Source organism: Aedes aegypti, chromosome 3 (assembly GCF_002204515.2).
Source record: "Aedes aegypti strain LVP_AGWG chromosome 3, AaegL5.0 Primary Assembly, whole genome shotgun sequence".
In the NCBI taxonomy this organism is placed as follows: Eukaryota; Metazoa; Arthropoda; class Insecta; order Diptera; family Culicidae; genus Aedes; species Aedes aegypti.
In genome coordinates this window covers 256,983,947-257,056,035 of record NC_035109.1, presented here as the reverse complement: position 1 = coordinate 257,056,035, position 72,089 = coordinate 256,983,947, and the positions used below count along the sequence as shown (strand labels likewise).

The 72,089-nt window shown below is 36.4% G+C and overlaps 2 protein-coding genes across 2 annotated transcripts; both read left to right on the top strand.

The window, feature by feature from the left end:
• The first annotated feature begins 28,887 nt into the window (after positions 1-28,887).
• Positions 28,888-29,542, top strand: LOC110678161 (slit homolog 1 protein-like). The gene is made up of 2 exons (XM_021850782.1): positions 28,888-29,479; positions 29,538-29,542. The coding sequence occupies exons 1-2, from the start codon at positions 28,888-28,890 to the stop codon at positions 29,540-29,542; spliced, it is 597 nt and encodes a 198-aa protein (XP_021706474.1).
• Positions 29,543-43,677: 14,135 nt separating this feature from the next.
• On the top strand, positions 43,678-69,665 carry LOC5575337. Its single transcript, XM_001655665.2, has 4 exons — positions 43,678-44,425; positions 44,487-44,805; positions 69,138-69,412; positions 69,481-69,665. Exons 2-4 carry the CDS (start codon positions 44,706-44,708, stop codon positions 69,568-69,570), a joined length of 465 nt encoding a protein of 154 aa, XP_001655715.1. The 5' UTR covers positions 43,678-44,425; positions 44,487-44,705; the 3' UTR covers positions 69,571-69,665.
• The last annotated feature ends 2,424 nt before the right edge of the window (positions 69,666-72,089 follow it).

Below are 72,089 nucleotides of genomic sequence, written 5' to 3'. Positions count from 1 at the left end.
GAACACTGAGCTGAGAAGCAGGCTCTGTCCCAGGAAGGACGTAATGCCAAGAAGAAGATGGAAAAACTCTTGAAGGAATTTCTGTATGAATCCCTTGAAAATTTCTGGAGACATTATTCGAGAAATCCTTGTATTATTTGTTTCCAAAATCAGAAGAAATAGCTTTGCTAGTTCGTAGAGAAATGCTTCGAGGAAGCTGTCTTTATGAACTTTGTGATCCGTAAACATTCGAGAGTCCATCATCGTTATGATCAAAACATCAAAGGCAGTTTCTTTGCTCAAAACTGAAATTTGATTGCTTGAAAAGTGTTCACTTTGTATCGGTTATAATATAGGGAACACATTTTCATGTAAACGTTGTCAATTTCAAACGAGAAAAGAGTGGTATTCGTAGAATCAAATCCTAGAGTAGGTTTTCCATAGCAAACTCTGCGATAATTATGAGAAATGCTTAAACAAATTCTAGACAAAAAATAGAAGAAATTTCAGAACAACAACAGCGCGAGGCATTGGAAAAAAAACACTTGAAAACATTGTTGTTCTATTTAGTCAATTTTATGAAGTGCGATGTAGCAATATCTAAGGGATTTACTAGTGTAACTTTTCCATATATTATGAAATTTTCCGTAAATGAAGAACGCAACAAAAAAATGGAAATTTTCCGAAATATTACCGTTAAAATTTATTGGAAGAAGCCTTGAACGAAATTCTATAAAGTTTTGACGATTGTCTTCAAAATTTAAACATTTTTCTTAAATCTTGAGGATTTACTAAGGAAGGAACTTGAAGTTTTGGCTGGAAACAAAAATCGAATGAAATCAGTAGATGGGTTTCGGGAGGAATTGCAATATTGATTGAAAGATATCCTGAAGGAAGTTTTTTGAGTTTTCAACGATATTTCTAAAGGATTTTCTCGACATTTTTGTGAGTCATTCCTTAAGACAATTCTGAACATTCCTGCATGGGTTTTTAGAAGGGTCTCCTAGATAGATTCCTGAACGCTTGTAAAATGTTTTGAATTAATTTCTTAAAGTAGAGAAGGATTAGTTGGAAGAAATTCGTTTTAAACAACATTTTCGATCGCGATTCCCTCTCGAAAAAGTGTTTAAGGACTGGATCAGACAAGGCTCCAGGAGCACCTTCAGCAGTTCCTCCAGATATTCTGCCTGGAATTCCTTCAGGGATTCTTCCAGGGTTTTCTCCAAGGAATATTCCAGGGATTCCCCAAGAAAAATCTCTACGAGATTTCATTTCGCAACGAGTTTTTCAAAGAGTTGTAACAGAATTAAAAAATTTTATAAGATTCCTCCAGGATTATCGCCAAGAATTCCTCCATATTTTTTTCAAGGATTGGTCCAGGGATTCCTCCAGAGATCCAGGTCACGGTGCCCCGACAGACCGTTATTATGTAAAAAAATTGTCCACCAAATCTGAGCACAGGTCATTCTGCACCTTTGGGCCATTTTTTAAAAAAATCCCTAGGAGGAATCTCGAGAAATCTTGATATGAAGTTTTTTACTTAAAAATTCACTATAATCCATATTAACATTTTGCAAAAGCACTTAAAAAACCTACAAAAACGCTCAAAAAGTTGGACAAACTGTTCTCAACTAGTATACAATTGTTACCTTTGTTACAATAAGAAATATTTACTACTGGCTTATCTTACCAGAGTGGCTTCAGTATATTTTTACATGGCTTAAACCAGTATACTTAGTTTAATAGAATGAAATCTTAGAAATAAATGTCAATATACAATTGATGTCACGTTCGATAAACGTGAAACATTCAATGTATAATATTATTAATTGACAGCTTATTTTACGACTTTCATACTAAGTGACCAGCCCACCAAAGTCTGCCGTATTTATTTTGCTTAATAAAAATTGTTTTTATACATCTGGTACTACTCTTGATGTTTACGTCAAATTTTTCACCGAGTATTGCCCTCAGCATTTAACATAAACAATGTTTTGTTCTACATTCTCAACTACAACAGGATTAAAACTACACGAGAAACATGATTGTCATATGGTCGGTGTTCAGACAGACTGGACCAAATGTTTTTTTAATGGTTTCAGGAAAACGCACCCGAAGCATTAGCGAATATAATAAAATATGTGCATTTTTTGCTGTAAGAAGAGAACTTATCTATTTGAAGAAACATCAATAGAATTGGAAGTATTGTAATTGATGGAGTCCTTGACTTATCTTTGCTAGGCCAAAATGTCATCTAGCCAGATCTGTCCGAACACCGATTATATGTAGCAAGTGTTCGACGATTAACAACTTCAAACAAATTCCCAATAAGTACTATTTAAGTATCAACTTCACTAGGACTTTCACTCTATATATCTGCAACCCTTCATTTGTTTTTTTTTTCGGGATTCATCGTCAATCTGTTTATTGACTTCTAAGTCGCGTTCGACTTAGTAACAAAAAAAATAGCTGTGGCAGGTAATATCAAAGACTTAAAAATAAGACTTAAAGCTGATAAAGCTTACAAATACAATCAGGTGTAATTATTATAGACGAGGATCTTTTTTTTTGAAAATTACATGGAATAAGAAGAGATGAGTTTTCTCAATTTACTGTTCAATATTGCGTTTTGTCGCATATACTCCTTGATTTTGCAGACCATGACTTTATTGGAATCGATCGCAGTTCAATAAAGAAGGGTTTCACTATTTCAAAGATGGACAAATAGGATAAGCTTGTAATGCCATTTACTCTACCCAAATGTATATGGTTGCATGTAAAGAAAGAAGCAAGTTCAGATATGTTGGTGCTGAAGCAGTGCTTGATTGAGGTGTGGATGAATTTGCTTAAGAGCCGTATAACAATTGTGACGTATGATAATAATGTTTCCCTTGGAGTAAAAACACGTGTTCTGGCTGCGAATATCTCCTTTACGGATTACGTAACCAGCTTAGGGACCCGAAACTTGCAAAGGGAAACGACATTTCTACACTGTTGCTTGATAAAGGCTTATCTGACTTCATTGATCCATTATTTCATTGACAACTTCGCCAAAACACCTCGTGTACAACACTGAAAAGTGTTTCGAAAACCAAATAGGTTTTCAATAATAATGCAAAGAGAGCAACGATGAATGCAAACATGCCTTAAAGAAACATCACTGTTAACTTGTCATTGTTAAAACACTTATTCTTGGCTCCCTTAACACATTTATTTGACAACAGGAGCGAAAACTATTGAGCGAATAAAATAGGCAAACTTCAGTGAGCTGGTCATTAAGTGCGAATGCCGAAAGAAAAAGTTGCATCAATCAGGTGAAGCTCAGCGACCCCGTGGAAGACATCGGCGTATGATCATTCTGTTATTGACTTGAGCGTACCAGAGTAACCAAATCATTCAAAATTTGAAACAACCGGTAATACTAGCTCTAATTGACTATAAAAGTATTCACATGACTTATCTGCTAACTATTATTGTGCAACATTTATTCTCAGATCCTTTTTTAATAACAACATTGTTAATTATTGATTTATTTGGATTACTTTTCAATTTGTTTAATATGGAAAACAACAATCAATGAAATTTAAACCAGTAAACTATGAAAAAAAAGTTAAATCGAAGTCAAACCATTGGCGTAGCTAAGATTTTTTTCTGGAGGGGGCCTAGGGGGGGCCTAGCAAATACTTGATTTCAAAAGTACTGTCAACAGCAATAAGTAGCATTTTCACAAATTTCGTAATTTCAAGGGATTTTTATTTATTTATTATTTTGTTTCATTTCACGGCACATCAGTGATATTTGTTATTTTCAATTTTCACTACGGAAAAGATTCATTCTTTTTGTAATCCAGTCAAGATTTCTAGAAAAAAAAAACTTACAAGGAATGTTCTTTGTGATTCTTCCACGAACTTCGCAAGTACTTAAACATGTGCTTTGAAGAGATTTCTCTGAGAATTCCTAGGGAGATTTGTTCATGCATTGTTTTCGTAGTTTTCAGTGTTTTCTTAAAGAACTTATTTATTATTTTTCACTGAGTTTGTCCTGGGATTCCAACGGAAAATCATTTCCAAGCTTTCTGATCTCACCAGAAAATTTCTCGAACAAATTGGATTAAAAAAATCTCTTGAAGAATTCCGCCAGAGAATGCATTAGAAATTCTTTTCATGATTTCTCCTGGAAAGTCATCTACGTACTTATTACATATACATTCCAATTGTAGGTTCGAAGAATCCTCCAGCAGTTCATTTATAATTTGTTTAGGATTGTTAGAAATTACTTAGAATTTCTCCAAAAAATAGTACAAAAAATCTAGGAGTCTCACCAAAAATTTCTTCAAGATCACTTAGTTAGTAATCCCCCTCAATATATTTTTTTTTCCAAAATTTCAACTCTAACATTCCTAGGAAGTTCCTAGCGGAATACGTTCAACTGTTCTTTCACTCTTCCGCAAAAATACTCAAATTAGTTCAGGAATTTCTTAAAGAATTATATTATTGTTTCCCTAAGATTCATCCGAAAAATTTACCAAAGATTCTTCCAAGTATTTTCCAGAGATTTTTTTCTTTACATTTGCTTTACCAAATGGGAATTTTCAAAGAAAGTTTTCATCAAAGTTACAGTTCCATCAAGTATTTCTTCGGGCTCTAGAAATAACTCCAATTTTTTTTTCAAATGGTCATCTCAGGATTTTTCCATAAATAACATTTAAAAATGTATACGCTATCCATATTAATTTTTTTCAGTGATTGCTTTGCAAACTCCTCCTACAAATCACTCCATAAAAAATAAACATACAAAAAAAATGAAAGTTTTTGGTATTTTTATTTTAATAATTGAAGCTTAAAAATTACTAAATTCCTGTCGTAAAATTCAAATAATATATCGTAGAATTTCTGAAATTCGTTGACAATGTATTTCAGAGAAAAAATGTCCATGCAGGATTTACTACAAAAATTCTTGCTCTTTATCCTTCGTCTTCTATAACAGAAAATGATTGGTGTTAAAATGGATGGAATTTCAACTGAATGTTTTTGTTACTGAAATCTTACATAACATTTTGTATGAACTCGACAGTTTCATGATAGTATGTTGAACATATTAATGTAGAGCCCATTTTCCTAACTTTAGAAATTCCAAGCAAACTTTTTTAAAGGGTGTATTATCGATTATTTTGTAGTACTGTAGAAATTTAACGCGAAAATATTGCCGGTATTTTTTTAAGAACATTACGGAAGATATTTTGTGGTAGAATTCGTAATTTGAAATTAAAATGAATTTAAATCTTTGGGTAAACTTTGCATTACTTTGAAAATTTGTTGAGGAATTCCTAATGGGCTTTGAGAAATCCAAAACCATACGTATAAGAATTCTGCATTTTTTTAAACTATCATAATTAACCTTTTTATAGATTTTTTGAAATGTTGGTTTTTGTAGTATGGAAAGATTTTTGCAGGAAGTTCCTTAAAGTCATGGGAAGGAAGGAGAAACAACAAATTGTTGAAGCAGGTAGAACAATAGATGGGCAATGGTACAATGAAAATTAGGTTAAGGACTTTTATAAAGTGGACATCTTGTGCATGCTGTATCTTTTTAATTTATCAATGAAATTTCAAGCGATTTTCTGCACATCGTTCGACTAGTATTGTACAATATTGTGAAAATAAAAATTCTCCAAAATAATTAAATTTCACATGAATATGGCACAAAGATTAGAACGGTAGATTTTTAGAGGTTTCCAAAATTAATGATTGTTTGGAAAATTCGACAATTTATATATTTTATTTTCAAAAATGCTTGTTCTTCGAAAGCATTATCAATCAGAAGCCTGATGGAAAAAATCAAGCTATTTTTGGAACAACTATTTTACAGTTGACAATCATCAAAATTGGCAACACTGTTGTAATAAAATCGATTGAATTTTCCACATATTATTTTCATAGTATGTTATTCTGAGATTACCAATTGAAATATTTGTAGAAAACCATTTACAATTTGCTGTAGATCGATAAATATGCGTTCACGATTTTAAAAGTATGAGACTTTTTAGTAAAACTACCATAAACAGTAAAATTGTTACTTAAGACTATGGTTTAACGCACGACTTAGCTCTCGTTTGTACAAATATAGTTTCTTTAGTAAGCCAAACTAGTTTTGAACACGCTTTCTACTTTTCTCTTTTGCTGGGAGTAAAAGGATGGTGTATCAGTAAATTTGGCCATAAATGGGTAAATCACTAAAGTTACCTGGTGGAATATAATTGATTTTTTTAAAGCTATACCTACAGTGGGATAGTAAAGAATACAAACGTACAATTTGTTCATTAAAATTAGGATTTTTGTTTTGCGAATAATAATGTTAAACTTTGACGAACAGCTTTTCTTATGAGTTTTTGGAAAAACTATTTAGCTCATAAACCAAAAGCATTTTCTAAGATTTTATATTTTCATAGCATTACTGAATAATAGTTGAACGATGTACAGAAAACCGATTTCGATGTTATCAATAAATTATAAAGATATAGCATAAACAAAGTGTCCTCTTTATAAAATGAACAGTCCTTATTATTTATAACCTGGAAAATTACAGGATAATTGCAACCTCTCTAATGAATTTACAAATAAAACAAATTTCTCAAGAAGTTCCATCAGAATTTTCTTTGGAAATTGTTATTGGAATCTATGCTTCCTTGACTTCTGGTTTTCTAGAATTCTGCCACAGATTCTCTACAGATTTATTTACCGCTATGCTTATTTTGGAAGCAAAAATTTCCTGGAGTTTTTCAACTAATTTCCTCCGAAGATTCGCAGGCAAGAGACATTCCAAAAACAATTTTCTTTTCAATTCTTGAATAATCCGGGGACTTGAAGCAAAATTTCTAGAAAAAGAAAACATAAAAGAATTTCTGACGCATTTTTTTTTATGTATTTTAGAAATATTTCTCAAGGGCTTTTGATAAACTTCGTGAAAGAATTAGTAATCATTTTTTTGGGAAAACTATTTGAAAGAACAGAAGATTTTCTTATACGACTTTCAGCGAAATATCTCAGTATAAGATTTGACAGAACCAATTATTTTTAGAGGAATGCTGAACTTTTAAAAGATGAGGTAACATTAAATCCGGGATCATATTCCGGAAACAGTTTTCTAATAAATAGTAGACATGTCCATCAGGAGGAAATTGCTTTGAAAGTATGAACAAGTCCCACAATATTACTCGACTAATTTTCAAGAGATTTTCAAAATTTCTGAAGCCATCTTTCAATATTTCTTCACGAGTTTCATCATACTTAAATTTCATAAAGAATGTCGAAAAGTTTTTTAGAAAATTTTAAAAAACTTGGCCATGCCGAAATTTTTGAAAGTCAAGCCTTAATTTTCCACAAAAATTCCCGCTATGTACTGTCTGAGAAATTCCTTAAGGAATTTTGTATATTTTTCAATTTTTTTCGGACATTACCTTGAGCAGGATATCCCCCAAAAACATGAGTAATTATAATGCAGTGAATATGCTGCTTTATGCTGAAACAGCATTTATTTGGATTATTCAGAAAAAAACGAATTTTGGGAATCCAATTTCCCGGATATTGCCTTTTTTGTACCACGATATTTTTTGCATCGGAAATGTCGAAAAATTGCGCTTATCGCAAACAACAAGAAGCTATTTCTAACAAATAACCATTCAATCGACGGCCGGACGGTTAAGATTTCGGTTGTCGGGCGATTCACCGAAGTCAGAACCACCACGCTGATGTTGTATAAGACAAGCGAGGTTTCATTACTATAGATGTTCAACATAAAATAACGTTACTATAGAAGAGATTTTTGTCAATAACAAGAGTCATGTACATTGAATCAGAAGATTTCGCTTCATGTTAAAAAGTTTTTGTTAAAATTTTCATTTTTATTATCATCAAAATTTTCTGGGGGGGGCCTGGATGATTCTGGAGGGGGCCAGGCCCCCCTGGCCCCCCCTGTTCCTACGCCAATGAGTCAAACATTAAATTTTTAAGATCACGGATCTGGAAAACCAAACATCCGTTTAAGCTGAAAACCTAATCGACTGGTCACTAGCTGGTGGTGACCAATCGATTAAATCCTCAGCTAAAACGGGTATTCGGTTCTCCAGATTTCTGCTCTTGAAAATTTGAAGTTTGGCTTCGATTTAACTTATTTTATCATTCATCTTCACTTTAAGGAGTGGATTAAGTTAAGCCAGTTGTAAATATTAACAACGGTAACAATTGTATACTAGTTGAGAACAGTTTGGCCAACTTTTTGAGCGTTTTGTAGGTTTTTTAAGTGCTTTTGCAAAATGTTAATATGGATTATAGTGAATTTTTAAGTAAAAAACTTCATATCAAGATTTCTCGAGATTCCTCCTAGGGATTTTTTTAAAAATTGGCCCAAAGGTGCAGAGTGACCTCAGGAATCGAGCCCTGTGCTCAGATTTGGTGGACAATTTTTTTACATAATAACGGTCTGTCGGGGCACCGTGCAGGTATATTTCAAGCGATTCCTCATGTTGTTTCTTCAGATATTTTTCCATAAATTCCTCCAGAGACTTCTCCAAGCTTTCCTCCAGATAAATATCTACTGGGATTCTTGCAGAGATGTCTACGGGGATTCCTCCAGGGGTTACACTAGGACAACTTCTTTTAGGATAACTCCAGATATTTCTCCAGAATTTCCTTCGAGGATGCATTCAGTGTATTCCACAGGTAGTCTTCTCAAAATTCCACCAGGCATTATTCCTGAGATTTTTTCAGGGATTCTCAACCGATTACTCCAGTGATTCTACCTGGAATTCCGTTAGAGATTCCACAAGGAATTTCTCCTGGGATTCTACAAGTAATTACTTCACGAATCCCTAATGGGATCTTCGAGAGTTTTCTCCAGAAACTCTCCTAGAGATAGTTTTAGCAAAACTTTTTTAACAAATCCTCTATGGATTTACCTAAGAGTTCATTTTAGAGAATTGTTTTGGGCCTCAAAAAATACCTTCGGAGATCTTTCCATGTATTACTATAGAAATTCTTCGAGGGATGAATTCCATCATGAATTTTTCCAGAAATTTCATCAGAAATATTCCCAAGAATCCTTTTAGGGATTCTTTCAAGAATATGATTTCTTTCAATAATGTTTACGGAGGAATACCGTAAATTCGGGTGTAATTGATCAGTAGGGTGAAATTGATCACTGTGTCACGCGATTTTATTTCTTACTAATAGTGTACCAAATTCATTGTTACCTATAGTAAATGAACGGTTCTTCTTCTTTCTGGCGTTACGTCCCTACTGGGACAGAGCCTGCTTCTCAGCTTAGTGTTCTTATGAGCACTTCCACAGTTATTAACTGAGAGCTTACTATGCCAATGACCATTTTTGCATGCGTATATCGTGTGGCAGGTACGAAGATACTCTATGCCCTGGGAAGTCGAGAAAATTTCCAACCCGAAAAGATCCTCGACCGGTGGGATTTGAACCCACGACCAGGGCTGTTAAATGTCATGAATTTCACTTGACTTTGACATTTGAATATTGCTAATATCATCGCTCCTAGTGGAAAAAGTCATCGGAAAATGTTTTTCCCGGTGACCTTTTCCAAATTACTATCGATTGCCGATATTTGCTTATACGATATTTCTCATGCGAGGATGCTATAAGCATTTTAACTTTTCCAAAATTTTGACATTTAACAGCACTGCCCACGACCCTCAGCTTGGTCTTGCTGAATAGCTGCACGTTTACCGCTACGGCTATCTGGGCCCCCAAATGAACGGTGTTTGTCTTAAATAATGTATATTTGTGTATAGTGAAGTTTTTTGTGGTACAGAATGTTTATTTCAATGAAAATAATGTAAAATTCTAGAATCATGTTTGGTGTTAAATTGATAGACATCCATAAACTTCTAGTTCTAAACAAGGATTTGGACATGGTGTAAACCTGAAAGTGTGTAAGGATGCTAATAATATATCTCCAACACAGATTTTACTATCAAAACTCTTACCAATTTGTTCGTTTTGTTGAAAAATTTGATTTTCTGCTACAAAGCAGAGAAATCCGTTTGAAATTGCCTACATTTAGGCGTTTTTCGCGGTATGTTTGAAATTTAATTATTGATTATTTCCATAAATATTGTCCCTTTAAGAATTTGGCAAGCATATTTGAATTCAGGTAGCCTAAATTAAATATGTAAAGTTAATTTCAAAACTAACAATAATCACATTGACAAGTGATCAATTTCACCCCGAAATGGGATTCCCCGATTTTGAATATTAGTGCTGATTTTTGGCATTAACATCAGGATTTTTTCCAGGAGTTACACTAGGATAATCTCTTCAAGCTCAAGAATATTACTTGCTCCATGACTTACTTCAAGGACCTCTCCAGATAATCCTACAGGGATTCCCCTGGCATTTCTCGAGAGATTCGTTCCGGGCTTCCAAAAAAGCATCCAGGGATTCCTCTCAAATTTCATCTTGGAACTCTTCCATTCCTACAGGAATTTCATAAGAAATTATCTTTATAATTTCTGTAGGAATTACATTGGGAAAATGCCTACAAAAATTCCTCTAATAAAATGTCTTCATCAATTCCTTTTGGAAAATCTCTTCATGGATCCGAAGATTTCACCTGATATTTCCACAAAAAAAATTAATGGATTCCGCTAAGGATAATTCCAGGGTTTACTACAGAAAAACCTCTACATGGAGTTTTCCCGGGATTTATATAGGGATTCCACCAGCAAAATCTTTACAGTGATGCTTCCCGGGATACCTCCAAAAATGCCTCCAGGAATCTTTCTGTAATTAACTTCGAAAATCCTTCCTACAGGAGTTTCTCCAGAGACTCCTCCAGGGATTACTCTAGCAAAATCTCTAAAGAGATCCCCACAAAGATTTCTCCAGTTTTTCTTTTTCATGAATTCCTCCTAGGCTTCAGACAATCTCTAATGGATTCTTTTCGACATTGTTTCAGAGATGAGGGATCAACTGTATAGTTTAACACTTCAGTCGTCGCGCTATTGTATTCCATACAACACTGTTGAAAAAACCTCGCCTTTCGTTCACAACAGCAGCGTGGTGGTTCTGACGGTGGCAAACCGCGCGGCGACTGGAAGGTTAATAAAATATGCTGTTCGTCTACGCAGTCTTTATTATAAAAACAAACGTTGAAAAAATAAAGACTGCGTAGCTGAAAAGCATGTTTTATGTTCCAAAGATTTCACAGATAGGCGTATTTTGACTTCAACTATAAGGCCGCCTTCAGTGTCGTGTAGTAGACAAACTCAAGTGAAATTAAATAATATAGTACTAAATTCGGTTTTTCATCTAGTCCATAGTATTGTGCAAAAATGTTTGGATGGAATTGGGCGAAAAAATCAAACTGGAAACTAAGAAATACTTTTTATTATATTTTTCCCTTCAACCTTAATAAAAACTCTATGAACTGATACGCTAAGATTTTTGGTACGTTTTTTTACCCATTTTGTACGGCCAAATTCTAAGTGGAACAGACTTTAATTGAAATAATTTAACCGATCTAAAACTTAATTTTTGAAGTTTCCTATGAGTCTGTTATACATATGCGCACTCTTGAAAACTTAAACAGGAAACAGGAATTTATGTATTTCAGTCTTTTATCATGCTAATACATGTGCAAACATGTTCAACTTCACATCCTTATCACACAGTAGCAAAACAAACTCTTTTGTACATTATATCCTGGTACCTTGAAGATAGATCTCGACAGGAAAACCGTAGCATCCCATATCAAGCACTACACATATACGTTAACAACACGAAGGGTATCCCAGCGATGGCTTTCTAATGGCACCATAAAAATTGGCTAGGGCACAGACAACTTGCCTATGAAAGAAATTCCTCCAAAGGCATGAGCACGATAAAAAGGGTGCCACATCTTCCGTTGTCATTGTCGTAGCATTTTCGCCGGCTTCCGGTGATACGCATGGAACGCATCGGGGAGAACGAACCCAACATCCCTTTCGGTTTGTTAGCTATGTCGCTACTAGGGATCTACCTTGACACAACTTCCGTGGAAAGTCTGAAAAAAAAATCAGACAAATAAAAAAATAATGGCGAGTAGCAACCGTATCTCGAGACATTGAAAGTACGTCTAGGAAAAGGAAAAATACAAGTTTAGGACGGATACTTACAAAGTGGTGTTCGTGTGTGCTTGAGCCACATGAGAAATTTGTGGTTTATTGGCAGACAATGGATCTACAAGATGGTAACCACAAATTCATGGGAAAAATCAAAAGTGTGTTCCGATGCAATTGAGGAGAATACGGTTTCCTATGTCTATAAAGGATTTTTTTTTATTATCTCATGGTATCAAAATATTTAGCCAAGGGCTCAAGCAGGATGATCCATTGTCTAGTTCATTTTCACATAAAGAAAGTAAATACGACACTAAATAAAAAAAATCCTTTTATTCCGATATGGTTAAGTATCGATATTTGATACGATAAGATTATCGAATGTTATGTGTTGATTCAAAATAAAGAACAACTCTGACCACAAATAATAACCAATGTTTGCGAGAATTACTCAGATGCAGAACTTTTTCAAACAACCTCATTACATTCAAGACTCTACCAATCCAACCAAATGCCCAAACAAAACCGGACAAATACTGTATACTGGTTAGAAAGAATCATACAAATAGAAAGTTCTCCTCAATCCCCTCTCAAAGCGGAAAGAGAAACAGCTTATTTTCCAATTTTTCTATCGCACTAAAACGGTTATGATATAACCAATTTTTACACCACCAAATTATTTTTATTCCGGTAGCAACTTTATTATTGAAAAAAGTTAGAAAATGAGAAACTTGGACTTGACGGTCTTCCCTCTGCTTTTGTATCCATGCACGGAAGACACGAATGAACAGTTTCGGTGGTAAGTTATGGCGAAAGTTTTCCTGCCGTCTTCCTGCGAGTGGATGTCTGCGTTGCGTCTTGTCTTGTCGCTAAAGAGATAGTTTCAGCATAGTCACAGTTTATTTGTCTCCACTTTTGGGATTGTTGCCAATAAGGAAGTCACGTATTGTCGAATGTTTTCCCGACTGTTATTTGCCTTCGCCTGGGCTGTCATCTGGAATATTCATCATGGCTCAACTCAAAGTGGAGTTGAAATGGCTGGTTTGCTAGTTTTAGGGGGTGGGATTTTTTCGAGTTGAGCAAGTACATACTGTCATGCATTTTGGAGTTAAGTATGAATACGGACAAGCTGGTATCTTATGATTAGGCTAATTGAAAACTTTTTTCTTAGGTGCTCTTCATACATGTAGTTTTTGCAGAGACGGATGAAATGCGTACTATGAAACGAATTAAAGGTCATTAAAATAACTTGAGTATTATTCACAAAATATTGATAAAATATCAATATTTGTCATATTTGTTTTTTTTTTTCGTTCTTATCTTATTGTTCTAGGATAAGGCTTTCAGTCTGTTATGCTCAAATATCGTACTTTTTTTCAAAATAGGAGCTGGTTAGTTGCTTTTGTTCAACATTCCTACATAGTCATTTCTTTCGCTGCCTTGAACATCCGTGCCTGTACTCTCAGTGCCATTCAGATGTTCTTTGTAGTGCTGATTCCACTTTTCGGTCACCTCACGTTCGTCCGACAGATACCTCTTATCCTTTTCCCTGTGCATATCGGATCGCGGCTTGAAGCCTTAGCGGTATGAGTTGTCTTTTTGAAAAACTTCCGCGTTCCAGCAGCTTCATTTCTTCACATTTCGCTTCATCCAGGAATCTACGCTACAGTCTATTGAATTCAACAGAAGTATACTGTATTTATAAGGATTCTTCATTTGCTCTAATTGAGTTTAGTATTGTAAGTTACCTATAAACATGCTCAAATTAATCAGAAATATTGTTTAACGTATGCTCTGTAAATCCCCAGTCTATACAAAATTATAGCAGTGCTTACGCTACGATTTCTTTATAGTCCATAGTTTGTACACTAAAATTGTGAATACTTTACACCGTGGTCAATATATTCTCATACACTTTTTCTTTTCTTTAGTGTAATTTTATTGAATCCGAAGTCATCCTCCAACCGGGATTGCTGAACCGACCCTGGCATTTGGACGGCCAATGTCGAGTCGGGGTATGCTGTGTCCACCGCCGGGATCTAGTTGAGTAATTCGCGAAACAGCACCGGCAAAAGGTCATCGGGGCGCCTATAAACCAGAAGCTTCCGTCCACCGGCATCGTGGGACCGAACTCGGCATCTGCCCGGATAACATTGGAAGCGCCACTGGAGAAATCTTCGTCAGGGTAGGATAGATCCACTGCCGAGGACTACTCTGAGTAGTACGTAGCGTATCACCGGCTCGAGTCGTCGGAGCACCATTGAACCGAATGGCATGCTCCAACCGGAATCACTGTGCCGACTTTGGCACTCCACCGGCCAGTATCGAAGCATGAAGAAACGCGTAGCCAGAGTAGGCTTGCTCCACCGTCGGGGACTAGGCCGAATAGCATCGATCGTCACAAAACACAAGTTTTGGGTCGTCGAGGCACATGTGAACCAGAAACCATCCTTCAACTTAAATCGCTGAACCGACCTCGGCATCCTGGTCAACCAGGAGAGCTTAAAAAGCAGCAATTTGCGAAGAGCAGCGGAGAACGAGTCGTCGTAGAGTATCGAAATGCACAAAAAGCAGTGCAAAGTCCAGCGAGATTTTTAACCGCCAATTGGGCAAAACGAGTAGTAGCAGAGACACCGTAAAAATGTTGTAGTAAGCATCGTTTTTGACGACATCCTGGGGAGATCGAGGAAAAGGAGCAGTAGCCGAGGTTTTTTAGTAGTTAAGCACGTCTCTCGTGAGTCCCACACCGTGCCAGCACTAACCATCTGAATATCAAAAGGAAGTCTGAAGTTTAGTTTCAAGTCTAAATGGATAATCAAATTATATTTTTTCCGAAATTGAAGTATTGTGAAAGAAATTTCATTATGCGATTTTCAATAGTCGCAGAACAGAAACTATCATATATTAAAATAAATAAATGTTGAAATTTGCTAACAATCTCATTATTTGTAAAATAAGGAATTTATTGTATAATACTATTTTATGATGAATAAACTGTTGATTGATTAAAATAAATAATGTTAGCTACTGAACGACTTGCGTGTTTGTGTGAACCAAATAAAAATTTCGATATTTCATGAAAGGCATCTTTAGAGTATCATAAATAATATCGAGATATGTTCACCATTATTTTTGTAATCTCTTGTTGTCGCAAATTGTTGTGTAATGATGTATTACACATTTTCAAAGCATTGCGTAAAGAAAAAGCGTTGCGCAATTAATCGTTACGCTACTGAAATCTGTTACGTTATGACTCTTACGGCACTACATATTTCAATACAGGAAAGTACAGCCGCTCACGATGATAAATTAAAAAAATGGAACAAAAAGTTGGGATTGTGTTTTAATTTATCCTAACCTTCTGCACAGCCTAGATCAAGGCAATACAACATTTACCGGGACAACAAGTAGTTAAATATAATTGTTGATCAAACTCTTAAGAATATAATATTGATCAATATTCATCTAAATCTGTTTGTCTTGAATTGGTTGCTGCAACCAAGGGAGGTTGAGTGTTAACAAAAGCTTCATCTAAATATTTCCAGTAGAACAAATTTTCTGAATAGCTTTTACGCATAACACACGAGTTTGCATGATTTGAACTGCGTGCTCCATCCTGGTCATGCGAAATCCCAATTGGAAACAACGCGTTGATCTAATTTGCATTCAAACCAACAAGATTCACCGAAGCTATTCCTTCTTATTTGTTACCGGTCGCAGAAATATATTCACTTACAGTTGATTAGCTTTATCCGCAACGAGAGAGTTTTTACACCGCCAGCAAAATATTGATATACCCTGGCGGAGTGCGAAAGAAAACATAAGAATTTCCTGAAGAAGGGGATAACTGACTACGATGGGCTACGTTGAAAAATCGTATGAAGAGATTGTAAACTAGTAACGGGTTGAAAATAAGTATATATAAATATATTTTATTTTCTAGAAGTATATATAAATGTATTTAACCTTTTTTTCACGAGATTTTCAGTCCTAGGCTTATTTTAACTCGGAACCAACGGCTTTACTTCCCTTCCGAAGGAAGTTGGGGGCGATCCATTAATTACGTAAGACAATTTTCGGGGTTTCTCAACCCCCCCTCCCCCCATGGTAAGATTTTTTGTATGAAAATTAAAATTAAATTGTATGGCGCGTAAGAAATCTCAAACCCCCCCCCCCTCCCCCCATAAACCCTTACATAATTAATGGACCGTCCCTTGTCACTATAATATTTTCATCATAAGTAAATATCTCGTTAATGAATTTGATACTAGGTCCTCAGCGTGAGAGGTGTGTGATCTAACCACTACACCAGTTCTGTCCCCGACAGAACGTATTTTATTCTACATACATAGAATATGTTTTAAAATATGTTCAACATTTAAAATAAAAATGCTTCTTTACAAGTTATCAGGATTTAAAAATTCTTCACAAATTTGTTATCATTTCAAATCCCCTTAACCTTTGCTATCACCTACGCAAACCACCACCCATCATGATGTGTTGCCGTGGAAATTCGCCTTTCGCCAACGTAATAATAATAATCTCTGTTCACGTTCCTGCCCGAGTAGCAAGACTTTTGTGCAGAACTGAATGCCGTGGAAGCCTGAAGCTAAAACCGCATCACTTGAAGAAATACTTCCTCATAAAATGGCAGCGTGCGCTCCAATCCGAAGATTTCGACGCCATTATTTGGCAAAGCTTCACAGAGGGTATTAATATTCTGCAAATGTGAGACGTAAATTAAATTACTGTTACGTGCGGTTTGGAAAGGAAAGTATGACTCCCAAGAAGGACATCGGATATGCCTTATTTTCGGTGGAACGACCATTGCTGGATGAAAATCGCAAAATCATTTTTTGCTATTAAACTAACAGTCTGACAAAGATAATGGCACAAGTTGGTACCATACGTTTGTTTCAATTTTACATAGCAGATTATTCGTTTGTAGAATATTTTAAGACATACTTAACACCCACATCTTTGAATGACAAATTTAATTGACTATTCATGCCTAAAAATCTTAAAAACTCGCGCATAATTTTAATTTAGTATTCATAAGTCCAATTGAAAATCAAGTTACTTAGGACTTTGTAAAGAAAACGTTTTCGAAAATTCTTATGAGACTGATCTGGAAGAAATGACAACTATTATTGGAAAAAATAAAAAATATAAATGCTCTCGGCGATGACGGAATTTTCAACATCCTGATCAAGAAACTATATATAACTTATATATTTAACTTAATATATTTAACAAATGTTTGCAATTGTCATATTTTCCTGACAAATGGAAAAATGCCAAGATTGTACCAATTTTAAAACCAGACAAAAACCCTGTAGAAGCTTCCAGCTATCGTCTAATCAGCTTGCTTTTCTCCATCAGTAAACATTTTGAAAAGGTTATTTTGAACAAAATGTGGATCATCAACGAAAATTTATATTTTCCCAATTAACAGTTCGGATTCCGACATGGATATTCGACCACTTATTATTTTTTTGTGTAACAAATTTGATTCGTTTCAACAAATCTGAAGACTATTCTATTCGTCTTGCTCTTCTAGACATAGAAAAAGCATTCGACAGTGTTTGGTATGAAGGCTTAACTGTAAAATAAAAAACTATAATTTTACAACATACATTGTTAGCTGCCATTCCATGGAAAAAAAAAACGATCTAGTGGGTCACCGAATTCCGTGAAAATTTGCTGTTTTGTTCCTTTTCATAAATAAGGATGCACATGTTTTTGGATTTTTTGTATTAGGGTGACCATTTCCAAAATAGGGTGACCAGAAAAATCGTGACTTTGCAAAATGTTTATTTTAAAAAAAATCATAACCACTTTTAAATTTTTTGAAGTTTCTAGAAAAAATGAGAACAGTAATACGCTCCTTTGTCCCAGAACCGAAAAAAAAACATAAAAAATAAAAAAATATGTATTTTCAAAGTTTGATATTTTTTGAAGTTTTAAGCTATTATTCCATAAAAAAAAAGATTTAAATCGGTTGCGCTGTTCAAATGTTATGAGTTTTTAAAAATAAAAAATCTAATGCGCTGAGACCTACAGTGTGTGCCGATAGAAATGATTTTCAAAAAAATATATCTCAAATATATCTCTCTCTGAAAATTCAAAATCTTTAGCTTTTATATAAAACAAACTTTGCTAAAAATTTGACAATAAACGTAAAATTTTCTGAACTTTCAAGAAAAAATGAGAACAGCAATAGCTGCTTTGGTCCCCAGGCCTTCAAAACAAGAAAAACCGGAAATTTTTGATATTTTTTCATGTAAAAAACAATGATTGTGAAAATTTTGTAGTTCATAATCTTTAGCTTTCATTTCGTCAAAGAAAATTGAAAATCGGTCAAGCTGTTCAAAAGTTATAATCTTTTAAATAATTAAAATTTTGCAAAGTCGCGATATTTCTGGTCACCCTATTTTGAAAATGGTCACCCTAATAAAAAAAATCCAAAAACACGTGTATCCTTATTTCGGATAAGGAACAAAATAGCAAATTTTCAAGGAATTGCTGTAGAATAATTCAAAGTTATGTGTCATATCGAACACTTCAGACTAATTATCAGAACTCCAAGTGTGAAAGATTTCCTGTAAAAGCTGGTGTTCCACAAGGCAGCATTTTGGGGCCAATATTAGACAATATTTTCACATCTGACTTACCAAAAATCTTTGTTTGTGGATGACACAAGCCTCTCCGCCAAAGGACAAAGCCTGCGTGTCATCTGTAGTAGATTGCAAAAAAGTTTGGATATTTTTTCTTCAAATTTGCGATAATGGAAATTTTCTCCTAATGCTTCCAAAACTCAACTTATAATATTTCTACATAAACCAAAAGCTTTTTATTTGAAACCTTCAAGTAGACATGTTGTCACGATGAGAGGGGTTCCAATAAATTGGTCATATGAAGTTGAGTTTCTAGGGCTCATGCTAGATAAAAATTTACCTTTCAAAAATCACATTGAGATTGAATGCTGAATGAATATAACAAATATATGAATCTATGTATCCAATTATTAACACAAAATCGAAGTTTTTCCTAAGAACAAGCTTTTGATCTTCAACAAATTTTCAGGACAGCCATGTTGTAGGCTATACCAATATAGACTAGCAGTTGTAATATCAGGAAGAAAGCTATACAGAGGATTCAAACGAAAATTTTGAAAATAATTCTGAAGCTCATTGAGTTACTAAAAATAAATAAAGATACCAAAAACGTCAGTACTGCTTTCAACGAGCAAACCAAATGTAACAATTCCGAAAGAGAGTGCAACAGTCATAGTTCTGGAAGAAACTTCCTAGTTACAGTCATATAAATATATAAAAAGAGTATCTGCCGTGGAAACGTTCCGATTCCAGTCACGTAAGAATTTTCCATTACCGAGACCAGAGGCAGTCCATCAACCACGGCACCGGTTTTGTCGTTGTGGTGTAAGAATCCTGCTCCAACCTAGTGCTTCCCGTATGTGCTGGGCTACGGAGTGGTTACACAATTTACACTCTGTTGTAATTGTACCTATTCAGAGGGCTAATAGAACTCATTTTTTCTTATATTTAGGGTGTTAATTGTAAACATTTTGAAACAAAATTCTTTGTATGAAATTTATTAAAAACACTGTAAATTGAAAGTTAAAAGAATCAATATCATAAATAATTTAACATCAATCCTCATAACATTTTAGTATTTCGAACTCATGATACAATTTTTGTAAAACAAATCACTAGAATTGACAGCTAAAAATGGATACAATCAACACATTAACCCGTATAGGCCTGAGTGGAAGCAAAAATTCTAAATCCCTCACCGCTCAGCGAATTCTTAATGGGTTCAAATGATTTTTTGTCAGTTTACTGGCACACATATCTAGTTTCTAGAAGTGGATAGAGGAACACGAAAATATGCTTGAGGCCGGAGTTATTCCGGCGGGTTACTGGGTCAAGTCGGGTAAAAAAGGGCTATTTTTTGGGACATGTCAAGTTACCTTTATTTATTTGCTATGGCAATAATTTGAATTTGCATAAATCATTAAGATCTGATATTCAACATTATAGATGAAGTGTTTTGCACCGTTCAAAATATACCGGATGTGGCCATTCGGACATAATGCCCGGAAGCAATGGGCCAATGAACTGACAAAAAATCATTTGAATCCGTTAAGTAATCGCTGAGCGGTGAGGGTTTCAGTATTTTTGCTTCCACTCAGGCCTATACGGGTTAAACACAATTAAGAGGAAAATAACCGTCATAACAAATTTTCAAAACCATTCTTTTCGCTCAAAATAGAAGCAATGTTCCTTTCTTGTGTTATTCTAATACATTCATGGGTAACTCCACCGAAACGTGTAAGTTTCCAAATGGGAAGGTTTCTTCCACCACGAGCTTCCCAACTAAGTGACTATGAGCTTGCTGAGCTGATCATCGCGACAAGCCGCGACAGGCTCTGCCTCCGAAATGGCACTTTCAGCAGAATGGGTGTAAACGAAATCGTGGACGTGGACCAAATGAAAAGAGTTTCTATTTTTCATATTCCATACCGTATCTGGATTTTGCCGCTGTATTTACCGCAATTCATACGCGAGGAAAACCTAAATGGGAAATTGTGACTCTACGCTCCCGGATAATAGGGAGGTTATCACGGATTGCGATTGAAAGCTGATTTGTTTTGGGCTCTGGTGGTGCATACAAAAGGAGGCAATATAGATTTAGTTAAAATTAAGAAATATTTGAGAATTCTAGTGTGAAATTTGACCAAAAGTGTGAGACCGCGACAAAGCGCGAAATTTTGGTTTTATCGCCTAAATCTCCCGCGAAATTTTAAGAATTTTGCCGCGGATTTCAATAGTCCCTACTTATCGGTAATCACACCGATAATTTCGCTTTAGGTATTATGTTTTTTTAAAGAATCTCTTCAAGATTGTTTTTTCTTTCCTGTTAACAATTCTTTGTTTTTTATTGTTCAGAAATTGATTCTGATAAGTCCAGATAATTCTCAGTTTGACAACATTAATATTATTTACCTGAGGATATGAAGTCTGCGTACTTGTGTCGTTGCTGTATTGACTGTAGTTTCAAATATTTCCATCTTTTTACAAAATTAAAACAATATTTCTTTTTACTATATTAAAATGTATTATTTTAATAAAGTTTTTGTCAATACTGGAGAGCCATTTTTAGATAAATGTGTAATTATGAATCATTATCAATAATGTAAAACATGTAGCCGAACTTGAAATGCGTTGCAAAATCCATCATAAGTTCACTAGACTAGACTAAAACTGTAAGCATGTATTCATTGAAGTAAACCTATTTAAATGGCAACTCATGATTGTTAATATAGATAAAAAAAACTTTTCACCCAATTGAATCAAAAGACCCCATAAAAAGGTTTTCTTTTTATGGTTTTTAAAAGTTTGTAATATTGTTTACCTTCTGGGAGTTCATTGAAATACTCGTACTGAAAAATGATGCACTTCGGCTTGATACACACATTACGTAACGACAAAATAGTTCAAGTTTATATTTTAACGCTACTTTTCCAGAAAGCACATGACTATATTATGTTTTCTTCCTCCCACACCCCAAAGTGTTACGCAATATGTGTATGATACCTCCGGCTAGTTAATTTACCGGGCACTAAAAGAGGGGAGACGTTCACTCTGTTGAGCGTCGCTATTTGCCTTCAAATACAAGTCCCTTGGGTACAATCTTTACAAATGTGAACAAACTTTCCTGGCTGCATAAAGCAATTACTGTTGGCGTTGTTTTTTTCATTGCTTCTTTTAGGGAAGCAGTTTTTTTCAACACAAGTCACAACGCCTTTGCTAACGATTTCAAGGAATAGGTAACAAACAGTTGATCAACTTGCTAAATGCATGATAAAATACGGGGAGTTTACTATGACCCCAAAAGGCAGTGATCCTCTTCTCAGCCTAACTAATCATATACTACTATTTAATGTTCTCAGAATCGTGGGCTGTAAGCTACCAACTATAATTAATTTGAAACGATTTCAATGTGTTTTTTCTTCTGTCCTTGGTTACTTCAGGGCTTTTTTTTCTATATTTTTAAAGCTAAGCATGCTGTTTCGCTCAAAAAAAGTAAAAAAAAAATACTTGTCTGAATGGATCAAGAAACTTCCTACTGAGAGCCTCATTTGAAATGACATTTCTTCAATGAATCAAATTATCATCAAAATAGACGAAAAATAAACAACAAAGCAAGCTCGCTCACAACCGTTTTTCGCAACTGTTGTGGATAAGGACACAATCAAAAGCAAAATTGTCATGACGATCAGGGGCTATCCATTAATTATGTAAGGGTTTATGGGGGGGGGGTTTGAGATTTCTTACGCGCCACACATTTTTTTTTAAATTTTCATACAAAAAATCTTACCATAGGGGGAGGGGGGGGTTGAAAAACCCCGAAAATTGTCTTACGTAATTAATGGATCGCCCCTCACAGAGCGCAACATTGTTGCAACGTTTTCAACTCGCGATTTATCAGTTATTTTAAACACAAAACCAAATTTGTTTTATGGATGCTGTTTGATAATGTGTCAATGTTTACCAACACGAAGAAAGTTCTCGAAAATTGCAATGCGAAGCCCAGAAAATCGCTGCACACCTGGTGATCGATCTTTGTCATATTCTGTTCAAGTGATGATAAACTCATGTTGCGGAATAAAATTGTTGCAACAAGAATAAGAGGTGACAATGTCTTTGTTGCTGCGTGTTGGGTGACAATTGTTTCACTGCATTTCTTCTCAACTTCGTATTGTCATCAAATTAGTGTGATTTCCCTAATTATTTCTGGGAAGATTTTTCCATGCATCGAGATAGACGATTACTTTTCTTGTCAGCAGCAAACCAGCCTTGACAAATAATTTATTTTGAGGCTCAAGTGCCATAAGGCATAACGAAGCCATTGACGTTTTGACGTTACTGAGTGGGGGCAAATTGCTTCTGCATGTACTTCCCGCGCAATAAAAATGTTACACCCAAAAAATATCTTAGGCTTTTGAGCTAAATGGGCACTTTGCTTAAGGAATTTTTTAAATGAAAAAGAAATGGAAATGATATAAAAAAGATTTAATACTGTTTAAAAACAACTTTTTAACGGGAATTGAATCAAGACACGTACCAAACCACCGGGATGAACCTGACGCCCCTATCATCGAAGCTATTGGTACACTTAAGTGAAAGGTGATACAAACCCAAATAGTTCTACGTCTGCCTATCCCATATCAACATGGACTTGGTGTTTGTTTTTTTCAAATTGCTTCTGCATCTGAGTTGTAAATATCACGTTAGTGACATAAATAAACGGCAAACTTACTCGTTCTTGGTAAATGTTCTTCATTAGACCTGTGCGCCTAAATAATTTCATTTGGCGGTGGCGGCGGCGTTACAACGTTGACAGTTTTCGGCGGCGTACAGAAAAAAAAATTCAAAAATATAAAAGTTGAAATTTTGTGTATACATATGGTCCAAATAACGTAAACGTGTTTAATCTCATTTCTCATATATTTCTTACAATCTTTATGGTCATGCCACAATAAAAAATAAATAAATTGCGGTAGTTTTTTTCGTTTTTCCATTTTTTTTTGCACCGTTTTTTCATCGGTTTTGCAAAGCTCTTCAGTTTTAAGAATCCATGTATTTTTAATTCCTTTATTAGTATCATTCAAAACATCACATTCATTTCTTATATCTAGGTGTTCTGTGTTAGAAAACACTATTATTCTAATTTGGTAAAACTAAATCAAGCTTTCATTAACATTTTGTTAACAACATATTACATTTCATTAGCCGCACCAGTTCAGAATTTTACAGGTGCATTCAATCTATCTGCTTATGACATAAAACAAATCGCTTAGAATCGGTGTTAAGTGTGATCACTGGTCACCTGGATATTTCGGATATCTAGAGATATTCCAGATTTGAGCGACTGATTCGTAGCCATTAACCAAGTAATTGAATGTTATAGAATGTTCTCATTTTCGTTTATTTGTTTGTCAAAACAATACACCGGATTCTTTTTATTTTTTGCACGGGGGATGAGTGCCGTGTAAAAAACCGTGCCAGTAAAAAAATACGTGTTATTTCGAGAAACCGTGCAAAAACGAAAACCGGTGTTTGTTTATCAACGTCTTTTGTGAAAAAATAAAGCACATCGGTTCAACCAATTTAAAATCAAAAAGCATTTTTGAAAAACAGAAGAGTTTTTTTTTAATTTAATATAGTGTAAAAGTACCGAAATCAAAAAAAATATATTGCTCCCTGAAGCAAACCCTGAAAGAATACTTGAAGAAGATGCTGGTAAAATACCTGTGAGGATTTCTACACGAGTTTTCATGGAAGGAACTAACGGAGATATTTTAAAAAAAACGGAGAACATTAGGAAATATCTGGGGGAATTCCTGAAGTTTGCTTTAGATTAATATCTGCCGGATTTTTTTTTTTAGTAAATTTTTGAGGAACTCTTGGGGGAGTTTGTTGGGATATTTTCTAAGTAAAAACTTCTTCAATAATCTCTGAACAAAGTCTAGAAATAGTTCGCCAGAAGATGGACGGAGAACTTGAAGATTTTTTTTCTCAGGAACCCGATACATGGAGATATCGAGTCATGGAACAAATATCCTTTGGAATGATGTTTATAGGGATCATCATATAATAAGTAAATTCTATGAGTCGATAACTAGTCATGGAGGTTTAAATGTAGTTCATTATAGCCATTTTTGTGAAATTATTCATATGGTGACATAGGCGACACGCATTTCAGAGTAGTAGTTCCCAACCTTCTTGAAGCTGCGATACCCTTAAATATTTAACAAACATTTTGCGGACCTTTGAAAGTGTATGATATCGAACGAAAAATTATGAAAACTTCAAACGATTTAACCCTTTCTTTCCCATGGTAGCTCCAGAGCTCCACTGACTATCATCGAACCTTAGACAAACTGAATCAGATAAATAAAACGCAATATTTATATAAACATTATTCTATACACATCAGATTAACTCAACACTCCATTAACTCTACACTTTTTATATTAAAATATTAGAGTATGTTAAAACTACAAATTGAACTTTAACACTGCAAAAAAATAAAATACTAAAATCACTTGTAAGGCGAGCAAATACCTTTAAACTCTAATATGTGTTGCTTATCTTGACAGATAGGCCTATTTCGTCTGCGACTGACAGACTTCTTCAGTGTCGAGTGCTCGACCATTGAGTCAGCTGTCAAATCAACATTTGCTATCATAAGTAAAGTCGCATAAGATCACAGGTTAGTTCGGTAGAAAATTTAAACGTACATTTTGGTTGTCTGGGTCGCCGCCACACACATTTCTCCTGCACGCCGCCGAAGATCATATTTAGCACTCGGCATTCTAAAACCCCAAGAGCTTGCTAGTTCTCCTCGAGCATAGTCCACGTCCCATGGCCGTAGAGGTTTACCGATATCATGAGCGTTTTGTACATCGTGCATTTGGTGCGGGGGTGAATCTTTCTTGACCGCGGTTTCTTCTGGAGCCCATAGTAGGCACGACTTCAACTGATGATGCGCCTTCGTATTTCCCGACTAACATTGTTGTCGGCCACCTCGAAGGTCCCAAGTAACAATGAAAGCTGAACAGCAAGAGTATTTGCTGAATATTGGCTGATCAATGGTGTACAAGGCTGAACACCGTGACAGCTGAACAATAATTTGAAGAAAAGCTTATTAAACACTCTTATTCAGCAGTATACTCAAAGCTGAATATTGAGTTGAACAAACTATTTTTCATCTACAGTTTTAACTTTTGTTCAGCCAACCTGAATGATATTGGTTAAAGGTTATTTAAAGCTTTAATCAAATCAGCAGCCATTGTCGAAAAAATTTTCACCTGTATGTTGATAAAAATACACATACCGAAATATATACCTACATTGGGTCGAATACTAAATTAATTATTATAAAACTGTTTCATCAAACAACAAAGTTTTCACATCCCGAAGCAGACATGCTGTAAACGCACACCCTATCATTTGTCGAAAAAAATCCTGAATCCGGCATCGATGACCTTGTGTAACAACAAGATAGAACACTACACTCGATGACGCAGATTTCTTCGTAGCATTTTTAATTAACTGTACGAAATCGAAATCATTACCAACTTGCGTTGACAACAATTGAATAGCAGAAATTAAAAATTACCGAGGATTCTATTTTGAAACAAAATCACAACACACTTTGACAGCTAACTCAAGTGTTTTTGCATAGCGCTGTTATCACTTCTTCAGCCTCAATGCAGCCTTTAAAATAGCCCTTATTCAGACAAAATAATATGTTAGTCCCTTGCTGTTGATGATGTTCACACAGTCTCATGTGGAGCAGATGTCAAGGTAAGTGATTATAAATCAGCGATTCCCAGTTCAAATCTCAATGGCACATATTTACTAATCTTCATCTTTAAATTCCAGCACTTTTCTACACTATGTGTTTGAAATTGTTAGTTGCGTTGATAAAACCCAAAACTGTAAACCTGTAAATACTTTTTATTTTTTTTTTTTTTTGGGTAATTGTTGAATAATGGATGAATAAGCGATCGTTAAGCTTTCGAAGGTTGCCATCTGTTCTAAAAATAGAATTATGGTTATTGAAAGAGGCCTGAATAAGCGCATGCTAGACCTTTATTCAGCCTTCTATATAGCTTCAATTAAGCTTAAGGCTGAATAAAATCGCCAGAATTAGATGTTTAATTGCTGAACAACAGTGAATGCAGGCTATGGACAGCTTTTGTTCAAACAAAGGCTGAATTGAATTAGCTATAAAAGCGTTTGAGCAGCTTCAAATTGTTACCTGGGGTATCCCCATCTATCGTGACACTGCTTCGAAGGCGGGCCCTATCGCGTTCAGTTCCGCCTATCAGCCACAATTTTGGACTTTGTCGATTTCATCTTCTTCTTTCTGGCCTTACGTCCCCACTGGGACTGAGCCTGCTGCTCAGCTTAGTGTTCTTATGAGCACTTCCACAGTTATTAACTGAGAGCTTACTTTACAAAGATCATTTTTGCATTCGTATATCGTGTGGCAGGTGTGGCATAGAGTATCTTATGCCCTGGGAAGTCGAGAAAATTTCCAACCCGAAAAGATCCTCGACCGGTGGGATTCGAACCCACGACCCTCAGCTTGGTCTAACTGAATAGCTGCGCGTTTACCGCTACGGCTATCTGGGCCCCATTGTCGATTTCATGCGCTTTTTGAATAGCGCCCAGATCGTTGATCGGTAACTCACTCTCTTTGGTTGCATTAAGAATCAGATTACCTGCATAAATCATTATCATTGGAGCAATTTTCCCATAATTATTTAACTTTCATCCTTTACGTCTCAAGTGGGACAGAGCATACTTCTCAGCTTATCTGAAAGTATGTACACCTGAATTTCAGTCCATCATTTTTGATTATTTCCTTTAAGTATGATCTTTTTCAGTACTTTAATTTACCATAAACCGTTTCTGTTATTCTTCAAAGTTTTGATGACTCTTCGAATTGTCAAAAACAAATTTTGATATTATGCTTACGTATTAGAAACATAACTGAAATCTTATTTTACCCTATAATGTCGACATATTGTATCTATAATTAATACATCAACCCTAGCTGTAATTGAAATCGCTTGTAAAATAATAAGCTACCATGCGTCACCACTGATGCCATCGGTATAGAAGCTTCATGGTTTCAATAGTGATGAAAATGAAATTGATAATTTTTAAAAATATTACATCTCTGTATAAAAAACATATCTTTGTGCAGATACAGTTCAAACGCATACGTAACAGTTCTAAAGTTATGCTATAAACAGAGATAACTATGCCTAACGTCACACCTGGCGAACTAAACGGTAGATTTCCAGGAGCAATTGCTCATGCCGTTCCCAGAAACGTAATACAATTCGATTACGTTCCGAAACGTCACGAGCTGATTTCAAGCAGCACCGTAAGCTTATCTATTTAGCGGTTTTTGTTATCAGTTGGTAAACACTCTCTCTCCCTGATATTGTGACTGAATGTAGCCTCCCCGATAACGCAAAATGCATCACCTATAGCAGTCAGTGGAGCGTTCCGTAGAAGGTAGTCTGATTGATTCAATTTCCGTGCTCCAAATCTGAAAAGTAATCTAAACTTTGGAACTCACAACAATTCGATTGAGAATCAAAGAAGAGGTACCAGTATAGATACGCATATAAAATAATACTGTTGATTGAACCACACTTCCGAGAAGCCGGAAATCATTTTGCACTAAAGCGAGAAAAGCTAAAGGAATCGAATGCACAGAAGTTATTTGCCTGACTATTTGTTGGAAAGAGGGTTACTATAGGAGCTGCTTCAGATTATCTGTGAAAAGAAAATTATGCGTGTGAAGGACATTCCCTCGTACGATTGGAATGCCAGAAGCCCCAGAGCAGTCGATGTCACTAGGCGGAAGGGAAAGACCGGCAGTTAATTAATGGTTGATTCATACTAATTAAAAACTCTACCTCTCTGGAGAAGGAAGCTTCCAGAAAAGGGAAAAAAATCCAGGAAGAAGGTACATTCAGCAGCTGTGAAAAGTGGAAAACGTTGTGAGCTTAAATATTTGATGAGGAATGATAATTTTAATTAAAATTAAACTTGTGATCAACATAAACTGATAAGGAAGGTATAAATATATTGAGGAAAACTCGTATCATTGTGGTGCTCAGAAAAGGGAAACCAACCTAACAAAGAGGGGTAAAATTACCAGAGAAAAAGAGCATGGCTAAAATTACGTTCGGAAAATTGTGCTTTCTAATTAATATTCTGACTGCCTGTGCTGTGATCGCACAGGCACAGGAAGATGACACCGGTGCTATGATGACTAAGTTGTGTAACTTTGATAAACCGCTAATAGATCCAACCGACGATGCTGGTGGCAAGTATTGTGACTGTGATGTGGAAAATTCGCCTCCATGGGGAATCCCAGTGGTAGTTATTAGCTGCCAGGATCATCACCTACAAAATGACATTTTCCAGGCAGAAGTTTTACCGCAAGCAACCATCAGATTGGATTTCTCGTACAATAAGTTCACGTCGATTCCAAACTTCAGCGGTGATAAATTGAAATATCTTAGTATGCGCAACAACAAGATAACAACTTTGCAAGATAAGAACTTTGTCAATATTTCCAGCCTGGTGGAGCTGGATTTAAGTGAAAATGAAATCGCGCTTATCAACAGCAATGCATTTGAAGGATTGAAAATACTTCGCAAACTGAACCTAGCTGAAAATCAAATCAAAACGATTCAGCCCAATGCGTTCTCTCCGTTTAACCATTTGGAACATTTGGTGCTGTCGAACAATCCTTTGGGTGAATTTTTCAACAAATCAGAAAATGATATTTTCTTAAAGCTCGGCGTTACACCCAGATTAAGCATTATAGAGCTTGAAAACTGTAGCCTCGTTCAGATAGATCTCTCCAATGGAGTTGGTTTAGATCACATCATTCTTAGCTCTAATCAGCTAACACAGATTCAAAAACTTCCAAGAGCGCTTTCTCACCTTGATATCAGCAACAATCCTATTCGATTGATGTCAGCAAACTTCCTACCTCATTTATCCAACCTTCAAAGTTTAACCATGGAAGATATGCCCAATCTCTACAGACTAGATGAATATGCACTATTTGGACTTCCTCGGTTGACACATCTTAATTTGCAAGGATCACGAAATCTATCCATGATAGATCCACATGTTTTTGGAAAAAATGTAGTGCTGAACGAAACCGACACCGTATTGGAGGAACTGATTCTGAAAGGAACTAACGTACGAACGCTGAACTCATCTCTCCAATTTGCTTTCGAGCAACTTAAAACGCTAGATCTCACAGGAACCCCTCTAAATTGTGACTGTCAAATTCGATGGTTGAAAGAAACGTCTTTCACTACGATGGCAACATGTGCAAAACCAGCCTCCCTAAGAGGAGCTCAACTATCCGAGGTGGATATCAATAAGTTGCAATGCAAAGTAGAGAAATCATGGATCTACACTATGTTTAACGTGCTTCTAATAATCCTTTTGATCGTACTGGTCATCGCTGCGGTATATCTTGTATATATTGCCATAAGACCTCGTCAACAAGTGCAGTTGCGAAAAGTTGGAGCCAATAGTCCTTACGCGAGGGTAACGATAGAGCCTAATCAGGCAGAAAATTTATAATAGTTAAATTATTTTTTGTTTTAGGATATTTATAATAAAATGTATTTCAAACATAAAAAATCGAAATGTTATTTTATGAAAAGAAACACAGTATAGATTTAAAAACTATGTTTCGTGACTTACATTGAGAGATTACTCACTACTGGGCATCTAAGCTTTTCAATTCAAAGCTCTATTTGTAATATTTTGGTTTAACACCACTGCTCGTCGGATTCGAACTTAGATTTTTTTGTTTCCAATTATATCAGATTTTCTCTAAATATTGTACCAAATTCATGCGCGGATTAATCACAGGGTATTAAAATTCATTCTACCTATTTTTATCAACTTATATTATATTTCTAAGATCGCTTAAATACCAATATAATTGAAAAGATATTCTTATAGTTAAGGGTACAATCGAATAAAAGTTTGGTATATAAGGTCATTTGGCATTCAGTCGTTTGGCATAATGGCCGTTTGGCATAATGGCCGTTTGGCATAATGGCCGTTTGGCCATTATGAATGATTTTAAATGAGCAAATTCAAATACAATATATCATAAATAGTTATTGATGTCATATACACCTTTGTAAATTGAAAAAATGATTTTTCCTTGAATGTCGGCATTTTTTTTTTTTGAGTTTTTCACCGAGATTGGAATCGCCGAGCACAAAGCAAAATTTCTGATTAGTTCTCAGCAGACTAGAGCACAAGGCAGTGACAACGAATGTCAAACGTAATTTATGTTGTGTTTGCATCGCAGTGCAATGTTTTAACCTAACCAAATTGAACAAGTCTCAGAAGAAACACAAAATAAAACCAGAGTAGAGATTTAAATTATATTGTCAACAGAGGTGGTCGTCAAAAAAGCAGGTTTATGTATGACGGTCAGGGTTTTAGTGATTTTTAAAACGCATAGCTTGATAAAAGTACATAACAATGATAAAGACAAACTTGGTTAAAGAACAGAACATTTGCTTAACACTCGTCATCAGGTTAGCTGTGATACGCAAGAATACTGAAAACGGCAAAAAGAATTTCGGCTATGGAGGGAAAAAATCTTACAATTAATTACCAGATACTGTGAAATCAGGTCACTTTTTGTAAATATCATTTTAAGATTTATTCAATATAAATGCAGATGTACATTAAGTGTAATATAATTATATTATATTTTCATGTTCTTCAATGTTAATTTATTACTCGTGTTGATTTATTTCTCATTTAATCATATATTATTTCATTGTCAAAATTAACTAAAATTCAATAGTTCATTTAAATATATGCGATATTCAATATCACAGTTCAAAATGAAATGCACGTTTCCAAAATCGCATTCAAAACTTGCATACAAGTCGCTTTCTACAAATACTATATAAAATAAAAGTTGTCGCTTTACACATTACACCATGAAATGATTAAAAAAAATATATTTGACACCTCTGACTCAAACTGTCAGAGCGTGGCAAACTAGATGTTGGTCACACGAACAGTCGCGACATTAGCATTCTAAGGCTAATGCTAAAGGCTAAAGGAGCTTACTCTACCGCTCCTCTACGTCCTTTTTACGTTTTGAATCCAAATTATAATCACTTGAATTGGATAGGGATTACCCAACGGACGCAGAATCAGAAGATAACTTCCCGGTTAGCACAGAATCCATTGAAATCAAAAGAAAAGCGTGTGAAGAAAAACGGATATTTAATTCGACCAATCCCCAAAATATAACTGAAAAGTGCTACTTTTTAGCACCGTTAACAGTGCTTAACTAGCACTTTTCAGTACCGTTGGTTGGTTGGTTTGACTTTATTAACGAGATTTTTAGCCCTGGGCTAGTTCATCTCGGGACCAACGGCTTTACTTCCCTTCCGAAGGAAGTCGTCACTATAATTTTAGTGACTATCCGTAATCCGGTGTAACATTGATCATTTTTTATAAATTTTTCTTGAATATTTCGTTTCTAAATGCAAATGTTGCCAAATTTATATTTTTTAAACAAGTACTGCCACCCACAGCTCGTGAATATATATTGTATTTTGTTTTTTGAAAAATTTAACCATGTTTAAAAAAATGTTTTAAGTGATTTTTTGATTTAGCTGATATGGGGTAACATTGATCACCTATGTAAACAACGTTCGGTAATATTGAAAATGACGTTAATTACTTAAATCATGACCCCCAAAGCCGAATATGAAGGCCAAACGCTTACAAGTCATTTACTTTTTGAGTTATTTTAAAATTAAAAACACCTCGAACCACGGAATACGCCTAAAGGTAGGCAATTTCCTAATTGAATTCTATGTTCTTAACAGTAATTCGTTAATGTTGCCTAATTGAGCATAATTATCAAAGTTTTGACAACGGAATCGTTTTCGGCGATGCCATTTTTGGTAAGAACCGCATTTTCCTTGCTCATAATGTTTGCAGAACGTATGTGAGACATGAATCTTCGGTAGTGTCATCCTTACCCATTGAAATCATTGTTTCAAAAAGTTTACAAGTTTACGCATAATGTAAACGCAATTTTCGCAAAAACCCTCACTTACATTAGCTTATGAATATAAGAAAGAGAAGCACCATTCATGATTTGGAAATGTTCCATCAATAAATGATGATACGAACTTTTAACGAGATGAGTCATTCCGATCAATGTTACCCCGCTGATCAATGATACCCCGGATTACGGTACTGTTTTTTAGGAAAAGTAAGCCATTCATCCAGGTTTTCTCAACCGGTGGTCCGCGGACCCCTAGGGGGCCCTGACAACTTTTTAGGGGGTCCGCGAGATCATAGATAATTGAAGTTTTTTTCATGATTAATTTTCTCTTTTTTCTTTTACAAGAGAGTATTATTACCAAGTTGAACATTTTTGATACACAAATATTGAACAAACTTTATTTTACTTTTATTAATACCACAAAAACTGATAAAATACTTACGATGTCATTCTGACAATCGGCGCGCAGTCAAGGTAAATTACTTTGAAATTCTTCTCTGATACACAAAATTCTTTCAAATCTATCTTAAGGATTTTAGTTTAGATTTTCGACTGATGTCTGCAATAGTGATGTTTGGTAGAATTCTGCCGACTTTCCTGATATTCGACAAGGTTTTTTTTGGAGAATTCCTGACGAAATAAAGAACGAACTGTTTCGACTAAAGATAACTAGCAGAGACGGGGGTGACCCATTCCGCATAAAGACATTTCGCTTACGGACGTTTGGCATATTGGACGTTTCGCATAAAGCAGTTGAATACAAAAACAGGTAGCATTTTAAAGAAGGCATATAATTCTGATTATGCCAAATATCCATTATGCCAAACGGCCGTATGTGAAACGTCCTTATGTGAAACGTCCTTATGCGAAGCGTTCTTATGCGAAACGTCCTTATGCGAAACGTCCTTATGCGAAACGTCTTTATGCGAAGTGTCCCACCCCCAGCAGAGACGATGCGTTGTGAATATCTGGCAATATTCCAATTTTTTGGCAAGACCTTGATGGAGTTCTAGGAAAACCCTTGGATAATATTTGAACAAATTTTTCAAATCTTGTGAAAATTGTCTGGTATGATTTCCGAGGCAATCCTTAATCCTTAATCCTAATAGTTGGCTTTTTTTTGTTTGAGAACATAGAAAGGAAACATAAACAAGTAACCACTAGCACGCTAATCAGCCTTTTTGGACTTATAGGGCTATTATACAGCTAATTTAGCTAACTCTATAATAGCACTATGTTAACACGCAAGGCAGAAGTGCTATTTGGTTACTTAGGTATTTCATTCCCGACACTTTTGGTTCACTTCAACAGAGAGTTCTCAGAAGCTACTGAGCTATTATTATTTCAAAATATGAAAAATATGTCGTGTGTGCATCTTACTGCTGAATTTCAGACAATTTTACCGTAACAAAACTCCAATATGAAAGTGAATCATGGTGATGATATAGTATTTATTTACCATATTTTATTTTAATAGAATGTGATCAAAATTCATTATGGAAGCTCCTTATTGGAATATTGAAAAGATTTTTTGCCTAGTACCTTGTATTTTTGAACTTCAAAGGGGGTCGCCGCTTCAAAAAAGTTGGGAACCACTGCATTAATCTGTCCATCCTCTTCATGAAAAGCAGGATCGATTATAGAACTTTAGGCATTTTTGTTCTTAGGTTTTAATTCCACTATCGATACCGGCACCCTTTCTTTTGAAAATTATGAACGTTCACACTCATAAAAGCCTTGACACAAGATGAAAGCAATAAAAAAAATCCGTGTGCGCACACACCAACTCTCACTCTCAAAGCACACACGCCAATATGAGAGCGAAACTCCGACAGATTTCTGCTACAGTAAAAAGTAGAAACATCAAAAGCAATTGGGCCAACTTAAGAGGATGCAAACACTTGAATGACGAGTGAATTGAATGTCTAGCAGGGTAGATATTAATTCACTGTGAAGTGTGTCAAGTGATAGTAAAAAGTGAAAATTTCAATATTTGTGTTGAACACAATTCAAATAATCAGACTCTATAAGTGAAATTGATTGACAATATACATGTGTTCATTATTTATGTGTAACAGGTGAGCTTATTGAAAATCAGTTTTGTTTATTTCGACTAGTAACTAAGCTTTTTAAAATTATATTTCGAACGTTTCCTTACACAAACAAACAGTAAGTAGAATGCATTTCTCTTGAAGTATATTTAATATGATTTGTTTCGATTACTTTTGTTTCAAAATATCACAATCAACTGTAAAACAGAAGGCATTGTTCGAATTGGGGACCTTACTTTTGACCAGTATTGAGTGATTGGCATTTCACAAAAATAATTTGTTGGAAGTACTGCACACTTAAATTATGTTACAGGAATCCATGAATTTTACCGTAATCTCAACAGCTTAAAAGTTCGGTGTAATAAATTAACGGAGTACAGTAAATTTTTACAGTTTTCGGTAAAATTTCACCGGAATCCGTTGAATTTCGACGCAATTATAACGTTTTATTTTACAGAAATGTTCAGCTGTTGAGATTATGATGAAATTCAATGGAGCAAGCGACACAACACCACTTTTTCTTCCGTGAACCGGACACGACTGATTCCCACAAGGGCCAGCAACACAATTATTATTATTATTATTATTATTATTGTTCATTAACTTAAAAAAAATTGAAACAGGGAAAAGCCCCTTTGAGTGATTTCCTTTCGAAATCTTTCTCAAAAAGGCATATATATTTAAAGGTTTTTGCGGAGCAGATCCATTGCGGAGCAAATATCTTTTAAGTGAGGTCATCATAGTTAAGGTCCATCCACACGATTCACAGAGCCAACCATTAACATGTCCCATGTGCCAATCCTGGACTAGTTAAAGCTGAAAGTAAAAAGATAGCAGAAAACAAAACAGCAAATATCAAACATTATAAGAAATTTCATTTGAATATTTATATAGAATTTTCAATATAGGAAGACGTTTATTTCCCACAATATCACGAACAGTATGTTCCAGCAGTTTTCTGACTCAAAAAAAGGTTCTCGTGGTTCATTAAAGCGAGAACATCTAAAAACAATATGATCAATGTGTTCATAAGACTCATTGCATTCACAAATATTTGAATCTATGATATTCATGCGGTACAAATAACTACTACAAGTATAATGGTTGGACATCAATCCAGAAAAAGAACAGATAAAATTACGCCCAACATACAAGTTTTTAAACAAAGGAACTACCTTTATCTTCGGGTAAATAGAATGACAATAACGCCCTGATGGATCAACCACTACTCTCTGCAACAAATTATGAGCGGAATCCAGCAAAAAATTAAAAAGATTCAACCGTAGTTTGCTATGCCTACATTTTTTATGAATTTTCTTTTAAAGCTTGAAAAAATACCTTGTTTTGTGCAGCCAAATCCTAAGTGACGATGTCCATGTCAAATCGGTCACTCGCCATACTCGACCATCTTTGATTTGGATTGCCCTTGACACATGCCTTCAGTATTGTAGAGTAAGCGTTTTCTATGGAAAACACGACAATTTTGACTTATTGAAGATAATCTGATTTCCGAGCTCTGGATTTAAGCGAAAAGATTCCATTTGGATGACGTAAAAAAATGTACACTGATTCTATTATTTTGTTTTTCATTATTAAACTTTTGATTGTAATATAACAAAAAAGCTTCATTCTCAAATATTTTAAATTTAATCTTAAAATGTTAATAGGAATCAGATGTTATGAACAATGCATATGGTAAAGAATTTTTGAACAAAAAAATTTCCATAAAGCTTTTGGTCGAATTTCATTTTTTTCTTTCGTTGGAATAAATATGATTATTTCTTAATGGTATAAATCCACTTCACGCCAAATCGTATTCCGGTTTGGCAGCACCTTCTCTGATTTCAATGAAATTTTGTGGATGTGTGAACCTTGACAAAATAAGCCGCTTAGCATAAGTAGTATTCCAAAAAATTATCTGAACTGTCATTTGATGATACCCAAAATTTTCAACCCGATTTTTTTTTTTTAATAATGGGATTGAAAATGGAAACTCCTAAAAACGTGTTGCATGAATGTCTTGTAGATAATAAGGTCCTTAAATGTTTAACCCGTATAGGCCTGAGTGAAAGCAAACATACTGAAATCCTTACCGCTCAGAGAATTTTTGACGGATTCAAATGATTTATGTCAGATCTTAATGATTTTTGCAAATTAGAATGATTGTCATTGCAGATAAATAAAAGTAACTTGGCATGTCCCAAAAAATAGCCCTTTTTTTACCTGACTTGACCCAGTGATTCACCGGAATGACTCCGACCACATGAATATTTCCGCGTTGCTCTGTCCACTAGAAATTAGATATGTGTGCCAGTATAGTGACAAAAAATCATTTGAATCCATTAAGAATTCTCTGAGCGGTGAGGGTTTTAGGATTTTTGCTTTCACTCAGGCCTATACGGGTTAATGAAATCTTGTTTTATTAAATAACATGAAAGAGCATGTTAATGCAACTACTTTAGAAAAAATTTCCCGCTGAAATAACGGCTATATCATATTTAAACTTAAATTTAAAAATTTGGTCTATAAATGAACCTTGATACTTTTGATCATGTTTGACGTTCACTTAGTCGACACACCAAAACACCACAAGGGTCTTAGTCTTAACACTGGGGTTGTTTCTATCTGACATTTTTAGAGAGACACGGAAAACAAAATATACCCAAAATTTGAGTTTAAACCAAGGGGTTTGACAAAATCTAAAAAAATATAAAAAATATTTTTTGGATTTAAACAAACCAAAACCATTTCAAAAATTGAATAAACATGTGTTTTTGGCCTAAACTTGAGCGTTTGGCACTAAAATTGGAACAGGGCTTCAGGACCCTATTGTCTATTTTTTTCTAGATAATTTAAAGTAAGCTCATACAAAATAGACGAACTTATGGAGCTTCATTGAATTCTGGAATGGTTGTTACTTTCACTTGTTTAGATTTGTTGCAAAATAACACGCGCATACTAAAAAATAAGCATTTAAGACAAGAAAAAAATTTTGTTTCAAAAACTATTTTTCTCAAAAGTACACATCTCGCGATGAATGGACGGTTTGTAGTAAACATTACTGTCTATCTTACAGCTTGGAATCAAAATTCAATAATGTACCAAAACTTTGAAGGCACAAATCTTGCGAAAGAAGCATCAAACTACAGTGCAATTTCTATTTTAGCTTCGTGCACTATCAGAAAGCATAAAATAAGAAGATTTACTTTGTACGTTCATTACTTCAGCAGATTAGTGCCTTTGAAATCGTGAATAGGGGCACAAACAGGCCATTGTGCCTGCCATGTTTGGATTCCGAGATGTGTAACCTTAAGATAAAATTTGATTGAAATAAAAAAACAGTCATTTTTTGAATCGAATTTAAGTTTTGAAAATCTTTTTATTTCAGTGTAGGCCACTAATAAGATTTAGATAAAATTTAGATAATAATATTTTAATATAATATAATATGATATAATAATAAAATTTAGAACAATTATGTACAAGTGGTCCACACAACACTTTATTGTAGGAGTAACCATTTTTCAATTACATTATTTAAAAAAATGGGGTAATTTTCCATTTGACCCGTTTCAAATGATAGTCCTGATAAGTTTTGGAATGAAAACTGAATATGCAAAGTGGCTTAATTTGTCAAAGTCTAAACAACCAGAAAATTTCTTTGTTATCTGAGAGGATGCTACCACCTCGGAATACGTCTGTAATGTGAATCATTAGAAGCACTGAACCTAATGATTTCAATGACTAACTCTCTATAATTTACAATTTTGGAGTTAAATGCGAAGATATAATTATGAAATGATAAAATAAAGCACAATGAGTTTTCAAAGATAAAATTGATCACAACTCAGTCTTGGACATCTCGAGAAATAAAGAACTTATTTTTAAAACATTGATTCTCTTAAATTTCAATATCATCATTAAATGAATATCACCATATTCTGTTTACATTACACCAGTCAATATGCATAAAATAGATACTCAAAATTAATTACAAATTTATCCAAAACTAGTGGTCCCGGCATGGATTTTCTAAATCCCTTCGTCGTGCCCGTTCCGAAAATACCCATATTGCATGGACTTTCAACGATTGTCCCAAATCAAAGGTCATCTTGGATTTCAAAATGGCGTCAGACACCAATTTTCGTCATCCCTTCGTTGTGCCCGATCCAAAAATACCCGTATTGCATGGGGTTTCAACAATTTTCCCAAACCGAAAGCCGCCATTTTGGATTTCAAAATGGCGTCGGATATTGATTTTCGTCATCCCCTCGCCGCGCCCGTTCCGAAAATACCCATATATCATGGGTTGTTAACGATTTTTACAAACCGAAGGACGCCATTTTTGATTTCAAAATGGCGTCGGACATCGATTTTTCGTCATCCCCTTGTCGTGTCTGTTCCAAAAATATTAATATTGCATGGGTTTTCAATTTTTTTTTTCCCAAAATGGGATCGCCGTCTTGGATTTCAAAATGGCGTCGGCCATCGATTTTCGTCATCCTCTCGTCATGCCCGTTCCGAAAACACCCATATTGCATATATGGATTTCAACGATTTTCCGAAACTGAAGGCCGCCATCTTGGATTTCAAAATTGTGTCCATCTGGTATGCCCCCAATGATAAAATACCTCGAACGATTCTGAAACTCAATTTTATTGACTTTATGTTTGATTCTAAAAATTTTGAATGTGTAAAGAAACGTATTAAAATTACGACATATTGAGAATACCAGAACATCCCTATCGTGTTCTCTCCTCAGCTTTGGCCGAATCCACATCGAGCTCAAGATGGCTGACTTTGTTGATTCACTGATTATTGATTTATTGATTTCGGTGCAAAAAAAAACGGTTCAAACCGATCCGAAGTGCTAAATTATCATCAATTAGAGATGTTGAAGTGTATGAATAAACTTGAGCAGTGATATGACGCTTGCTAGAGTAAAAATCTTATTTTTAGATCTATGTTTGTTACGGATTCTCTTAAAGCTACCAATTTCTATAATAATTCACTGTTAAAGTGGAAAAACAAGCGACAATAGTGCTATGATTGATAATATACTACCAACGAAGTGAATCGATGAAATGAAAAATCGATTGAGATTGAGATATGATAAAAGTATGGCTTTTCATTGTATTAAAAATTATAGCTTTTTCGCTTTTTAAGTAAGCTAGACCTAGTTGTAAGGACGCTGTGAAGGGCATAAGATTCCGTTTAAATGTTTAGATGTCATTGTTGGGAGTATTTCAATCAATTTTATCTATCTATAAACAGTCAGTGACATAAGTTAGTAACCAAATGCTGTTTTTCCATACAAAATGTCCAAGTTTGGGGGTGCTGTATCTCAGCTTCTGGTTGTCCCAATTGGCTGAAATTTGGTTGACGAACTACAAATAACTTGAAATTTTGCCTGTAAGGGAATTATTACATTGCAGTCATTTAACATAGAGTTTCAGAGGGTTGATTCAAGAACAAAAGTAAGTAACCGAAAGACTTTTTAATTTAATTCGAAAACAGTAAGCCGTGGAAAGTCGGTGTGTTCTGCAAATTTGTGAGACTTCTGAAATTAAACAATTTTGTGGAACAGACCAACCACCCACAACTCACCGTTTTAAAATTAAATTACAAGTGCTCAAGCGCGCGGTTATTTTTGTGCGCTCATGCCAAGCTGATCTCAAACTCTTGATGTGAAGCGCGTATACATGATGTTGAAAATCATTTGACCCATCATGACATATTAAATATTCAACGGTGTACTAGTGATTTATGAATGAGCCCTGCATAAGGAGTAAAATACCGCAAATAATATGTCATTCTCTATATTCTACAAACATCAAACTAATAATAAGATCAGGTATTGACATACCTATAAAAACACTTGATGAATTTTCATATAAAAGTAAAATTGTTCAATAGTAGTCCAATACCTGAAGTACAATGAAGTATTTTTGGTTGTTTTATATCTTTTTTTTAATATTATTAAAATATCAAATTAAGGTATTGACTGCTGAACAATACCTCATTATGGTATGATACCTAAATATGGTATGCATAGATTATTACGAGTTGTTTGATTTTCATCGGGATGTAACTAAGCCTAGAGCTGTCGTTTTCATTTATCTTCAAATGAGCTCGAAAAATTCTCCGGGTATCTAAAGATCGGTTGTGAAAAACACCCAGACAACCAGAAGTCGCGAAAAAGTTTCCTCGCATAAAACGCTTTTTTTAGTTCATTTATATATTATGTTTCGTCCCGTATACTCGTACATACTAACCTCTTACAGTGAATTTCAACGTAATCTCAAAAGCTGAACAGTTCGATGAAATAAAACATCGTAATTTTGTCGGAATTTTACGGATTCCGGTGAATTTTACCTAATACACCCGATTCTGTTTTTTGCACGGGGGATGCGTACCATGCAAAAAAAGTTTTCAGTTCAAAATTTCAAAAACCGTGCAAAAAAAAGTAACATCATTTCTCGACGTTTCATACAAAAATAAGGTTTTGACGAAAAAAAATGTATGGAAACTTTTTTTGCACGGCCGTGTAAAAAAATCCGTGCAAAAAACAGAATCGGGTGTACTGTGAAAATTTACCGTACTCCGTTAATTTATTTTACCGAGCCGTTCAGCTGTTGAGATTTCACAAGAATCCGTAAAATAATTTAAGTGTGTACAAATTAAGTCGAATCAATCCGTAGCAGCTGTCAAATCAACATTTGTTATCATAGGTTAAGTCGCATAAAATTACAGGTTAGTTCGGTAGAAAATGTATACACTCGCATTGTATGCTATTATTCATTACATAATATATGCACGTATATCGCCTCAACTTTTGTACGTAGAAGGCCTTTTCGCGAGATCTTATTAGTGAAATTTTGCACATATAAAGCCTCCAGGTAATTTCGTTATTCGTGCATTTTGGTTGCCTGGGTAAGGTATAGGGTTCAGAACCACTTGGGATGGAAGTGCCCATTCACTTTGGCATGGGGATTTTCACGACCGAATTGTCTAAAACTTTGCAGTAAGAAGCGCTTCAGTACGACACATAGTGTGTCCAAATATGAGCTCTGTTGCTTTCAAAAAACCCCACTGCCGAAGTGAATCAAAATTGCCAAGAATAGGATTCAACTCCCTATTTGAAAATTTATTGTTCTTGATGGACAATCGCGATTAATTAATAACAATGGCCTATTTTAGTATTGATTGAATATAGGAAGCCGGATCCTATTCTTGCCACTTTTTGATTCACTTCGGCAGTGGGGTTTTTTGAAAGCTACTGAGCTCATATTGGGCCACAATATGCATCATATAAAAGTGCTTCTTGTTGCAAAGTTTCAGACGATTCGGTCGTGAAAATCCCCATGCCAAAGTGAATGGGCACTTCCATCCCAAGTGGTTCTGAACCCTAGGTATACCTTACTCAGACAACCAAAATGCACGAATAACAAAATTACCTGGAGGCTTTATATGTGCAAAATTTTACTTATAAGATCTCGCTAAAAAGCCTTCTACGTACAAAAGTTGAGGCGATATACGTGCATATATTATGTAATGAATAATAGCATACAACGCGAGAATATTAACCCTCTAATACCCAACCCCGCCTTTAGACGGGGTACACTTTGCAATTTTGTGTATTTTTTTGTAGCTCGGAAATCAAAATGATTTTATTTTTGGCTTAAACCTCGGCTCATAACACGCATATAAGGGAAGTTTTTTATGACTTTTGAAACTTTTTTGTATTTTTGAAAAAATGTTTGAAACATTGTATTCTTATATAACCTACAAATGCCTGGGGTTAATTTAACGTGTAATACAAAAAAACGTATCTCTAATATTTTTCTACAATCAACCTATCATGGAAGAAGAGCCTTATGGTATTGAAATAATTTCAAACCTGTTTTTCCGTTAATTACACGGAAAATAAAATATGCTCCAGAAAAAAATTAAAAAAAATATATTTTCCAAAGTACCGTAAAAATGTGATTTTTTATTATTGCCAAAAATCAGTAATCAGGAGAGGTTTCAAGAAAAAATGAAAAAGGATAGGGATGTTCAAAAATAAAAATTATAAAAATCAAAAATAGAAATTCATAAATTTGCAAATAAAAATAAATCATTGCCCAAAACGTGTTTAGAACGATTTTAGATAACGAAAAATGATATTTAGATTGAAAATAAAAATTTGGGTATTAGAGGGTTAATACCAATGTGAATCTTGAAAGTGCCCAAGTAGCTCTGCACTCTAGTTTACATATAACTTGTAATAACTTGAAAATGGTCACTTCTAGAGAAAACATATCATGAATATCTTTACGATTCACAATATCTTTTAAATTCTTGTTTTTCAATCAATAAGTGTTTTCTTTTTATGAAAAAACAACATTTTGAAAAATGGCCAAATGTTGATCTATTTAGGAAGTTTTTTTATAATCTTCGTTGCGAAACATTATGGTAAACATATGGTAATCCAAAACAATATCTGTTGAATCATTATGAGTTTATTTTCATAAGCATTGATTTCGTTAGCATCAATTTGAGGGTTCGGTGAAGAATTTCAAAGGGATCACAGCATCAAAAGATTAGGAACCACTGCTTAACCACAATATCCATATTGATAGCTTATTCATCTACATTTCATTTAATATTCATAAAATTCCGCAACCTATCGGCACAAACCATTCGTAAAACGAGTAAAAACAACTGATCAGCACACTTTCAAAATTATATCGCCCACCACACATGTGTACAGCTTAAGCAAGTATTTGAGACATGCAGATTCTCTCACGATTCGTAAGATCGCGCAGCGTATCTCTCGTCGCGTCGCCGTGATCCAGTCGGATGCCCCATACTCTCGCGATCTTGGTTGCCTAAGAGCGTGCCCTTCAATATCTTGTGCAGTTTCCAAACGAGAAAGAAAAAAAAACGCTGATTCCACCTTCAGTCAATCGTACCTGCATTATCTAATCGGATGCTTGGGTGCTCTCACCGGTCATCATCTTTTCTCCTGGGTGGAGTTTCTTGTTTGGCACGGCGACCTCGGAAGTTTTTTTACTCGTGTTTTGTGTTATTATCTCGTGATGGTTGATTTCGCCTCAATCAAAACCGGGCGCAACGAATCGAAATATGTGTGTCAGACGAGAATTTCCACGCTGCAGAGCTACATCAATGGATCGTTAACCGTTAGAACTGCTAGAGGCGTCATTTGAATGTGTTTTACTAACAGCACGTGGACCATACAAGTTGTGACCTTTTGAAAAGTTAGTGTGGAACATACAACTCGTCTCGCGTAACAACGAAAACAGTGACAGGCTAATCCAATCCAAAATGTTTACCGAATGTGAATGTCGAGAAGGTCAATGTTATTTGTGTACGTTGCGTGTGTCTACTGAAGAAATTCCTGTTTATGCAAAACAGCTCACAATTCGGTGTTAACTTCGGAGATTGACAACTGATGCTGGTCGCGATTCGACGTTGACCAATATTTTTTTAAGAAAGTATCAATTTGATGCGATTGGAGATCATCCATGATCCAGACTCAAGTCTACATTGGCATTTGCACTAGGTATGATAATTCACAGGATATGTGTCAAGCAGTGAAATCGATGTCGTGTCTTCCTGCCTAGCTCCACGAGCCACATTATAGGAGATTATTTAATCCAGCAACGTCATTCCAAAGGCCACCAAGACATCGTCTGCGCGCTGTGGCCGTTTTCTATTATCAGCCAACAGCCACAACATACGTACGTATACGCAGCCGAGAGGAGAAAGTGGCGCGCTCCGTTTTCAAGACCCGACCGACCCGAAGTCAGAGTGCGCAATTATAGAACTGCAATAATCGTAAAATGTCGTGCTTTTGCTGTTCTTGCGGTGGCAGCAGTAGTGCGACAAGTGGTGAGAATGGTTCTCGCTATCCGTACGGCCCGGACGGAGGGAATGTAACAGGTTGGTATACTACTATGTGCATGGGGGATAGTTCTGGGGTAGAAAATCGTTCTTGGTGGGACAAACCTACGAGAAGAGTGCAAGGATGCCCATTATTGAGTCTATCTTCAAATTCCAATCGTGCTGTTCAAAACTACCCTGAGATGAGAATGTTATTTTTTTCGTTTAAATTTTAAACATGAGTGTAAGCAGGAATGGTTCCTGGATGGATACTGAGACTGCCCAAAAGGGTGATCTCAAAAAAGGTTTGTTCCATAATCTGGGTTCCATAAAAGGTTGCCATAATCTACTTCATTGTGCATGATTCAGTACCTCTATTTTTACAGGGTTAATAACAACGCCGGCCACGTCCTTGCAGTCAGGTGGGATTGGGGGAAAGAATGTTAGTGCGTAACCTTTACTATTTGGAGATCATGTTTACCTCTGCATGTCCAAAAAGGTTACTGGGAGGGATGTTTGTTAGATTGTGGGAAGATTGTTTGGTCATAGGAATCACGTTGATAAGCTATTAGACCATGATTAACAATTATTTGTGAAATTTGAACATGCTTATAAATATATTTTTTCAATTGATATAAAAAATGTGGGAATTCAGATAAATGGCCTGGAATCATTGTTCCCTCCATTTATCTCCCTAAATAGCACTGCGGAACACGATTTTGTCTCAAGCACCAAAATACCGCTATCTACTTAATTAAGGGTTGCTGAATCCATTGCTATTTACAGAAATATCATAGCACGTCTAGTTTTTGAGATATTGGCTGTTGAAAATGATAAATTTGACTATTTAAACCAACTTGCATGCAAGTTTTCCAGCTTGTATGGCAATTTATTTGCTTAATTTGCCTCAGAACTCAAACTTCTTGTGTATAAAAATACTTATCATCAATGTTCATCATACTTCCGATGCTCAAAAGTTATTTTTTATTGGTTTAGAAAAGTATTGTATTTGGCCATACAAGAGAAACGAATATCTTCGTATGGAGACTGCAAGCATGTTGAAAAAATCGATTTAACCTCAATTTAATAGTGCAATTTCAATCAAATTATATCTGAAATGAAAGTTTAAGTCCTTTTTTTCATGCTTGGTAGATTAGGTCATAATATTTTTTGAAAAATCATTGTTTAAATTTCTATAGTCTGAATTTTGGAATACCTTTATTAATAATTATTTATTCATATCTTATAATTTTTATTAATTCTGTTCTATTGGACACAGGTATCAGGTATTAGAAAGCCGGATTCAAAGGCACGTTCCCTACCAGTTGAGACATTTGTGCCATCGCCATATTTGTGCCTATTTCATCATCTACCCGATGGAAGAGCAAAGGTGTGGCGGTACCATGAGTAATTGAATTAAAAATGAATATTAGTTTACGGTGTACAGATAAATACTATATGTTGAATTCAACCATTGAAATACCCCTTGTAGATATCTCTCACCTTGAGTGAAATAATGAATTCGAGTTCATTTGTTCATTTGCTCCACTCCGCATACCATTTACAGAATGAGTTCCCTGTTCTGGCTGAGCGTAAATCGACAGCCAAACGATCTTTTTCCAGAAGACCGTGTTCTAGGCTCGGGCATCGACCTGGGTGCAAGTATCGTTAACCCCCTATGTCTTTTATAAAACTTCAGGAGGGCAGCGAGCTGGATGATCGTGCCCGCTTAGAGAAATTTAATGCTTTCGCCCGACGGATAGATAAAGTAGTATACTGCCCATAACTGCATAATAGTGTGGGACAAAATTAAGATTCTCGCTCCAGTCCACTTTTTGGATTGCATTTAGGTCCCATAATAACTGTGCAAAATTTCAGCTCGATTGGAGAAACTATATTTTAGCGCCACCCGTTCAAAGTTTGTATGGGATTTACTATGGGAAAACTTACTTTTGCAAAGAAAAATCGCCAGAGGTCGCCCATTGACCTCTATAAAAATTCTGAACAGAGACCTCGATAGGTATTTCTACGATGAAGAATATTGCCGAAGACCACGAAACAATCCGACACGTGAAAAGTAAATTCCATACAAACTTTGAACAGCTGGCGCTAAAATATAGTTTCTCCGATCGAGCTGAAATTTTGCACAGTTGTTATGGGACCTAAATGCAATCTAAAAAGTGGACTGGAGCGAGAATCTAAATTTTTCATATAACCGTGTCCCAGGCTACTGCATAACAGTTACATTCGACATTTTTGTCGAATTCGAGTTAATGCTGTGGAGAGTCATCAAATGATAAATACTTTCGATGAACTTACTGAAATCTGTGAGATTGCCCTGGAAAATTCGAAAAAAATACCAACTTGTTTTGTCACATTGGTAGTTATAATCGCATAACAGTCACGTTGAGATTATAAATGAGTCTCGTAATGTAAAAGCGATGAAATTGCTATCAGAATTATATTCTGACTTTTCATTTAGTATGCGATATGAGTTGTACAAAAAATCCGCCTAAAATAAGCACTTTTGAGTGCCTGGTAATTTTGAGAAATTTTGGTTTCCTACCATATTGTCATAAAATGCACACTTTGTATTCAATTTACTCAATGCCTACCGTTTTGTCTCAAATTCCGAACAGACTCATATTCCGAACACTAGGTTTTTGTATGGCGATTGGGTTGAAATGTTTCGCTGAAATATGTCACCAAATAACACGGAAATAGTAGTCAATTGAAATTCAATTTTAACCTCTCCAATGTATTTTTTACCGCGAGAGTAGTGATGATTCGCTTGTTTGAGACCAGTAGAACAAGCTGAGATATATTTATTTGCGAATTTATTCATTTGAATGCGATTTATTCGTGCTGTTCGGAATTTGAATCAAGGTGTTCGGAATATAAGACAGAATAAACACAGTGTTCGGCATTTGAATCAAAATGTTGTTCCATACTTTCACGTAAAAACAATACTAAAACTAATTAAATGAACATTATTTTTGGTACACCCAACAGCTAACAGTTAGACTTTGCGAAGAAATTAAAATTTACACAAATATCAGCCAATTTATGCCAATCAGATGCATTTGAAGTCACTGTTGTCCTTAAGTGTTCGGAATATGAGTCAAAACGGTACTTTTGTCGAATGTTTCAAATGTGCAGTTATGGGCAGTACCGTTTTGACTCATATTCCGAACACTTAAGACCAGCAGTGACTTCAAATGCATCTGGCAGGCATAAAATAACTGATATTTGTAAAAGTTTTAATTTCTTCGGAAAGCCTAACTGTTAGCTGTGTAGTGTGCTGATAAAAATGTTATTTGAACTTGTTTAGTATTGTTTTAACGTAAAAGTATGGAACAAAATTTTGATTCAAATGCCGAACACTGCGTTCATTCTGTCTCATATTCCGAACACCTTGATTCAAATTCCGAACAGCACGAATAAAGCGTATTCAAATGAGTAATTTCGCAAATAAATTTATTCAAGCTAGTTTTACTGGTCTTGAACTAAAGAATCATCAATACTCCCGATGTATAAAATACATTTAAAGACGTTAAAACTGAATTGCAATCGACTGCCATTTCCTGGTTATTTGATGACATATTTCAGCGAAACATTTCAACCGAATCGTCATACAAAAACGGAGTGTTCGGAATATGAGTCTGTTCGGAATTTGAGACAAAACGGTATACGTGAAGGCGGTTTTTGACCTTCGCGAAATTCTACTTCGTAGATTTCGCGTAATTTTAGGCGACGAAGATTTGCATGCGCTCATTCTGAGGATCCTTGAACTTGATTCATTTACTTCGTCCTGGTCTGCGGAAAAGGCGAGAGCGGTCCAAGTTTAGATTTACCACGCCGTAGTGTGATAGTTCAGGTGAACTAAATTTAACGTGAAAAGTCTTTGAATTTTGCTAATTTAGATTTCATTCCTTATTTATCTCTCAAGTAGCTCAGTAAGGCAAAATCAAGTGCTTTAGTAGTGATTTCTGCGAGTTGGCGGTTTTAGTGCGACTAGTTGAAGCGACAGGTAATTCAGGTGTAGAATAATGTGTTCAAGGTGCAAGTCCTGAATGTCCCCCGTATTGTGCGACGTTCTTTCCAACTAGGTTCGTGGCAAGTTGCAATGCCCGTCACACCACCCTCTAGTTAGCGACTGTTTTCGACCCTGCTTTCCAGTTTCGGAGTTTTCAGCAACAGCGAGCGAGTCGGTTTCGGACCGACATTCAGCAACCCAGCATATTTCCGTGTCAACAACCAGTGAAGTTCCTTTGAGCGTCCTGGACCGGTTTTGAACCAGTGACCCCCGCGTGAGAGTCACGCACGCTACCGACTAAGCCATCGTTAATGACTACCACCGAGATGACGGCTGTACCCTAGACCACGAATCCCGCGTGAGGTGCCGTTGAGAACGGCAACCCGATGAGCGAGTAGCAGTAGCGGATTCCGGATTCCGGAGGAGAACCGCGTGTCGGCCACGTGAGGTGCCACATCAACAGCAGCAACCGCCGATGCCTTCACGCAAATAATAGCTCAAACCATTAGTACTCATTTTTCTATCTCATGCGCATGGTGAATTTCGCCCTAGCCAGAGTTAAACCGCTAGCGTGGCCACACCGTTCGTTTCGCTTATGCGTCGGTAGTCGGCAACATAAATCCAGCATGAGAGGTTCGAAGTCAGCACGACGGTATGGTGAGACCATTCTGTTGGCATATGTTGGCGCGTTCGGACGTACATATTTGAATCAGATTGACTCAAAAAGTGAGGTGCATAAACGAAGGTAAAATCAGATGAATTTTGGTTTTCGGCGGTTTAAAAAAAAAAAGGATTCGTTACGACAATGGCGCAGTGTAAGTATTTATCTGTTTCATCAAGATCATTGCTAATGGAACTTAGAAAATAAATCGAGCAATAGATATGCGAAACCAAAACATGGCGGCTTGCCACGTGGGCGGCAAGCCACGTGCGTGAAACATTACGATTGAGTTTAAAGTCATAAAAAAAATGATAGTGTAAAAGAAAATACAAAAGATGTAGAAAATGGTGTTGGGAAAACGACGTGCAAAGCTGGAGTTTTTAGGAAAAAAAAACAATCAGCTAGCGGTCTCTGAGAATGAGTTAGTATCTGCCGGAGCGAGAGGTCTCCAAACCGTAACAAAAAAAAACGGAGTGAGAGGTCTCCGATATATCCAAAAAACGATAATAAAAGGACCAAAGTAATGACAAGAAAAAAAATTGTGTTTATTGAAATACGTAACCCTATGGTACACCCACATTTATAATGTCGAACTATTCAAAGGTTACTCTTAGTAATGACGAAAATGGAAAGGTATTTATATATTAAAATTATTCAAAACAGAATTGGGGCTTATGCCGACACTTGTCGTAACGAACAATCCATAGCTTGTTTGAAAAATACAAAAAAAAACGTAACGTTGCCTCGATACAATTGTGTAATCATAAGCATGAAACGAGCTCACCAGTTGGTAATCCATCCTCTAATGAATACGAGTATTTTTTTTTTTCGCACTCGCTCAACGTGTATCGAACACTACACCAACGCCACGAAAAACAAATAAACCGGCTTGCTTGGGCTTCCCGAAGCACTGCCCAACGAAACGAATCGAGAAAAAAAAAATCGCGGACGCCACGAAAACAAACAGGCTTGATTGCCCCACTGCAGTCTAAGAGTGTTTGAACAGCTTTTTTGTTGGGAGAAAAAGAAAAGGTAAATGTAGAGGGATTTTCACGTTTCGAGCAGTTTTTTTTTGTCATTTTTTATATTTACTGGAGAGGATGGCTCCGAATTCAACCAAGAGACAACTCTTTAATCGAACGAAGATTGGTTCGAGATGTTGGAGTCTTGTTTTTCTGTGATGATAGCCATCGCGAGCACTACTTTGTCGTCGGCTAAAATCACCTTTACGCACTCTAATTTCTCTATTAACACGACTTTGGTCGTTCGTTTCCCTGATCAGCCAGCTTGTTTCCCGTCCATTCATTTGGGAAAAACCAGAACCCTCCCTTGAAGGGTCTCAATCGGGTCAGGCAAACCTTTCAATCTCGATAAGTGGTCTTCTCGGAAGTGGCGCATAAGCCATTTCTACTTGTTCCCTGGAAACTCGCAAGGCTGCCGGGTTACAAAGGAAAAGATCGAAGGAAAACCGGCTGATTGCACTCCACACATAAGAGCAATTATTTCCGCCTAAATAAATGGTGCAGTTTCTACCAAGTGAGTAAAACTGATCCAGCCTTAGCTCACGACAATGTACACCAGCGCCAGCTCTACCTTCAAGAAGGGAACATCAGTGTAACATACTATATTGTTTGATATACTGCTTTCCAAAGAGCCAGACGTCAAGTCTTTCCGTGAAGGGAATTGTGTGGTAAATGACCTGCAAGGAAAGTGACAAGCAATTGTGAGATCACTTGGAGCAAGGACCATTTTGTCCAAACTCACCAAAAGCAGAAACAACGAAGTGTGTGTAGATTTACGATTCACCGGATTATTCTCCAGTAGATCCAGTACCCATAACCGGTAAGAGCAAGAAAGTGCTTCTTGTTTAAGTTTGTGTAGTGGCCAGGGCTGTGCATTTTCGAAAGCATTTTGTGAAACACGAAGGCTTGGTTGCATCGTCTCGATGGTGACGAACAACTGCGTCGCTTCGTTCTTCTTTCACCACTCATTCGTTTCGTTACCTTATTGAAAGCAGCGAACAAGAAAGGTGAAATGAAAGCGTAAGAACTTCGTTTCATTGAAATCTATCAAAATGTTTCAAATTGGATTTTACCTATTATTTGCAATAGTAATGTAAAAAACTTGTTAGGTAATAAATTAAGATAGAGAAAGTATGCGGGCCACCACGTCGTTCATTTAAAATTTTGATTGAAAGTTCAGCTCGCTGCGGTGAGGCTCTGATAGATGACGCGCGACACACAGGCAGCACGAAAGAAATGAAAGACTACGCTTGCTGCGATGAAAGGAAATGTTTGTCGGATTGAAACGAAACAGTAGAGTTGCAATCGAAAGGGAAGCTTGAGTCAGTCAGTTGGAGACTGAAAATGCTTTCAATGAATTGAAAATGGACGGCCCTGGTAGTGGCACAACATCGAAAAGTGCCTCGAGCGCTGCCGTGGGGGTCGTGAAGAACGCACCAGACATCGCCATCAAGCACATCCTTTGGAGATGGCCCAATTTTGATTGGGTTGTTCTCTCTTCGCCTTTTTGCCACCACACAAGTCATCCATATGACAATATTGGTCGAACAACTGTTGCGTAAATCCATTTGATAACTTGGGTTTGAGGTCCCAGGTTTTACCAAAGGTTTGCCGGCATTGACTGAAGGCTATGCAAGCTTTTTACTCACTCTGAAATCAATGTGTCCATGAAAGTTTGGGATCTAGAATGACTCCGACATACTTAACTTAATCAGTCACATTAACCTCAGTGCCAAAAAGACGTAAAGGTCGAATTCCATCGTGGTTTCGTCTTTCCGTAAAGGACAATAGATGTTGTATTCGGGTTAACCGAAAGGCCATATTGACGACACCAACTCTCGACTACCTGAAGAGCACTTTGCGTCAGGTCGAATAGGGTGCTTATGCACATACCAACTATCAAAGCTAGATAGTTGTCGGCAAAGTTGGAAAACCGCTATTATTGAGTTGCCTCAATAGCAGCGTATCTGATAATAGATTCCACAAAAGAGAGTCAACATTCCCCCTTGGGGACATCCGCAGTCAATCAATTTTCGTATCGCTGCTTGACGCAATGTCGAGAAGAGATGTCGGACTTTGAGCGTTTTATGAATCCAATTGGTAATCATTGTTGGTAGCCCATGGTTTCGTGCAGCTTCCAAAATGGCATCGAAAGACACATTATCAAAAGCACCCTCAATATCCAATAAAACATCCAAGTAGGATTGCTTCTGGGTGAATGCTTTCTCGATATCGTATACAACTTTGTGTAAAAGAGTCACTATGAACTTTCCAGATTGGTAAGCATGTTGATTCACATGAAGAGGCATGTTTGCCAAACAAACATCACGAATGTGATGATCGATAATACCTACCAGACGTTTCAGAAGAAAAGAGGTCAGACTGATTGGTCAAAAACTCTTTGCTTCATCATACGAAGCACGTCCTCCTTTCGGGATAAATTTTACAGTAATGTCACGCCAGGATCTGGGAATATACCCGATAGCAAAACTGCTTACAAGTAGTTTTTTCAAAACATGTAAACTCAAATCCCTTCTGAAGCAGAACAGTATAAATTCCATCTGCTCCTGGAGATTTGAAAAGAGCAAAACTATTGAGTGCCGATTCAGTAGTTACGATACTGCGAGTCGAAGCCAGAGACTCATAACTACATGAAAAGACATTTGGTTCTTCCGTAGATGCTAAGTCCACACATCCAGGGAATGTGTGTTGAATAAACATTCTAAAACTTCTTCATCAGAAGAAGTAAAGTCACCACTACGTAAGCGAATTTTGTTCACTTGGAAACCCTTAGATTTTGCAAGGATTATGTTCAGCCGACTAATTTCACTCAAACTGGAAACATTTGTGCAAAGGTTTTTCCAGCCGGATCGTTCAGCGGAACGAAGAGCTTTCTTGTAAGCCTTGTGAGCCGACTTGAACGAATCTGATCTAGCTGAACGGCGTCTGTTCCAACTCCTTCTACATTGTTTCCTGAGCCTAGTCAGATCGGAATTCCACCTTGGGGTCCCTCTTTAAGTCTTCACAGACCGCAGATGGAATGCATCTTCAAAAGCTTCCATAGTGTATGATGTTGTAGTATCAACGGCATCATCCAAATCACTTGGATTTTCAATGGACGGAGAATACCAATGATTTTTTTTTCGCAACCAATTCAATATAGAGTGCCATTGTTACGTGTCACAAGTATTCCAAGATAAGCAAACTCTTCAATAACTTCAAACACATTTCCACTGCCTAAGCCCTTCCTCTGTCTCAATCTGCAACCATGATCTTAGTTGGTAGAGCTAATCGTCACAATTATCTTCGCTGTCTCCCTCTTCAAATGTACGAAGGTCTCTTCCACTGACCTATGATAGATTACAGTATGGTCGATATTGTCCGCAACACCATGAAGAATATGCGATCACTCTGCTAGTTCTACAAAGATTCTTCCTCAAGTTCTGTGAAGTTCTAGAAACAATTCGGATTTTTCTCCACAATTTTTTTTATCTCAAGGACAGTGCTGTTCGATCCAATGATGGCTACTGCTATGGTTGACTTGCTTTCAACCCGTACTTTCACCAGCACAATGCTTGGTATCTAAAACACCCACAACAAGCTAAAAATTTTACTCATCTCTACATGCTCAGACTGAGTACCATTTTGATAAGTATTATGCTTCAAAACAAGCCCTGCTGCTTTTAGCTTGTCACACTTCTAATATCATACACTTTCCAAATACCGCAATAGACAATATATTTCATCAGAATTATCAATATCACAATATGGAACTCAGTAACTTATGTATGCAAAATAAGGAAAACAGGCAAAGTGTTCTATCTATAGGTTGAACCTTCTTCTTTTGCAACTTTAATCGACTTCACCTGAATAATGAGAGCAAAAACCAAGAAAACGTACGATTTCCGCTGACCTAGTTTCTGCTTTATCAATTAGAGATAATTGATTCGCAAAATGAAAAATTATGCACCAATGTAGTAGATCTCATTTCCGCTACATCTGCAATCATTCAAATTTTACTTTCTCCCGTTCGATCGGCAGCAGCATCCTGTCAAGTCGCTTTATCTCGTGCACTGTACAAGCTACCTATAATGTAATGTGAATCTGATTGATAAGAAAATGAACCTTCATCGCGCAAGTGGTTCGCTATCGCATCATGTGCATAGGCTGATATCTGCTGTCTGCTTTAGCGGGTACGATACCCACTGTGCTAACCTAATCCAGTTCGTATCCTACATCAGCATAATCACGTGAAACGGGAGGCAGCGTTTCGCCTGTTTGTCCGGGCCCATAAGTGAAGAGCGAAATCAGCATGATTTCATTGCATCATTCCGGTGGGTATACATATAGTGAGCTCCTATGCTTCGGTAGCGTACCTAGGGGAACATGGCCCAATACGCACTGATGGGGCAGAATGGCCTGACTCGTTGAATCACTCCTAGAAGGATTCAATTTGTATATAACATAAAGTTGCATTTTAAACCACTTTACCCTACTTCCTCTGACAGATGCTGTAGAGGACACCATACGAACATGTGATACGTATGCTGTCTTGCTCCTTTGCCATCATCTTGGGTCTCGTTTGCTGAGTTGGGTGGCTTCTTGGGAGTAATTTCTGCTGCATGTATAGCTGACTCAGTGACTCAGGATCAGCGAAAGGGTTGAAATCAGTAGAAGATGGACTGATTGAACGTAAGTAATTGATTTGACTATTAATTGGTAAGTTAACCAGTCAAATAATTATTACCGGAGATCCAATGGATAAAGCATGTGGTGAAATTGCCATCATGATTTTACATTTTTCATCATTAGAAACCAAAGTTCATGGAATTTCATCTGTTTCTGTTGAAATACAGCTTGGTAAATATACTTTCATAGCTGACTATTAGCCTTACCAATTCACTGGGCAGCACGCTAATTTGCTTCAAACTGACTTGCAGAAATCGAATCGCAATAAGTCATTTGTTTTTCATTGGTGACATATAAGCCAAACATCGCTTATGGAATAATTCACAAAGCAATTCCAGCTGCAGAACTTTATTTTTCTCAATTCAAATCCCTGATAGCCCTACATGTTTTTCCTTTTCTCGAAAGCCTTCTGCTTTTGATTTGGTCTTAACTGACTCTAGTCACCTGTGTAGCCAACTGGTTACTCATGCTGATTTTGATTCTGATCATATCCCTGTTATATTTCAACTATCGCATGAAGCGATTCTCAATCCTATTAGCTTCACATTGAATTATTTTCGAATCTATTGTAATACATATGAAACATACATCGACACTTTTCTAGGGGTGGGACAGCTATTTTTTTATAAAAGACACTACACGTTAATGCTTCCAGTGGGCTGTTTGCCCTTTGAAGGAAGCACCACACTAGACAACGGACTAGCATGCAACGCCCAGTGGCACAGTCGGAAAACATTCCTCTCGAAAAGTTTTCAGCCTGAGGCGGGAATCGAACCCACACTCCTTAGCACGATGCGGCTCAATGCCTCGGTGACACTAACCGCACGGCTACGAAGCCCACTTAACTTAAGCTATGCTCAGAGTAACTCTTCGAACACAGAGCAAGCTTGAGTTACTAACATGTTGCTCAAAACTGTTTTCGGTTGCTTGGAGCTTTAAAACAAGCTTGGATCGGAAATCAACTGTACGAAGTACGCAATATGTCAGATCGATTTTTTGGCACAATTTGAATTGAACGAGTTGAAAACTTTGCACCCACAAGATTTAAGTTCCGCGATGGTTTGAATTTGGATGTGTTAGTGGCCAAGGCAAAAAAGGTAACACATCAATTACATCTCCCGTGGGAAATTGTTTTCCTTACAGTAATCATGAGTAGTGTCTGACAACAACATCCGATGCCTTATGAGTTCTAGAGGAAATACCCTAGAGAATCATCAATGTTAAAACTGTACGAAGGTATTTTATGTCCGAAGTTGTAGTAATTAAGTTGGGGAAATGGAATTAATATTTGTTAACAAATTTTTATGTGAACTCGAACCACTTTTTCTATAACCTATGAGTGTTTTGTCTTTTGAAGAACTAGCTTGCACTCCTAGCAATGCCTTTCCAGTTTAGTAGAGCCGGGAAATGTTTTTCAAGAGAAATTCTGTGTCCTGATGTGATATTTTAATTCACTTTCCTAAATATGTTTAATAGATTCAGTAATCACACGTCAAGCCCACAAATTCAATGATTATGTTATCTTCTGAATACACGTTTTTTCCCGAATTGAATAACGATTGTAACACTTTTACACAGAACTTCAGGCTTTGATAGTGCTTGTTACAGAAATAAAACACTTTCAAAACAACTGTTTTTCAACTATTTCTGCTTTTCCTGAAGACCTGGAGCTCAATAACACACAGACCCATCGTCTAAGTATCCATGAAATGATCGGCGTTAAGTCAGAGTGGACCAAGTACAAAACTTGGGAAAATTGGATTATTTTGCCATTAGATGCAAAATAACGTTATCTCCATTTCACTTTGATCCGATTTGATGAATGTTGAAAACTGGGAGAGATATGTAACAAATTTACTGATGATCAATAAAAATCAATATAAGTATGCAGTCAGAGTGGACCAAGTGCTTTTTACCATAACAACGAAAACGATCGATGCGCTGAGAAAGTCTAGAAAATGCAAGACATTTCAAGTTATTTTCCAGATTTTTCGACATGGAATGATTCTTCTTCCCAGCCATCAATAGAAACTCATAAACATGTCATAATTCGATGGACCTTATTTTGAATTCTGGCCATTTACCGTATTTGAGTAGGTGATCAGAAATTGCAACAATTTCTGTGCAGACAGAGTGGACCAAGTGTCAAAAAGAAACAAACTGATTGATTATTGCATTTTTTGAGTCGATTTCAGAGTTCGATAGAAGTTTATGGTAGTTATATGGTGTATGTATGGACTGTCCTAGAATCCGCTTATTGGACCAGTATATTTTGGTCGGTCCTCAAGATTTTCACTTAGTCCACTCTGACTGAACGCATATTTGAATATTTCTGGTCTTCAACGCCCTGACCCTTCAAAACCTTAATTTCCAAGGTATCGTAATGCCACTGATTTTGAGATTGAAGATATGGATTATTGAAGCATTTACGATACTGATATCGAAAGGTCTTGCTAATATGTTCATCTTAAAGATATGCACCATAAACGGAGCAACCACGCAAGCATAAAATGATTGTTCTTTTTCTTGAAATTGTTCAGTCAGAGTGGACCAAGACCATCAAAAAATCGTTCTATCAGAGTTTCGGATTGTGATTTTTCATGTTTATCACTTCACATTATATTGTTTGAAAGTAACACAAGGATGGGTAGAAATATTGAACCAAAATTTTACTGAGATAAAAAAATACAAAGCGTTAGACTTTGAGCCCGTTTTTCTCAAAATATGAAAAATGGTCCACTCTGACTTAACGCCGACCAAATGCAAAAAAACAGCATAGGGATTTTGCAGACCACAAAATTCTGATCGTACCGTGCTGCATCAATACCCGGACGCCTAAGGCGATACGCATGTTCAAATGCTTGTATATAAATGGGTAATCGTTATTTTATTATGTATTACTTTGAGACGATAACTATTAGGTTAGAACTTGATAATTTTTACAATATTTACAATGAATTTAATGGAAATACCGTAAAAATGAAGGTAATTCTGCACCATGGCGTGTCTACAAATCCGGACACATGAATCGAAATCCGGACATCGATGCATCAAATTCCGGACATTCAAATAATCACAGCTGTTTTCACATAAAACTTTAAAAATATTAAACATACCTTCACATCACGATACAAAGGTTGATAGAATTGTAAACATAATATTTATTCTCTGTTGGATGATTCTGAAACATCATAAAACGTTGTTTTTGAAGTCTTCAAAATATACTGTGATGTTTGCATTATTCCTCATAGTATTCAAACATAATTAACACTTATTTTCAGTTTATATTGTTCAAAATCACAATGGTATAACTTTTGAACACTTTTTCCAGATTTTCGAACAATTAATATGTAATATTTTTTTGTTAAACCTTGAAAAATTTGATGTAAAAGCACTGTGTCCGGATTCAAAACCATACGTATAAGTATCCGGACAGTCTTCTTCTAGCACAAAATTATGTGTATTTTCAGTAAATTCTTCAAAACTATCGAATTTATCAAGAAAAATTCACAAACACATCACTACAGAACATGATCACAATTGATTAGCACGTAAAAAATACGTAATTAATTGTCGAATTGCGATGGCGCATTGGGTAGAATTCTTTCGCTTTTCGTTAATTGTGTAAATAAACGCGTCCGAGTGAAACTGACTTTTGTTTTTGTCTTTACCGTTCTTTTACAAGGCTAACTTGATGTCAATTCACGTTACAATGGTCAACAGTAGTTAACATTAATCGTAGGAATAATATTCTTACATTTTGAAAGGATATTTAACATTCAAATAATTGAATTTCATCAGAGTGTCCGGGTATTGGTCCCGTCCGGATTTTGATTCATCACGGTTTAGGGAAACTATCAGAGGAAATTTCTTATCCGCGTAAACGCACGTCAAATTCCAACATAATAATAGGTTGCTACATGGGTTGCTATGTGCATTTGAAATCAAGCAACGAGAGTTACTCAGAGTTGCTCGCTATCTAACTCAAAAGCTAGCTCAAAAGCAAATGCTGTCCAGCCCCTTGACACTATTCTTGATGTTAACATTTCTTTACAAACAAAACTTGATATTGACAATGCTCTCTAATCATTACCGTATTCTATTGTTGAAGCCAGGAGCATCGCAATTCCAAAATGTGAAGTAAAACTAGAATCCGTGATTATAGACGATGATCTTATACTCTTGATCCTTCTTAAAAACGTGCCTTCTCAATTTAATCACACTCGCGATCCTGCTATGAAAATTATATGGCAGAATTTGCAGAAAGAAATCAAAAAACGTTCTTCACAATTAAAAAACAAAAATTTTGAAAATAAAATTTCTCAATGAGAGCTTAGAGCCCTTTTGGAAATTATCTAAAATTTTGAAAAAACCTCAGAAGTCAATACCGGCATTGAAGGAGGAAAACAAATTATTACTAACTAATTGCCAAAAATCACAAAAACTTGCTATGCAGTTTGAAAACGCGCACAATTTTAATAGGGGACTTACTAGTCCAATTGAAAATCAAGTTACTCAGGATTTCGAAAATATTCTCAATCAAGAGAACGTTTTCGAAAATTCCTGAAGGACTGATTTGGAAGAAGTGAGAACTGTTATGAAAAAATTCACAAATATGAAAGCTCCTGGCTATGATGGAATTTTCTACTTCCTCATCAAGAAACTTCCAGAAAGTAGCTTATCATTCTTAGTTGATATATTTAACAAATGTTTTCAATTAGCATATTTTCCTTACAAATGAAAAAATGCTGAGGTTGTACCAATTTTAAAACCTGACAAAAATCCCGCAGAAGCTTCTAGCTATCGTCCAATCAGCTTGCTTTCCTCCATCAGTAAACTTTTTGAAAAGGTATTTTGAACAGATTGATGGCCCACATCAACGAAAATTCAATTTTTGCCAATGAACAATTCGGATTACGCCATGGATATTCGACCACTCATCAACTTTTACGTGTAACAAATTTGATTCGTTCCAACAAATCTAAAGGTTATTAAACTGGTCTTACTATTCTAGACATAGAAAAAGCATTCGACAGTGTTTTGCATGAAGGTTTGATCGTAAAATTTCCATCATACATTGTTAGAATAATTCAAAGTTATCTTTCAAGTCGTACACTTCAGGTTAATTATCAGAACTCCAGGTCTGAAAGACTTCCTGTAAGAGCTAGTGTTCCTCAAGGCACCATTTTGGGACCAATATTATACAATATTGACGTTAACTTCGTCTTACGACAATATACTGGGTGTCAATCGAAAATCTAAAATTTTGCGACCGTCACGAAACTATGTAAGATTTTGAACGCTAATAACTCAGTCATTTATCGATAGATTTTCAATATTTTCCCACCGATCGGTCGGAAATGTATTTACCATTTTTCTCGAATGGAGAAAACTATTGATTATCGACAACAAACGATTGAAAATTGGGAAAATGTCGACCCCTTTCTTACGCAACCAATCACGTTCAACTTTTGCAGTTTTTCAAAGATTTTTCGAGCAACTTTTCAAATGAAATCTTTAAGAATTCATCAATTTTTTTAAGGTTTCAGATCGGCAGCTCCTACTACATTTATTTCGTTCATTCATACACAAAATTAAGGCGGGATTTTGGTCGATATATTTCTAGAGTGTTGTTACAGAATACATTATCGAAAGATTGAAAATTATTTCATGCAATATATTAGTAATCTATTCCTTTTGATAGGTTCCTTTGAAGATTACTATAGGATTTGTTAAAGAAATATGTCTCAGATTTTCTAAGGAATTTCTCAAAACAAAAACTAAAATAATCCTTAACAATTCCATGACGAATCCTGAAAACATTCCTGAATATATAGGGGAAGTGTTGGAAAAATGAACAGGGGTGGTAAAATGAACACCGTGCCTTTTACCGAGAAAAAACGAATTTCGATTATTTTTTATCACGCACGGACGATTTAGAGCATAAATCTGAGTGTTCGAGTTGATACGAAGGTCAATTGAAGTAAAAATATCAACAAAAACTAAGATTTTAGAAAACAACGCTTGAAAATTAGACCTGACGTAACTTTTAGCTCGGAAGACTTGAGGTTTTTTAGTGAGGTGAAAATCGTTATGATATGATATCAAATCTGATACCTTTAGAATTCTTTTTGAATGGGTTACAATCAATAATGGATGTATTTTCGGAGAGGCAATAAATTTTTTTAGAAATATTTGTTTTGCTCACGTTTTTGGCATGGTGTTCGTTTTACCACCAACCGCTGTTCATTTTACCCACATAGTGCAGGTTAAATGAACATTTGCATCGCTTTTTGATAACGATGAAAATATGTGAAAATTTAGCTATTTTAGTCTGAATCCATGTCGCTGCTATAGATTACATCCCTATTTTTGATGTTGTGCGATAGAACTATACAAATTTCTCGTTTTTCTATCAGAAACGAGTTAATTTCCTTAAGGTGTTCATTTTACCACCCCTTCCCCTACTTTAAGAACTTCGTTTGGAAATTCTCATAGATTTTCCCAGGGACTTATTGAAAGAATCTTAAGAGAAGCCTCGTAAAACAAATCGACACTCCAGGAAGACTTAGAGCTTTCATGAGAATCTTGTGAGAGAAACTTCGGAGGAATACCTGGAGAGGTTAATGTTGGATTCTATGAAGCAATCTATGAAGATAAACTGAACAAAGTTCCACGCTGAATTTTTAAAGATATTTTTAACGAAATCAATGAAATATGATCATAAGAAGGCCGGTAAACAGTCAATAGATGAATTCCTGAAGAAATCATCGGAATAATGCCTGAAGAAAATTTTGGTCCAATACCTGAATAATTTTATAATTCCCAATACTCGCAACATTCATAATATGCAGTTGCTTGAAAATGTTCTTTGTCTAATTGGTGCATTGCCCGCAGTGAACAAACGAACAAACCCAGTCTCCACCGTTTGATTTTCCCTTCCATGGGCTCGCTCAACCAGCAAGCAATGATCAGGGCTGGCATCAACTCGCACAATGCGCGCAAAGAGCAAAATTCAACCACTGCACAAAGAGGAAACAGACCCGCGCAAAGTGTAACAACACGAACACAATGAGGGTGCGCAGTAGGGAACAGAGCAGGGTTGGGAAAAAATCTGAAATTCACTCTACAGTAGCCAAACAAAGCCAATCACAGTCAGCGAAGCCAGTGAAACTCACGCCCATTGCTGCTGTAGGCAAAAAGCCTTGAAAATTGCAAAACACCCGTTGCTAAGGGCAACTCAAAATTACTGTAGAAAAATGTTCTACTTCCCGCTGCATTTCCCGCATTTAGAGCCTTCAATGACACTAACGATTTAGAAAATTCATGCACCCACCATTGGCTACTTGATGAGATTCAACGTTTTTGAACTACTGTAGTCAGAGAGCCACGTGACTTTCTCGAAATTCAAGCCTACTACTATTACCATTCCCAGCACTGGAAGAGAGTGTAAGCAACTACGCAAAGAGTGATGCTGACGGAGTGTGTTGGCAAACATACTCAAAGTGTACACGATTTGGCTCTTTTTACCTTAAAACATGGGTTTTTTGAAAAGAGACCAACGAATAGATGACGGAAATCGATGTCCGACGTCGTTTTGGAATTCAAGATGGCGACTTCCGGTTTGTGAAAATCGATTCAAACCTATGCAATATGGGTAATTTGTAGAAAGAGTCGCCATGTTGAACTCAAAAATGGCGTCGGACATCGATTTTCGTTATCTACTCTTCGGCCTCATTCCAAAAATATTCATATTGAATGGTCTTGAAGGGATTTTCCCAAACCAGAAGTCGCCTTCTTGGATTCTAAAATGGTATCCGACATCCATTTCCGTTACCTACTCGTCAGTCCCGTTCCAACAATTATCCCATTTTTTCCAATAGAAGCTCGCCCCATTTAGTAGCCACACAAAGAGTGTGTGTTCATAATTTTCCATCAACACTTTATGTCGAAGAATGCATTGCAGCGAGAGCAGAAACACAAAGAGGCCTCAAAGAGGTAAGAACCAAAGAGAAAGTGATGCTGTCGCACTGCACTCACATTTATGATCAACACAAAGTGCAAACTATTTGTGTTTTTCTGTTTGCACTGAGGAGATGCCAGCCCTGGCAGTGAAGCCACACACACAGATTTATACGTAATTACACAGATTTTTACTTGATCTTGCCTACAGATATCTGTGATCACAGATCACTGATTTTTGAGATAAAAAAGATATTAGGATGTTACTCGCGTTGAGAACGCGAATGTGGAAGATATAAAGAAGAAATGCCATTACTTAATATATTTTTTCGCAAACTATTAAGTATTAAGATTTAAGTTACACTGCCGTGCGTCTTTCCCGTTTTTCCATCGTATTGCAGAGAATATCCAGTCCAGCCGCATACTCTCTCTCTTGTGCACGAGAATAGCATGTATGAACACAGCAGCAATGTGCCTTTGTATTAGCATTTCTAGACCAACAGTGGCGTTGTATAGGTAAAATCTGGTGCACCCCACTTAGTGCATCCGAGAGAGAAATTGCCCATGGCGTGGTTTGCGAGAATTGAGACAACGCGCGCAACTGGCGTCACGACGTCAGCTGTAGGCAGGGATAGGGTGCGACTCAAATCTCTTTCGGTGCAGCACGCGCTGCCGGGATACAGCACGTTCAATTTGAAAGAGACGTGCTAGTGCAATATAAATTGTGTTGCACCCATTCTTTTCTGTGTGCTAAAACTCCCATGTGCCGTTGCTGAGAATCTCTCTGAGCATTAGGCAAGGCTCTCTCAAATAACATCACTTTGCTTTGATGACGGAGTACGGATGGACGCCACTATCAAACGAACTACAGTCGACTCTCCACATCTCGATGTTCTACATCTCGATATCTATCCCTATGTCGATGATTTCTCGCATAACTTATGATCTCGCCCTAAAAGCCATTGGTAACCATGTGTGTAGCTCGTTGTTTCTGAGAATTTGAATGGAGTTACACGTTTTTTAACAACGCTATGGTGAAGAAAGGATCATTCTCTACATGTCAGTGGTGTTGGTTTCGATGCTTATTTATTCATTTGCTCAGAAACAACCAGCTACACACGTTGTTACCAATGGCTTTTAGGGCGTTATCCCAGATTATGCGAGATTTCATACGTCCCTTCAGTCTGCATACATTTTCACTCTTCATATTTCGATATCCTCCCTATCTCGATATCTCCATATCTCGATGTGTTTCTGTTGATTTTTCGTTCTCAATTTTCTCTCCGTATGTCGATATGACCATTATCGAAGGTTACTAGACCAAACTTTTGGGATTCAAAACAAATTAAGAGCGCAAAATGACGTTTGTTTGTGTATTACTTTCTTGGCAACGGAGTGTTTTTCAATCTAGTATTCATCAAAACATTGTTCTTTGTCTCGAACTCTCCCTATATCGATGGTCCCTTGGATATCGAGATGTGGAGAGACGACTGTACTCAAACGTTTGTTTTCTTCATAAATCACACATGATTTCGCTTCACACACAGGGTAGATGTACCAATAGTGGAGGTACTAAGCACGATTGATCTTCATTTAATCGCTTAAATTCAAGAAGCGCAAATAATGAACATATTAATGTTGTAACGGGAAGAAACGACCATAATGAAAAAATGATTTCATCGCAGTAGCCAACGGCATGTCTGTGAAAAATAGTACCTACACTGTATATTTTTAATTTGCGTTCCTATAGTTGCAGTATCCGTTGTTATCTTATTGGATCCTCCACTATAGCAACACATCATTTTGACAGAACGTCTAGCATGAATTGATAAAACAGCAAAATATGAAAATGGTTGACATTTAGCTTAACTAAATAATAATATTTAAAACAATATGCTTAAATATAGAGAACAGCTTATTTTAAAAATTGATGATTAAACCAATAGAATCTTGGACGCCAAAAATTATTGAGGCATAATAAAACGTTGATGATGAAATTCCGTTTAGAATCATCGAAGTGATTGTGCTACTTTCCCCCCAATGTCGATTTTCCGAATGTCGGTTTCCCGAATACCAGTTCCCCGAATGACGTATATTTTTTCCGAATGCCATTTTCCCGAAAAGTGGTGCAGTTTAACTCTCTAATACCCAAATTTTTATTTTAAATCTAAATATCATATTTAGTTATCTAAAATCGTTCTAAACTGGTTTTGGGCAATGATTTATTTTTTATTCGCAAATCAATGAATTTTGGTTTTTGATTTTTATAATTTTTATTTTTGAACATCCCTATCCTTTTCCATTTTTTCTTGAAGCCTTTCCTAGTTACTGATTTTTGGCAATAAGAAAAATTCAAATTTTCACAATACTCTAAAAAATATTAAATTTTTAATTTATTTCCTGTTTTTTTTTTATTTTCCGTGTAATTAACGTAAAACAGGTTTGAAATTATTTTAATACCATCAAGCTCTTCTTCTGTGATAGGCTGATCGTAGAAAAATATTAAAGGTACGATTTTTATATTACACGTTAAATGAACCCCAGGCATTTGTAGGTAGAGTTACTGTGCACGTGCTGTAGCCTTAGGTGCAGGAGCCTCATTGCTTGCAAGCGCACGGGAGCGCTGTACATTGTGAGGCCTTTTTTGGTGCGCCTCATCTTTCTTGAAATGTGTCTCACTGCGGTCTCATGCGCTCCATCACATGTGCTGTTTAAAATTCAGCGCAATAATTGAAGTGATTACAAAAGTTTTCAATGGGGATCGAAGTTGTAACTCTTGGATCGCGAGTCTTCAACCATATCATATAGACCATCTAGACACCTGTATAATGAAGCGAAAATAGTTGTAGAGGCTCTTCGTTACTAAGCAGTTGTTTCACAACTTGGATACCGATGGCGAGCCGTAGCGCCGAACAGCGCATGAGGCGAGTCTCCCCGAAAGCACATCACCAAGCGCGCGCTTTTAGAATTTTCGTGAGCCTCCAGCAAGCGCAGCACACTAGGATTCCGATGAGCTAAGAGACGGTTTGGTTGGAGGCTCGTCAGTACATTTATGTGCTCCTGAGAAATATGTAACCCTATTTGTAGGTTATATAAGAATACAATTTTTCAAACAATTTTCAAAAATACAAAAAAGTTTCAAAAGCTATACAAAACTTTTCTTATATGCGTGTTATGAGTCAAGGTTTAAAGTTTAAACCAAAAATAAAATCATTTTGATTTTCGAGCTAAGAAAAAATACACAAAATTCCAAAGTGTACGCTGTCTAAAGGCGGGGTTGGGTATTAGAGGGTTAAATAAGTGCTATAGTAGTCTTCAGTGGCTATATGGTGAACGAGAAAGCAATCAAAAGAAGGAGGTATTCTGTCATTCTCGGCTATACACATGTTGGCAAAAATGCTGAGTACGGTAAAACTTGAAAGAAGCGCCAATTAAATAAAGAAGGGTGCATATCAGATGACCAATTCGTTCACCACCCTGAAATGTATAAAGTTGCGACAATTAGGAGTGCCAAAAACTGTTCGAGGATGTGGGCTATTCGGGGAAGCGGGATATTCGGAGAACTGACATTCGGAGAACTGGCGTTCGGGGAAAAGTAGCACAACCCATCGAAGTTACTACAGTAATCGATTTCTCTTTTCGCTGATAACTTGAGCAGATCAATGTTATCGGTTGCCGCCCTTTTGTCAGTTGAAAACAAAAAAATATCTAAAAAATATAGATCCACAGAACAGCCTATGTTTAAAAGAAGCTTAAATTTATTTAAATTTAAAAACTTTAGTTTTATACCTATAATTATAATTACCTCATTTAAAAAAAAGCATAGAATGTTTGAAAGGCAGGTGAATTGTTGAAAAAGTGACATTCTGTATCAATTGACTCCACAACAAGATTCAATAGAAATGTAAAAACAAATGTCATCTTAAGAAATTCTTGGTTTCAGGCGGATTATGCCAAACGACTTTATGCCAAATAACCTACCACTTGGTACAGCATATAACATGACTGACCTGAAGATTTGTTTGAAGATCAAAAGTTTGTTCTTAAGAGAATGCTTTGATTTTCCTGTAATTCAGACATTTTACATATTTGTTACATTTGGCTTGACTGCCCTCAATGTAATTTTTAAAAGGCAATTGTTTATCTAGCATAAGTCCTAGATACTTCACTTCATCTGACAAATTTATGGAACGCCTCTCATCGTGACAACATAACTACATGAATCCAACCTTAAAACAATTACATACTAGGCACAACTTAAAATCCCGATAATTACTTCCGAACTCTACTACAGCCCTGAGGAAACGCTTCAGAAGACAGGCTCGGTCTATTCGTTTTCTGCATACTCCCGCACTTTGCAGCATTCTCCACGACAAGCTGTAGGTACGGTTCACGTGCCCATATGTGCCGCTCATTTATTTTTCGCTTAGCAAAAGATTACGGTATCTACATAAACGAACGCAATAAAAAGAGGTCAATTGATTAGCATAACAGGGGGAAGCGCCCCGGCGGCCTACAGCTCTAGATTCTACGGTCTAGAATGTTGTCGCCATAAAACTCTCTACAGAGTAGATGGTTGGGTCGAATATGAAAAAAAAACATGAGTCATAATATTTTGAAACAAAATCGATCTTAAGATGAGAAATAAGTGAATTAGAACATCTGTCAAAGTGAGCTAAATAATATTCTTGAGAAAGCCTATTCCCTCGAATGCTAGAATGTGTTCCCTTTTTCATAATTATTACTTGGACTGTGGAGTAAGTTAATCGTTTATTTTATTTTTGATCTATATTATAGTCACCTGAGAGACCATTCAAGGCGACCTTGAACAAACGTTGAGTTTTGTCGCAATAAGTAAAAAATTGTGCATCTTTTTTCAACATGTTTGAGAAGAAGCTCACGATCTTTAAGAGTTTCCGACAAAATGCTACAATCTCCTTTCTTTGTGATTTGGAAGGAAACCTTGATTCCTCTAATGGAGTTCAAGATCTCCTGCCCCAATCCTCCAGATTCGGAACAATCAACCACGATTGGCGGCACCATTTTTGCCACATTTAGTGACAGCTTTGAAACCAACTTTTTTGGAAGAATATTGTAAATTCTGAGATTCACGCTTCCTTGTGTTCGTGGTTTCAACCATATTTGGTGAATAAACTAAAGAAGAAGTGACCTTATAAGAGTTTTTTTTTTTCAATACAGTGTCAAATAAGGATCACCACCGTTAGCTTTCACTAACGGGTCCAACGAAAAACCGAAGGCACTGGTCCAAATAAGGATCGAAAAGGAATCAATAGGTAGAAAAACTTGCACTGAAAAGTATTTTTTGTAGCACTGAGAAGTACTGTTTTATTGCTTTAGGTAGTTTATAAAAAAACATCTCTGGGAGCAGGAAGAATTTATGTACGCACAGCAAAAGGGTACGATGTGCACCGTTGGGCTCCTTTAGTACATGTATTTAAAAGAAAACCGAGAGTCACTGAACATAAAACCGTCATAAGATCATTGGATAAACTAACTTTCAAATATCTTAATAACCATCTCATCATGTTATAACCATCCCGTAATTTATGATCATGCAAAATAACGCAATCTCATTGAAATTTAATTTCTCTGCGAAGTTACAACCGCATTAAGAATAGGAGATCAAGTCTCCCCAGTCTCGCCTACAATAACGGCAACTAATCGACCAAAGGAAGCAAACAGTTAACAATATGATTGCGTGCGGAAACTGAAATATGAAGTTTAATATTCCCCCTAAGCGCAGTTGTGTCACGTTGAGTGAAGATTAGACACGTGATTCTCCCTCAAATGACCTACTTCTATGGACTTGCTCTCCCAGACCCCAACTTACATTGCGATGTTTGGCAAACTTTTGTCAAATAAAACGTGCTATGAATTCCAATACCTACTGGCTTCTTACTCTCTGCAAACATATTTATTTGATTACAGACATATACCGTACTTACATTGTTTCACAAACAGTATTCATAAAGATTTTCTTCTTCGCAAAATTTCTTTTCAGAGAAACACTACGGGTGTTACAAGGTTGGCATCCTGTTCTCAATAGTCATAATTCTACTGCTGCTGGTGGGATGTGTGCCCGTCTTCTTCCTCACTCACAACAATAACCTGATTCTGCTGATCCTGCTGGTAACGCTGATCCTAATAGGCATCGTTACGTATGCCTATTTCCGTTGGCAGCACCGGAGAGCACTGCAAATGCGACGTAGCTATGAGGAACAGAAGATGAATCTGACGCGGGCTGTTAAGGGAGCCGATCCGAAAGGACCCAAACAGGTTTGCATTATTATCTGTAAAAAAGTTATAGTTTTATCATGAAAATTTGTTTCTATTCCTCTTTTTAGCAAACAATTCCCAACTCAATCAATGGAAAAATAGAAGTCAATAATGAAAAAAGTACGGGACCTGAACAGCCACGTTACTCATTTATTTAATTCATAAACTATTACTAATGTATAATAGACAGACTTATATTTTTGAGGATTTGCTCGAATCAGTTATATAGTTATACGTATTTCACAACAACCTATTTCTTGAAAGTCGAATGTTTAGCATCCGAAATTCCTTTGGGGTCATTCAAAAATGACGTCCATCATTTGGGGGAGGGGAGGGGTCTACGAAAGTGTGACAGTACGTGTAAAAGGTATTGGAAAAAGCGTGTCAGAGTGGGGAGGGGAGGGGTCCATAAATCCTGAAAAACGATGGACGTCATGTTCAAATCGTCCCTTTTCTTGAAAACAAATTAATTTTACAATAGAATACAATATACAATACAAATTTGGTGCTCCTGATCTTAACCCAAGTGAAAGAGAAAAAAGAATTAAACTCTCCTCGCTCAGCGAATATAGGTAGGGTGCAGAACTACTTGGGCACTTCCATGATTCACTTTGGCATGGGAGTTTTTCTCGGCCGAATTTTCTGAAACTTTGTAATGAGAAGCGCATCAGTACGACACGATGCATTGTGGCCAAATATGAGCTCTGTAGCTTTCAAAAAACCCCACTGCCGAAGTGAATCAAAAGTGCCAAGAATAGGATCCGGCTCCCTACTTAACGGATTCCAATTCTTTTTTGTCAGTATGTTTGTACTAAAGAGTCTTAATTATAGTTTTTATTAGTTTGTACACATATCTCGATCTCAAGAATTTTCCTGTGGCCGGAGTTATACTGGGTCAAGTCGGGTGCTGTGCATTTGTGCTCCTGGAGATAGGCAAATCTCAAGTCATAGATAGTTTTCGGATTCATCTCTAATGTGGCCACTGTATCAAGGAATTTTAGGGGCTGTCCATTAATTATGTAAGGGTTTATGGGGGGAGGGAGGTTTTGAGATTTCTTACGCGCCATACAATATATTTTTGATTTTCATACAAAAAATCTTACCATAGGAGGAGGGGGGATTTGAAAAACCCCGAAAATTGTCTTACGTAATTAATGGATCGCCCCTTAAGAATAACGCATCAGTTGGAACCTATTGAGAAATGATTGAATTGAATAACCATGTTTCCTGCTTTTTATTGATCCTACACACACAAAAATTGTGCGGTAAAAGCTACCATTTTAGGGGGTTAACTTAAGCGCTCGCACCGACAATTTTCAGCAGACCAGAAATCCGCTTGATTTTACCATGCCTGTTATCGAAATGTGATTGTTGTAAATTTTTTCTGTCAAATATACCAGGAATGTGGTGGGATGTACCGTAAACATAGTAAATTGGTCTGAAATTCCATGGTAGTTTCAAGAATGGGCATAGTCAGCTACAATAGTAATTTTTTACCACAGAATGTTTTTCCGTGTACAAATGACCATTTTCGCCACCCCGGGACACCAAAAATTTACGATAAATGGCTAATGAGCCTCTGTACGTGTCATAAATTCTTTTGTTCATTTGACTTTCAATGCGCGCCGTGTGTTGGTGCTGTCTCGCTCTCTCTCTCACGGGCAATTTGAAAACAGCGCGTACAGTAAAAGTTTAAAAGTTTTATGGCATGCATGGGCTCATTTGTTTCTAAACATCTGTGCCAAGCTTATGGGAACGCAGTTTAGTAAACCATTATTACGTCTGTTCGAGAATTGAAATTGTTTGGTATCATCCATCAAAACTATAGCCGATTATTCAGGTCTTTTTTATAATAAACGTGCTACGCCCTCACTCCGGAAGCACTTTACGCTTTTTACGCGCTCGAATGCGAGTACGACAGCTGCCTAAGCCACGACGTTAAAATCATCATAGGAGATCTAAATACTCAGGTTGGCCGGCTTACGACTAATTGATTTAGCCGCCTCCAAGAATATGTCCATTCGTAGCACCTACTTCCAGCACAGCCTTCCATACCGATACACCTGGAGATCACCACAGCAGACAGAATCACAAATCGACCACGTTCTGATTGATGGACGGCACTTCTACGACATTATCGTCGTCAGGATCCTTCGTGGCGCTAACATCGACTCTGACCACTAGCTGGTGATGGTTAAACTGCGCCCAAAACTCTCCGTCGTTAACAACGTACGGTACCGACGGCCGGGGCATTACCTAGTGCGGCTTAAGCAACCGGATGTCGCTACTGCATACGCGCAGCGCCTCGAGACTGCATTACCGGAAGTGGGTGAGCTGAATGAAGTCCCTCTTGAGGAATGGTGGAGAACAGTGAAAGCAGCCATCAACAATGCAGCTGAGAGCAACTTCGGGTACGTGAGACGGAGTCGACGGAACGATTGGTTCGACGAGGAATGTAGGCAGATTCTGTAGGAGAAGAATGCAGCGCGGGCGGTCATGTTGCAGCAAGGTATCCGGCAGAACGTGGAACGTTATAGACGGAAACGGCAACAGCAGCCCCGCCTCTTTCGGGAGAAAAAACGTCACCTGGAGAAGACGGAGAGCGAGGAGATGGAACAGCTGTGCCAATCTCAAGAAACACATAAGTTCTATCAGAAGCTAAACGCATCCCGCAACT

Coding starts and splice junctions, on each gene's coding strand:
- LOC110678161 (XM_021850782.1), top strand. CDS start 28,888: ATGGCTAAAATTACGTTCGGAAAATTGTGCTTTCTAATTAATATTCTG.
- LOC5575337 (XM_001655665.2), top strand. CDS start 44,706: ATGTCGTGCTTTTGCTGTTCTTGCGGTGGCAGCAGTAGTGCGACAAGT. Junction 44,806..69,137: donor GGACGGAGGGAATGTAACAG/GTTGGTATACTA, acceptor ATTTCTTTTCAG/AGAAACACTACGGGTGTTAC. Junction 69,413..69,480: donor ATCCGAAAGGACCCAAACAG/GTTTGCATTATT, acceptor TCCTCTTTTTAG/CAAACAATTCCCAACTCAAT.